Source organism: Phodopus roborovskii, unplaced genomic scaffold, assembly GCF_943737965.1.
Source record: "Phodopus roborovskii unplaced genomic scaffold, PHOROB, whole genome shotgun sequence".
Lineage (NCBI taxonomy): Eukaryota > Metazoa > Chordata > Mammalia > Rodentia > Cricetidae > Phodopus > Phodopus roborovskii.
The window spans coordinates 38,447-110,535 of record NW_026125172.1 but is presented as its reverse complement, the minus strand read 5'-3'; the positions used below and the strand labels follow the sequence as shown (position 1 = coordinate 110,535).

Genomic DNA, 72,089 nt, shown 5'->3' with positions numbered 1-72,089 from the left:
TATTGCTGCAGGCATTACATAATATATGTATAATAACATTATGTCTAGAATATATATGTTTGTATATAATCCTTAATGCAAACTATTGAGAAGCCGTAGCCTTACACATTTTTTTTTTTTAACAAGTATATAATTTTAATTTTTAGGAGGAAAATTCAGGCCTATACAAGAGTGAATTGTAGTTCTGTATTTTATAGGTTTATGAATTTTACCTGTTGATCACAGGCTTGAGAATGGTAAAAGTATAAAGTAACAATCCCATTTGCTTTCATTTCAACATTCTCCCCCCTTGTCTCTTAGCATGCAATATAATCATACAATGGGGATAGCATTGCTCTTGGAATGTCATCTACTCTAACTTCTGAGTTTAACAGCTGCCAGCTACCACCCTGCCATTATTTTTTATACCAGTCCTTTTTGGAATTGGATCGTATCCCGTGGTGCTCTATAGACCTTTTTTTTTTTTTCATTTATTTTACCTACCAACTTGTTTCCCTCCTCCCTTCCCTCCTGTTCCCTGCCCCATCCCCAACTACCCTCACCACCAATCCACTTCTTTTATTCTTCTATTCCTATCAAAGAAGTCTAATAACTCCCTTTTTTGATTCTACTTTAACAAAGTAGCACTTAAGACTGAATATGACATAATTGATCAGAGACTATACTACAATCTTCAGAGCATCTTATTCCATGATAACAATAACTGTTTCATATTAAACATGGTCTCTGCATTTTGATATGAGTTAGCTACGTACTAATCTCTTAATTACTCATGTTTAAAAAAAAAAAAAAAAAAAATGTTTTAGAGTTGTAAGAATAATGTCATTAATTTCTGAAGACATCAGTACTGAGATAGTTTTTAACCCTTTAAGAAATATATTTCTTAGCCTGGTGGTACCTGGTGGTAGTGGTGTACAACTTTTAATCCTGAAAATTTGGGAAGAATAGGCAGGCAGATCTCTGAATTTGAGGACACCCTGGTCTACAAGGTAAGTTCTGGGACAGCCAGACGCATAGAGAACGCCTGTCTAGAAAAGCCACACACAACAAAAGGAAGGGAGAGAGATAGGATTATATTTCTGGGCCCAGTGGCATGGCTCATTGTGGTAAGGACAGATTAGATTCCTGGGATCCATGTGGTTGAGAAAGAAATTGACATCTAAAATATATGGCCTCTGACCTCCACATGCATGGTATATTATTTGCTCACAGAACACATAACACACACACAAGTAAATATAATATAATAAATTTAAATATATAACATAAATTTCTGGGACTATAACAAAAATCACACAATGTTTAGAGCAAAAGTGATGGAGATACATATGGGAGCTAAAAGCTAGGTTGACCAGAATATATTATAGCACATATATGTAATACTCAAAATTTAAAAATGTGTTAAATATATTTCTCATTGAGTCGGTGGTCTCTTTGTTATGGATGCTAGAGTCCGGTTCCTGGATTTAATCTCCCCTTCCTCAGCCTCCCCAGTTGCTGTTAACTATAGTTGTGTCTGTCACCCTAGGCATGTTATTAAGAAAATTTGAATATGAGTAGAGTTCCATGAAAGGGTATAATGTAGGTCTTGGGTTCAGCCTTTAGTATGGAGGGAAGGCTAGTTTTGTTTTATTTCTTGCTTGAAAATATCATCAATCTTTAATGAGGTCCTAAAGAGTTTTCATCTGAGTTTGAAGCTAATTGGGAATTCTGTGGATTTTGTTTGTTTTGGGAGGAGGTTGTTTAAAAGCAGGGTTTTGATGGGAGATGTCATTCTGATAAATATGTTTTCTGTATGGGTTAATGATTAAAAGCACTGTTGGCCAATAAGAAAGTAAGATAGGTGGGACTTGGAGACAAGGAGGATTAAGGAGGTAGTAAGGAGGAGATTCAAGATGGTGGACTGAGAGAGAAGAATGCCATGGCCTCTCTCAGGTAAGATAAGACCACGTGAAAGGCTTCGATTAATAGAAATGGGTTACATATTTAAGACAGAGCTAGCCCAATAAGAATACTAGTAACTGGCCAACGCATTTATATCAAATACAGTCTCTCTGTGCATTATTTGGGGTTGGCATGGTGGTGGGGCCAGACCAACGGATAAAAACACAACTGTGTAGCAGTCCTAGCTGTCCTAGAACTTATGTTATAGCCCTGACTGGCCTTGCCAGACTCACAAGAAGTCTTCCTGCTTCGCCTCCCAAGTGCTGGGATTAAAAGCAAGCACCACCACAGCCAGGACTTCTGTGGCTGTTTTAAAAGCCAGTAAGTGTTATTCAGGTTGCATTTTTGGAAAGACATTCTGACAATTTTCTTAAAAGAAGTTTAAGAAGAGAAATGTTAAAGTCTCCAGCCTGTTGCAGATTTTAAGAAAGATTGATCTTATTTCCTATTCCTCTTGATTCTCTAGCTGGAGCACAAGAGCAGAGTCCCTTAGCATTCTTTAGGCCTTACAAGATAAAATTATAAGTCCCAGTATTTTGAAACTAAACATTTATAAAGGAAATAAATGATTTAATTAAATTGGCCATGCCAAACCCTAGCCTTACAGCTATATTAGCCTCCCTTTTCACCACCTGTTACTATCAGACTTTTAGTCTTGCCATCTAAACTACTTGTATGGGCCACTAAGGTGACTTTGCAGGTAAAGGCACTTAATGATTTTCAGATACTCTGAATCCACATAAAGGAGAGAATCTGGTCATGCATTTGTCTCAGAAGTTGCCTGGAGTTCCTCTCTGTAGGGGTGAAGCCTACTGGGCTTCAACATAAGTTCATTGTCTTCCTTGTTCAGTTGATGTTTAGGTAGTCATGTTGGTGAGAGCTTATGGGTATAGATAGCTTCTGATATGCCTAGGGGACACAGTCTCCCTGCACAATCCCTTATGTTTCCACTACCTCCTCTTTTGGTTATCTCTGTACCTCAGGGCAGTAGTTGTTGATAGATGTATCCAGTGAGACTGGACTCCATAACTACATTTTGATTGGTTGTAGTGTTTTGTAATGGTCATTATCTGTTGCATGGAGATCAGGGGTCAGGTTACACTCACTGGGAGTATAAGGACAAATATTTATAATGTAGTTAGGGATTATGCTGCTATTGGTTCTCCTCCAAGGTCCATGACTTCACTAGTCCTAGGTAGTTGTTAGGCTTTGAGTACCATGTATGATTCCCTCTTATCGATTGGGTTATTTTTATTATATTGTTTTATTTGTACAACAGTTCAAGTCCTTAGACTTGCCTCAGTTATTTAATTCCTATATTTTGGAAAATATTCACTTCATTCAGGCTAACAGCCAAATGCCATCCTAGCATGTTTCCACACATTAAGCCCCCCCCTTTTTTTTTTCATGTGAGTGTGCATCTCAAAGTCTCTGCATAATAACATTTTCACCTTCAAATCTTTACTCACCTGATAGTGTTTCCTGGTTTTGTTGTTTTGCTAATTAACAAATGGTAGTGGATTATGTTTATGGAACTCAATATAACTTTGTCGGCTGAGCAAATTGTATCTAAGTACTAAATTGGTCTCACATTTCTGTGGTAATAAAAATATTTAGAAGTACTCTCTTAGCATAGACTTTAGCAAACGTAGTTTAGTAGTTTTCTTGCTACTTTCAGTAATATAGGCTGAGAGCCTATAACCTGAGTGGTGGCAGCAAAGACAGAGAGTAGGCACTGGCCTTGACCGGGCACTTAGAGGCAGCGTCTCTGATCCCACAGGCACCACACACCAAGTCTCCTTGAGGTGTACTATGATCCCAGTACTCAAAGGGTTTGCCAACAGAAGAAAGTGGATAACAAGCAAGGACTCTGTGAACTCTCACCAGCAGCTCACTGACTGGAACTCAAAGGGTTGTGTCTCACACTCTCCCCAGTCTCTCTTGAGGGAATTTTTATTTTATTTTATTAATTTTTAAGCAGTGTCTTTTGTAGATCTTATTGGACTGGATTCCTGCTTGTACAACAGGCTGGCTTCCAAACTCACCAAGATCTGCCTGCTTCTTTCTGCCTCCCAAGTTCTAGAACAAGCGTTAACCACTATGCCCAGCCTTTCCCTCAGTCTGGAACCCAGGCTGGCCTTCAGAACTCAAGCTGTTCTTCTCCACTCAGCCCCACTTTAAGTGCTAGAGTTAAGCCAGAGGATCAAGAGGTTTGCTGTGAGATTGTTGTCTTAGTAATGTCTCCACCATCATAGCTGCCTAATCAAGGACATTACAATAGGCATACTAATGTGGACAAGGGAAAGACCACAAAACCTCCAATCCTACACAAAAGAAATACAAGGAGAAAATAGTCCTTACTTAAATGTTGTTTGAAAAGGGAGCATAAAAAGTAAGTGAATGTGTGTGTGTGTATATATGTATGTGTATCTGTCAGTGTATGTGTATGCCTGTGTGAATGCACTCAAGCATGTGTGTGCATTTTGCAAGAGTGGACATGCCATGACTTCTCCATCCTTATTTTTTTTTTTTTTTTTTTTGGTTTTACAAGACAGGGTTTCTCTATGTAACTTTGGAACTAGCTCTTGTAGACCAACCATTGGCCTCGAACTCTACAGAGATCCAACTGCTGCTTCTGCTGGAGTTAAAGGCATGCACAACTAACCACCACCACCACCACTGGCCTGACTTCTCTCCATTCGTGTTAAGCTTTTCCAACTATTGTCCTTTGTCAGTTTCCTTTTGTTCTTGTAAGACACTATTCATTTACTGGTGTTCGTTAAATTTGCATGTCATTAAAAGATCAGAGACTAGGACCTCTCTGAATTTATATAGTAGTGTATACTGATTTCTTTCCTCTTCAGATATATACTGGCTAGCTAGTGCAACCTTAGAACTAACCCCACTGATTGATGCAGGAGAGACAGCCTAGATGTATCAATTTCTCTCACTGCCAAAGAGACATACCCTGATGTTGATTCAGAAAGATCACTCCCTGCACATTTAACATGATCCAACCTAAAACCTGTGCATTTCGAGCCATTATAAAATTTCAATCATAAGGAATCAGTATTTGAATTTAAACTTGGAGCTCAAGAGCTTAGATTAATATTCCAGAAATTCTTATCATACTTTTGTGTGCATACATGTTTTGGGGGGGATGTTTAAGTTTATAGGGAATATAGTATGCACATGTATATATAGATTTACATATATATGTGTGTGTGTGTAAAATATATACAGACACACACATATATATATTTCTCCTAGTAATACATGTTCTAGGTAAGTGAAACATAAACATTACCTTTTAAGGGACTATTACATGTCAGTTTTAGAGAAAAACTAATAGTGATTTTTTTCCTCTTCAATTTCAGAGAACTACCCAGGCATTCATGTGAGCAGGAATCCAATAACTAAAAATGTTGTCACTGAGGAAGATTTCTTGTCATCACATGAAAGTAGTTGTTCAAATGCGTCCTGGAGAATACTAAAGAAAGAAGGCAGTTGCGTTCCACAAGTGGTTCATGTTGTGGATAAAACATATACTTGTTTTTGATCCAAAACAAGAAGTAGTCAGTTTTTTTTTTTCATGAAAAGAAAACTACAAATTTTGATATTACTAAAAGGCAAAAATAAAGATCTTAAGTTTGTATATGCTGTTTTTGATGAAACATCAACTCAAATGGAAGTTTTTGAACACACTACCAAGCCAATTCTTCATAGTTTTCTGAATGGATATAATTGCACAGGTAATTTCAGTTTGAACCATTTTTTCTGTTCAGCTGCCAGTTTTAATCCTGTAATGGCAATCAAGTTGAAGGTATAAGCATTCCAACTAATTTTAAGATTGAAGTGCAGGCTTTCTTCTGAAATGTATTCGTGATACAAGCTTTATCTTTTATGAAACTTTCTCTCTTTCTGGAGCCTTGCCATTACCCCACTCTATAAACACCCTTTTTAGTTTTATTAAGTCATATAAGCTTCTTATAATTGATTCCAGATTTCTCACCATTTGTACTGACAAGTATGTCCACTGTTGACCTCTACAATCATCTTCCCCCCTCAAACTGCCTGCCACTGCTGAGCACTTAGAGTTTCTTTGCAGCACCAGCTATAAAGTACCTTAGTATAAACGGGAAACACATGAGCCTGAGAATTGTGTGCTGTTTCCTTAGCAGATTTTCGCCTCATGAAGTATCCTTATGCCTTGCGGAGGAAATCTACTTATTCTTTCAGGAAACACCAGTTAATTCAGTGTTATATATTGCTTATTATTATCTCATTTTTATAATGTGTCAATTTTTCACCATATTCCACACTGCAGTATGTTTCATTAAGATTGTCCACTCAGTTTTGTCACAGAAAATTGATCTTTATCCTTGATCAAGAACAAAAATGCTGTTTATTGGTTAGAACTTTTGATTCTAACTTGTATCCAGATGTTCCTGGTGATTCCCCCTTCCATGTCTTTTTAAAAAAGTAGAAAGGGTCTCTGTCAATGCCATTTCTTCGGTTCTCTATTATTGAGCCGTCTTAAGACATTTTTCATAAAGCCCAAAGTAAAAACACCAGCTTAATTCATTCCAAAAATTATTTTTATCGGTTATTAACATATGATAATCTAATGACTAAATATGGTATTGAGTGTTTGCATTGTAACTCCATGCGTTTCTAATACATTTGAAGAAACATGATCATATTGATACTGGATAGAGTTATGCAAATAACTAATTTTCCTAAAACAATATTTAATGAACAATTTTATAAGTCACTTCTTTTAGAATTTATTCAGCTCGACAAGTATATGCCTGCTTTGCTTCATGTCATTTCTTAAAAAGCACAGTCTTCTTGGTGGAGGCAGTATGGTTATGCTACGAAGAAGAGGGATATGGATAGATATCTTATTCTGATGGCAAATAAGGGAGTAGATGTTTGCTGCCTTTCAGGTGTGTGTGAGGCACAAAATAACATTAGTGCGTTATATGTGAACAGGTGATACCTATTGGATTTAAAGTTACTTACGTTCAGATGACAGGTTAGAACTAGCCACTAGACTGGATTTAGTTTGCTATGTTGGAACAATGAGTGTTGACCTTGCCTTCCATTAAAAACCAGGACTCGCATATGGTGCCACTGGAGCGTGGGAAGACTTACACGATGCTAGGATCAGCTGCTGAACCTGGAGTGATGTTTCTACAATGTTAGACCTTTTTAAATCCATGGATGAGATTAAAGAAGAGAAAGTATGTAGTACTGCTGTGTCTTATTTGGAGGTAAGTTAGCACTAACCTCAACATTAATCCCTGTCTTAGAAAACCTGGATTACAGTGATCCATTCAAATTAACACATACAGGAATCTTCTTGTGGAATGTCTACAATCATTAAAATTCCTAATCATGTATCATATTTTCATGATCTTATTCTTTATTTTAATTTAACTTGAATAATAGAGACATTGTAAAACTAGTATACTCTAGGAAAAGAACAGCCAGATAACCTTCACTGAGATGCCCCCATACATTAAAATTTTTGCACCGGCAGGTTTTACTTTCTCTGTTGTAGGAACTTCTTATGTTGTACTCTATGTATAAATTTTGTTGAGCCAGGAAATTTTTAAAATAATCACTGAATCTTTATCAAAATCAGGAAATTAACAGTGGGTATCACTGTCTAATCTGTGAACCTAATGCAATTATGCTAATTATATTATTAATGCCTTTTCCTGAAAGCATTCCAGATCATGAATTAATTCAGTTGTATGCCTTTGGTCTCTTTAATGAGCAGTTTCTATATGTTTTCTTTGTATTTTGGGACACTGCCATAAACCCCCAGTTTGTTTTTGTCTCTCTTAGAGTTGGGTTTATTGTCTGGCAGACACACCCATAAAAGATTGTTATTGAGTACTTCCTACTTCATATCAACTCAGTTTTGTAGTCCCATTATTGGCAATATTAACTTTTACAAGTTTCATTGCCACTGGAATCTACAGGATTTGCTTATGGCTCTATATTTGAATAAATTATTTGAATAAATTGTAGTGATGGTGATCTTTAGATGCCAACATTTCTTCTGCTTATTCCTTATCATTTTATTATAAGGACAGCTTTTCCTTTTGTTTTTCAATGGCTATAGACTTGTGTTATTTAATAGTCAGATTATAAAGTTACCTTCTGTGATTTGGGGGCTAGGGAACTTCTTGCTAAATTAATTTCTCTCGTGTGTGTAGACATGATGTGGAGGTCTGGAGACATCATTTTAGGAGTTGGTTCTGTCTTAACACCTTGTTGAAGCAGAGTTTCCTTTTATTTCTTTAACACTTGCCAGGCTGTCCAGCTTTTGGCTTCCAGGCCTGCGTTTTCTCCTGGGTCTCCTTAGAGGGTTGAGATTAATCATGCACACCAGTGCATTTGGGTGCCTTTTTTAAAAGTTGAGGATGCAGTATGTTTTACATTTTATATCCCCCAACTCCCAGATTCTCTCCCTCTCCCTATCCACCCGGCTTTCCATGTTCTTTCTCTCTTTCAAAAAAGAAAAAGCCTTTAAAAACATTGGAGTACAAATTATTCCTGGAGCGTGGGACCTGCTCTAGAGGTGTAGTTGGTATATCCAATTGCACTCTGTTGAAAAAAACCTGACTTCCCTTCCCCAGCAATTATCATTTGTGTGTTCTTAGTAGGAGTGAGCCCTTGTGCCCACGCCCACTTCCTCAGCTAAATGCTGAGGTTTTTTTATTGGTTTGTTTTTAGTTTGGTTTTAAGACACTTTCTCCGGCCTTGGAGGCCGGCCTGTAACTAGCTCTTGTAGACCATGTTGGTCGCCAAAGCCGAGATCCGCCTGCCTCTGCCTCCCTAGTGCTGGGATTAAAGGCGTGTGCCACCACCACCCGGCAAATGCTGAGATTTTTATCTGCCTTGAACTTGTACAGGTCTTAAGTGAATACTGTCATGTCCTCTGGAACATATGTATATCGTCTGTACTCGTATCTAACAAGATGCTGTTTCCTTAAAATTGTCCCCATTTCCGCAGCTCTCTTAAATCCTCCTACCTCTCTCTCTTCCCTGAGCTTTGAAAAGAGTGAGATAAAAGATGTGCGCTCACTGAGGGCTGAGTAAGATCCAACTTTGGTCATCACACTTTCTTTGTGGTATGTACCACTTAGAGCCATCTTAAACGTGTCTTGGGATAGATTTCATGCAGCCTAGTCTGACCTTGATCTCATGGATCCTCCTACCTCAGCCTCCTATATGTGGGGACCCTATTTCTGATTGCTCTCTCTGTGTTTCACATATTGTGAGGACTTGGTCAGGGTCAAAGTTCCTTTGTGCTCCTGCTACTCTTTTGTCATACGCTGTCACACTTCTTTGAGGTCTCAAAGACGGAAAGTGATTCTTTGCTCTGATAGTATTGTAGAAAGCCCCAATTTCACTGGAAATGGCAAATAAGCATTTATTTCTGGTATCAGGATATTTCTCTTTAATAGATCTGTGATCGTTGAGACACTGCACCAAGATTATCTCTGTTACATTCTAGAAATAGGTCTGGCTACATTTCACTCCTTACTATAGCCAAGGCATCTGTGCCTATTAAAATCACCAGGTATGGGCTAGAGAGTTGACCTTCAGGAAGTTATGACCACTTGTTCTTGCAGAGGACCCGGGATTTATTCCCAGCACCCATAGGGCACGTGGTACATACATGCAGACAAAACACTCATACACAAAAATAATAAAGTGATTAAATCTTTTTAAAAAGAAATTCTCCAGGTAACAGGCTTTTCTGAGACTCTGTCTAAGAGTATTCATTCGCCATAGTTGAAGCAAGAGAAGGTAAGCTGTCAAGAGTAACCACAGCATATTAGAAAAAATAAAGATCTAAAGGAAAGGTGTCTACCCCCTTAATTAAGCTGTATTACATTTTTTAACAATGTTATCATTGAGAGTAGAAAGTTATACCAGAAAGAAAAATACTGTGGGCTACTAGAACATGAAAGGAAGTGCTAGTACATACACACCCACACTATGTCTCATTGTAGGTCTGTGTAATTTTTTTTTTTTCAATGCTTAAGATCACATCTAGAATGTAATGAATCTTGATAATGCAGGATGCTTTCCCACAAACTCTATCACCAGCCCAGAAAACTGTTTTTTTAGAGGCCTGGTTTTCCCATTAGTATTAAATTTTTTTTTTTCCAGAACTCCTATTTATCATCCCATTAGCAAATGCTAAATGTTATGCCTTTACTAGATCCATAAAATGAAGTCAGTCATGCTATTTCTAATTAGTATTTGTGCAAATCTCTTTTACATGATCCTGCAGGTAGGAAATTAAGATGTGTGTTCAGTGTAGACTGTAAAAGAATATCCAAGCTTCAATCTATACCCTGCTGTTCATTTTATAAACATGTGGCTCTTAGTTGCTCTGCAATTCAAATGCGAGAGACTGTTACTAATTGTGTATTAGACTGAAATGGAAGGATTAATTGACGTAAATACACCTGTTTTTGACTGGGTTTTTGTTTAACATATAGACTCTGAATTTGGTGTGTTTTTTTCAGAGGTAAGAAAGCTGGCTTGTCTTCATTTTGTGAGAGTTGTCAAAACAGGAATTAGTGGTGAGAATATAATAACTCCAGCATTAATATTCAATTGTAAACTGATGTCATCAAAATCTGGGATTATAGACCTTCAGCCAGCAATGTACTTGTTATTTAGACTCTACTGTTATTGTGGCTCATTTTATTTTAAGGTATATAATGAACAGATTAGTGACCTCTTGACAAACTGAGGGCCACTTGCTGTCCGGGAAGATGCCCAAAAAGGAGTGGTTGTTCAGGGTCTCACTTTACACCAGGTAAGTTTATGAATGTCTTTTCTTTCTGTTAGAATAGCAAATCTGCAGATTCCATTTCTACCATCTATTAGTTCAACCATTGTGTTTGAAATACAAACAAACTAATGAAATTTAGACTGAGGTGAATTACAAAGGTTCTAAAGGCCTGGGTGATTCTTCCAAAGTCACAAAGATACTAGCAAAATAAAGAGCAGACTGAGAATAGCTTCATTCTACTGCCTCTTATTGACTATTCTTGTTTCTTCCTCTCACTGAGGGATTTTATTTTCCCTGCTAAAAATCTGACTGAAAATTTATTATTCTGTTAAATGTTTATATTTTTATCTCAGGGGAATATTTTACCTCTTACCCTATATATCACCAAGTACTAAACAAATAATACATAATCAATATTTATTAAGAGTGAATTCATAGAACACTTTTACCTTCTACCTTTAAAACTATTGTTTGATGAGCAAGTTTACTGAGGGGCTAAGATAGCCCAGTGGTTGAAAACTTTGCTCACATTCATCAAGCCTTGGGTTTGAGTTCCCGGCACTTAAATAAATAAAAGTTGGTTGAAAATTGAACGATACATTACTAAATATTGCTTTTCTATTTTGAACTCCTAGCCCAAATCCTCAGAGGAGAATATTACAGCTACTAGACAATGGAAACAAAAACAGGACACAGCATCCCCCCGACATGAATGCTACGTCTTCACGTTCACATGCTGTTTTCCAGGTATCCGGCCTTTAGGTTGGAATTTAGAATATAGCCAATTGCATGAATAATTTTCATATGTGGCAGCAAAGTCTCATCTATAAACCTCTCTGTTCCTTAGCACTTCAGTTTTGCCACTTTTGTTTGCTGTTTTACTTTAAGACATAATCTCATTAAGTTGACCAGATTAGCTTTGAAGTCACTAAGTAGCAGTGGCCAGCCTTAACTTCAGTTCCTTTTAGCCCATTTACTCCTGAGTAGTTGGGATTTCAGGCACTGTGACTCCTTGCCCGTAAAGTCAAGTCATTAGCATGAAGAGTATATTCCATACAATACTAAGATGCCTCCCCAGCCCACTTTGCTCATAAAAGTACAACATCAAAAACATTTAGATTGATATGACCTTACGTCAAACACATGGGGAATGGTAAAGTAGAGATGGAAGACACTGACCATGTAATCAATTCTGTTCAGTAGCTCCACTGATCGTTTCTCTTTCACTGACTTCTACCTTATCGGTCAGTCGGTAGTCTTCAGAGGAATGTTTAACAATAAGATTCTCTGTCTTCATCTTCCTTCCACCTATCCTTAAGACTGATTCAGCTGACACAGTACTGTATTGGAGAAAGTGTCCACAAAGATCCAAAGCCATAGATATCCATTATTGTTTGTAGTTTCTGGTGCTGTTTATATCCAAATGGTTATTGATGTAAAGTTGTATTGTAGATTATGCTATGATGCTATGTGAAGTTCTTTTTTTTTTTTTTTTTTTTTTTGGCTTTTAGAAAACATGTTATACTTATTTGTGAGTCGTATGTATGTATGTGGGTATCAGTATGCCATGGTGTGTGTGTAGATGACAAAGTACTTTGGAAAATTGTTACTCTTCCTTCCACCATTGTTGTGTCTGGGAATGCAACTCAGTCCGTCAAGCTTGGCAGCAAGCATGTTTTCCATTCTTACTGACCTGTGAAATTCATCTTATCAAGAAGTAATTGTTACAGCTGAAAGAGTTCATATCTAAGACAGTCAAGCCATTCAGATAGTGTCTCGTCAGTAGTTTTATTGATCTTTTCTCTTCTACTGACATTTTCTTTATTAGTAATCTTCAGAGAAATGTGTATGACGAGAGTTCTCTGGAATGTATTTGATATTTCTTTATTTCTCATGCACCTATCTTCTTTCAGTTGCAATGTACAAAGCAATGGAAGATGGTTATATAAGGGAGGTAGCCCAGTTGGTAGAGTGCATCCCTAATATACATGAAATTCAAATTCTAATCTCTAACACCAGTTAGGCACAGTGCCTCAGACCTATAATTCTGGTGTTTCAGAGTTAGAGAGGAGAGATTCTGAAGTTCAAGGTCATCCTTGACTGGTAAACTTGTAGCCATATGACCACCAGTCTCAAAAAGGAAGGAAAAAAAAAAAAAATGTCCCTTTGAATAGTTTAAAATAGCTTAAACCTTCCTGAGCAGCTGAAATACTTGAAATGATCAAATCATAAATGAACAGCTCATTTTCACTCAGAGGGCTGGATGTTTCAGTCTGGTGTCAACATGGTAAAGCAGCACATCATTGAATGACATGTTACTTACCTTGTAATTTGGGCGTGAAAATTAATAGGAATAGAGAAGAGCCAGTATCCTATTCTTCCCTTGATCAAAAACCTACCACTTGCTTCCCTCTTTGCTTTTGCAAAATATAAGGGACAATATCATATGCGTAGGTTGTTCTCAAACTCTTGAACTCAGTTGATCCATTCACCATAGCCAAACATACACACACACACACAAACAGGAGGGGGGTAGACCCTTCCCCACAAGTAGCCCATATTACATATAGACAGATCTATTAGGCAATTAACACATGGGCCTTTGGGGCAGCCTTTGATATCAAAACTCATATACCAGTCTTCATTTTCATATTTTTCTTAACCAGTAATTCTGGTACTGACTATCAGGCAGATAATACGTGGTTGTATTAGTTTTTAAAAGGGAGAATGATTTTGTCTTCATGTATATGTATTTTTTGAAAATAAAACATTTCCTTTAATTTTATTAAATTTTACTCTCATTTTCCCCTATGCTATAATTTAAGATTTATTTGCGACAACAGGACAAAACAGCAAGCATCAATCAAAATGTCCGTGTAGCCAAAATGTCACTTATTGACCTGGCAGGATCTGAGAGGGCCAGAACTTCTGGTGCTAAAGGGACACGATTTGTAGAAGGCACAAATATTAATAAATCTCTTTTTAGCCCTTGGAAATGTCATCAACGCTTTAGCAGAATACGATGGTAGGTAATATATGTTTACTTGCTAATGTTTTGACAAATAGTTCCTAGAACATGTTGTAGATGTAGATCATAGACATAAGTGACTCTGAGCTGTCACACATTGCTGCATGAGTGTCATTTTTGGTTGTTGTTTTGTGAGAGGGTGTGCATGCACTTTGTGATACTTTGTGGGAATGAACCCAGTACTTCACTGCATTGGGAAAGGACAGCTATACCCGGTTGTTTTTTTGAGACAGGATCTCAAATGAGTTGTTTAATCTGGTCTTAAACTTTCTAGCCTCTTGTCTCAGCTGTAATTACAGGCCTTTTCTACCAGACTCCACAATGGTTGTTTTTTTCAATCTTCCAGCTTTGAACTTCATTGTAAACATCTATTTGATGATCATTAGACAGCAAGAATGATTTAGTGAATTGACAAGAAGACATTGAAACAAAAAGCTTTAGAGCAACTCTAGTTAGTATTTTATAATGTACTATAAAATTGACATAATACAGAAGATTAAGAAGGAAAAGAAGAGGTTTAAGGGCTATCTAAAGTGTTATTATATGATGGGATGACTAGTAAATGCTTTGAGGCATTTAAAACTATTTTACATGCAATGTATACCAGAAGTACTTTCTAGTGTATAGTATGTTTGACAGTACATTAATTTGTTTTTAAAGTGTGGTAATTGAAGCTAATGCAGGCTTAAATAGCATTAGGAAAATTACTGATAAATTGTTAAAGGTGTTACTTTAATTTAGAATAATATTTTAAAATTAGGAAGACTTTCTTAAGAGAGCAAGTTACTAAAATTACCTGACCATTGAAAAAGTAGCATGTTTTACATTCAGAGTTGAAGACTCAAACATTTGCGAATGATATACTATTGATTTGTAAAGTTAAGCCACCAAAGTAGAGGATGTTTGCCATAATTTATACTTCTCTTATATGAAAGTTATGTGATGATAGCATTGATTTTTAATATTGATGAATCTTTATATAAAATTTGTTCCTTTTACAAAGTTTCATATGTGAAATTGAGAGCTGTATCTTTAATATATCTTTATACTAAATATTAAGTATTCTAATTTAACTATTTACTCAAATATTTAACTACATTTATTTATTTCTGTGAGTATTGTGTAGAGGTTTGTGGTTGTCTCTTTATAGTAGAAATGGTTTTATAAAGAATTCTTTTTTTCAAATAGAATTAGATTCAAAGATGATGCACATTGCTTAATCCTACATCAACTTGATATGCTATGCTTTGTTGATACTCGTGGGGAGGCCTGCCCTTTTCTGGACAGAAACAGGGGAGGAATAGATTGGGAGCACCAGGGGGTCGGGGGGTGGATTACAGGAGAGAAGAGGGAGGAAAGACTGCCTCAGTATTTAAAATAAATCAATAAATTTAATTCTTAAAAAAGAAAGTTATGATATGATCTAGCAGCAACCATACTATGAGTATATTTATGCAAAAATATAAAAGCAGGAAGTCCCTGGGATAAGGAATAAACAATGCTAACATGATACTCTATCAATTTTAGAATGATTGATGTAAGATCATTGGTGGACATAATCACTTAAGAGATTTTTGGAGGATGAATGCAACCTTGTATGATTTATTTTTGTGTTTATTTTAAAGAAAAAAGATGATGCACATCTTAAATATGTATCTCATGCCTAGTTTCCTGTTAGCTTAGTTTTTTGTTTTTTTTTTTGTTTTGTTTTTTTTTGTTTTTTTTTGTTTGTTTTGTATTTGAGATGATTTTTGTTTTTTGTTGTTGTTGTTTTGTTTGTTTTTGTGGGGGTTAGTTGTTTGGGAAGTTTTATTTTGTTTTGGAAATATAATTTTGCTTTGCCATCCAGTCTACCTACCAAGAAGGTAGGATTATAGCCACATATTGCCACACACAACCTTTTTTGTCATCTTTTCAGATATATTTAAAATGTCACCTACAACCAAAAACCAACCTTGATAGTTGTTTTGTTGTGAAGTTTGTTCTTAGAGATGTAAATTTCAGGTGGAATTGTATAATTTTTATTTTCTTACTGTGTTTGTGTACATGTGCAAGTCAGAGGACAGCATCCCAGAGCTAGTTCTCCTTTCTGATATGTGTGTTCCAGGGGACTACACTGAGGACTTTAGGGCAGACACCTTTCTCTACACACTGAAGCTATAATTAGGACTTTCATAATAGTCACTGACTACTCCAAGATCTATTTGCAGCAGTCAAACACCAGTTATATCATTGGGCATTGCTTAAGTTCTTCTAAAGAAATAGTAGTAAGTAGTAGTGTGGAAAAGAAATAAGAATTCTTGTTTTGTTCTTTCAGAGAAGGAATCAGCATATTCCTTATAGAAATAGTAAGCTTACTCGCTTGTTGAAGGATTCTCTTGGAGGGAACTGTCAGACTATAATGATAGCTGCTGTTAGTCCTTCCTCTTTGTTTCTGACGACACATATAACACTCTTAAGTATGCTAATCGTGCAAAAGACATTAAATCTTCGGTAAGTGCATTTACTTTGACTTTGTCGTGAGAGTATTAGGTATATTCTATTTTTATATTTAACTAAAGTCTTAATTAGGGTCATGTTTCTGCTAATGAATTTGGCAATATAAGTCCTGGTTACTGAATGTTAATTTAGTCACACAGTTTTTGCATCTTAATTACTTCACAGTGGATGTTGCTGTTCATTCTTATGAGTCCTGGAGTACTTGTTATTCTTCTCATCATGGTACATGGTGCTTGGATAGCATGACATAGTAATTAGCCAAGGATTTGATATAGTTAAATCTATTTTTATATTTACTGTAAGAAACATTTATGGGTGATATTGCAATTTATCTGCGCACCGACTAATAATACCTACCTTGGTTTATAACATGCTTTATGAATGAATTTTCACATAAATTGTGCTAAATCAAGGAATGTAACAGTGACTACTTAGAGAAATGTTCTTTGTCTAAATTTTGGGATACTTTAAAAACAATCAGGTGAAAACATACCTACTTTAAAATTACAGGACCTTAGTTCAGAAGAGACCTCAGTTAATTTGCTATGATGCCTATCCTCTTGACTATTCATTTTCCTCCTATAAGTGTCTGAAGATGAGCAGTGTGACACCCTGTGAGAAATGTCCATATACTATTTTTATAAAAGGCCGAAGTATATGAGTGTACAAAGATTTTCTCACATTTTTCATGTCCTTACTCCAACCCATTGTAAAGTTTTCTAGTTTTTGTTTTTTATGCTCCATTTTATATCTATGTGGGCCAAAGCTTGAAGAACTTTAAGTACTTGATTCTAATTCAAATTAGAAATTTCTATAATATTAAAAATTATGTAATTTTCTCCCCATGTAAATGTTTATGGGGTTATACTGTTGTAGACAATATGAAAAGTAATAAGAAACTAATATGAATGCAAGCATAAAACAATTCTGAATTTCTTGAATAAATAGGCTACTTTTATTATTATGTATAAACACAACATATTTTTAAGTAAGCCAATTTGTTTATAATTTCAACATATTCTCATTACAAATTTTAAATATAGTTATATTTAATCATGATGATCACTTATAGTTGTTAAAAGTTCAAAATTGGTAAAGTCAAGTTTATGAGATACAGTGCCACTTTGTGCTATCTTAACTATGTGACTGTAATCATAATTTCTCTCTTTTGGCAGTTGAAGAGCAATGTTCTTAATGTCAACAGTCACATATCTCAATATGTAAAGATCTGTAATATGCAGAAAGCAGAGGTATGTCTACTGTTCTCAGTGATCTATTATTACCTGCAGTTCTTCCCTTAAGGGATGCTTTCTTCCTTATTGTTCAAAATTTAATGCATTTCCTATTATAGTGGGAACCTGGTGTGTGATTATTGTTTATAACTGAACTTTTACTGTGGCTATGTAAAATGAATGAAGACAAATAACTTGATTTGTATTTTTAATTAGTGTTTCCTTTGCTAGATTTTAATGTTGAAAGAAAAACTAAAAGCCTATGAAGAACAGAAAGCTTTGACTGACAAAAATGACAGTGCAAAATCAGTACCTTCAAACATTCAAGTCAAAGAGATTAAAAGGTAAAACTATTAAAATCGCTTGAGAAATGTAGTTATAAATTATAGTCTTTCTTTAATTATGTATCATATATGTATGTATAGCTACGTATACATCTCACTTGAATTCCTGAAAATGCACTTGTTTGTTCTTTGTATTTGAACTTTAGAAAGCAGCTGGTTATTTTACCGCTGGGAAAAGCAGGAGGAAAAGCTGGTTCTGTCATCTGTGAAGCCAGTTTATTTTGAATGGTGCTTTTTTTTTTTTTTTTTTTTTTGCTATTAGTACTTGAATAGTTTTATGAAAATATGGTCAGTTTTTATTGATTCTATATAGACCCACTAATTCACTTACTAATTTCAAATTTTGAACTGAGTAAACCCTGCAGTGATGTAGAATGATAGAATAACATTTCCTGTCCAAGTTGATCCACTATCTTCTTTCCACCACTCAAGACCCTTATTTCTTGGTCTGTTTTCTCTATGAGACAACTTGTAAACTTGTCCTTTTAATACTATGTTATTGAGTGCTGCCACTTTGTTTTTTCTCCCTAAACTTTATTGACAGCTTTGTAGATTATGTTGAGTCTTAGAGTATTAATTTCAACCAATTACTATAGCTCTTTTTTAATTAGAATTAATAGAGGTATCGTTTTCTCAATTACAGAGTGTAGTAAGAACTCCCTAATTTAAATTATCTTAAAATATTGTGTATGTGCGTGTATGTAGGAAAGTAGGTAGGTATAAGTCAGGAGACAACTTTCCAGGACTCACCCATCTTAACTGGCCCAGAAGTATTAGGCTTTGTCCTCTATTTTCACTTTGTACTGTTTTGCAAACATCACATATAATTCTGACAGTTACTTCTGTTGGTGACAAAAGTCAGTTTTGCATCTCATTAGGTTTCCCTGTGTGCTATTAAAGTGCAAGGGTACTAAGCATACTAGTTTTTCCCTTGTGTTGAAATTGCTAACTCTGCAAGTGACCCATTAGAATATTAAATTGTTAGTATTTTATTTGGCATATAAAATTTTAATTCCATGCAAATTTTCTTATCTTAAAAAATTTATAAGTGTTTCCTTGTTCCTCATTTATGTGTTTGTTTATTGAGACAGCTGTGTATCATCCTGGCTATCCTACCTAGAACTTGGCTTTGTAGACTATGCTGGCCTTGAACTCTGAAATCTACCTACCTCTGCCTCCATAATTGGGATTAAAGGCTTGTGCTACCACCTCCTGGCCCTCATTTATTCCTTTCAAAGAAAACTTCTACTCTGATGTAATGTTCTAGTGAATATTACTTTTGTTATTTAAACATGACAGTAGTGCTAATACAATACAGTTTTCTTTGATATTAAACTACCAATTTTCAAAAGTTGGAGTGGTTATTTTTATAAATTTGTCAACATTAACCCTGTGTAATTTGCCAGTTAAATTGTAGTCCCAGCTACTTAGGATTCTGAGGCAGAGGAATGCAGTTTCCAGTCAAGACTGGAAAACTTAGGATGATTGTATCTCAAAATTGAAAGTCATGGTGATAACAGCTCACCAGTGAGTGCTTGCCTACCATGTGAGGCCCTCGGTTCAGTCCCTGGTGGGTGCTGCAGTTCTGGTGAAGGAAAGAGAGTAGACTTACAAATTAGGAAACATTTTTGGAGTTGATGAATTTAATCATTTATCTCTGTGTGTGTGTGTCTCTCAAGATTTTTAATTGTATATGTGGGAGGGATTTCTGTGTGTGTATATTTATGTGCATAGGAGTACAGGAAGTCAGAGGCATTAGATTCCTCTGCAGCAGAGGCAGTTGTTACCCTTTTAAAACTTTGGTTTCCATAAAACTTCAATAACATTTTTGTGCATTTTCTGAAGACAGTGGGAAAATATGCAATATTTTCTGACTCAAATTTTTGTTGCGCCAGTATACAAAAGGGAATCTTAAAAGGAAAATACATTTTATTTAGCAATAGTTGTAAAAATTCTATTATTACTATACCAAGGAAGTGATATGGTCTTGTGTCTTACCTAAAAATATTAATGAAAAATTTTGTTTCTAGTTAGTTTAAATGTCCTAAATGACTAGAAAATACTACTCATTCCCTTAAGATTTATTTCTGTTATTTTTTTTTTTAATTTTAAGATGCAACCTAGAAACCCTTGATAATGATTACTTTCTTTCCTTAGTAAACAGTAAACACTAAGTAAAGTGTTTAGACCACAAAATTAAAATTTTGATATAGTTCAACTTTGTCCTTATATCAAAAAGTTATGAATACTATGATATTGTCTTAGGGTATAACCTAAAGATAACTTATCAGTTCATTTACTGGCACTAGCCTTGGTGTAATACAGGACGGTGAAATAACAATATCCGCATGTGCTTCCTATGAAATATTCATCAGCTGAACAAAACTACAGGAAAGTCAATGTACTGTGGTTTATCTTCATTCCCAGGAGGGTTTCATTAAGAACTACTGACGTAAATTGGCAGTACCTTTACCACAGATCCTTACAAATATATATCCAAAACTGCCCAAAGAACATTTATTTTTAAATGCACAGACTTTATTTTATTCTAAAGGCCTTGTACTTAATTTTCTTCAATAATAAATAATTTTGCCTGTGTGAGATTATCTGTAAGACTAAAATATTGTTGTGACCCGTGTTCTGTTTGTCCTAGAAGTTGCCAAACTATGCATTTTCTCAGTTTTTCATAAAATTTATTCGGTTTTGAATCATTGGCTCCTTGGGGGCCTAATAAACTCCACAAATTGAATTCTTTATTTTGCCCTTTAGAAAAGTAAACCACAACCACGTTTCTAGGTTTGCCACATTGTTAACTTGGATGTTTTGGGTCCTGCCAGTGTCAGCTGACTTTTTGCCAAGCTGTAGGGGGTACCTAACCTTATGGTGTATTTTCACTATAATAATCTTTGAGGCTAAAACTGGTTCTCTCATTTTCCCTAGGGGGCCATGGAGATACCATATGATAATGCCTCCTATTGCTTTTTCTTCACTGTAAGCCAACACCAAACAGCACGTGATGCTCTGCTGCTAATAGGGCTATGAGAATTGTCATATTACAGATCTAGGTTATCATCCTTTGCATTTTTGCTGCGCAGTATGACTACATATGATAAAATACAACATATTACTAATATCAGAGACCTTGTGACACCAAAATATATAAACAACATGGTTTGTTTTGCAGCAGAAAGAAACCTACAGTAAAAAAATAAAGTTGATACTGCCTTCTCAGCACTTTTATGGTAGGAGGAATGTAGTTCTGACCTGCTGTTTATCATCAAGTACAATCTGAGTGATATGTGTCATTTCAGTAAGCTATATACTAGATAGTACAAATTTAATGAAATAAAATGATATGTTTTATTTTTGGTAGATTTCAAGAAATTCTGAAATGCTTGTTCCAGAATCGAGAAGGAATCAGGCAAGAATATCTGAAATTAGAAATGTTGCTTAAAGAAAATGAACTCAAGTCACTCTATCAACAGCAGTGCCATCACCAAATAGAGATGATGTGTTCAGAAGACAAAGTAGAAAAGGTATTTAACTACTTTATGCCTAAATTACAGAGAACATGGAAATCTAATTCTAGAAATTTAATAAACATTGTTTCTTACCCATTCTCTAAAAAAACATGGAAATAGTATGTGAGCCAGAGGAAACTTTGAAAAGCAAATGCTTAGTTAAACTTGTTCCTCTTGAACACACTATGTACTCACTCATATATGGATTTTAGACCTAGAGCAAAGGATCACCAGCCTATAATTCACATCACCAGAGGAACTAGGGTACAAGGTATATTCTAAGAGATTCATATAAAGTCCCTCACAGAACTGGGAAGGGACAAGTCCTCCAGAGCTCAGGTTAAGTGGGGGGGGGGGGGGGGGCAGCGAATGGAGAGAGAAGTAGGAGAAAATGAGGGGGAGGAAAGGAAAACATGTGCGACCAGGAAGATTGAGTCTGGTTAGGAATAGAAGATAGGAAAGAGAGAGACAGAGAGAGAGAGAACATAAAAGAGGGAGCCAATATTGGTTTGAAGATAAAATTGAACACAAAGAAAGGTCTAGAGAACTACAAGACTGCTCCCAACTAACAATTTGAGCTTCCGTGGAAAGGCTGTCATAAATGCCCTTCCCGGAGAGTGAGATCAACAACTAACTTATCCATGGAGCCCTCAAATAATGCCTGTTGAAAACAGGATCAAACACCCATACGTAAACACTGAGTTGAACTAGAACCCAGAAGCAGATGGAGAGGACAAGACCGTGCGGCAGAAACACATAGAGACAGTTTACCTAAACAAGGAGGAGCTAACGGCCACTAGACTGATAGCTGGGAAGCTAGCATGGGACTGACTCAGGCCCCCCTGAATATGGGTCTCAGCCAGAAGGACTGAGCAGTCTAAGAGACCTCAGACAGTGGAGCCAGGTTGTATCCCTGGTGCACAAAAGGACTTTGCGAACACATCCCCCATGGAGGGATAACTGCCTTAATCTAGAAACAGGAGAGAAGCCCTAGTCCCTACTTCACATGACCTGTCAGATCTACATGACCCCACCTGAATGGCATTCCCCTACATATGGAATTGGGGTTGGCGGATGGGAGGGGAGGGTGTTTAGAGTGCATGTGAGAGGGCAGAGAGGGTAAAAGGGAGGGAAGGATGGAGAGAGGATGGGAGGGAGGGAGGGAGGGAGAGAGGGAGGGAGGGAGGGAGAGGGAGGGAGGGGAGAGGGAACTGGGATCGACATGTAAAATAATAAATTAAAAAAAAAAATGCTTTGACTCCAAAAAAAAAAAAAAAAAAAAAAAAAAAAAAACTTGTTTCTCTTTTGAGAGCCTGTAGAACATTAGGGACAGGAGAGGCAGCCTACTCAAGATGCGGGTAACACTTTACAACTTCGGCCACATGGAGATATTTTGTTATTATTCAGAAAGAATACTTGATCGCTGTTCTTGCTATCCATTGCTGTATGATCCTAATAAAGTGCTGACCAACTTCCAGTATTAACAGTGTGCATTCCAAAATGGTTATGGTCTAGGCTTTAACAAACAGTGTTTTATTTAGGAAATATCTAAAGTTGACAAAGTGGCATCAAACTAATGCTACCACTGGGAAACCTAGCAAAAGCAATGCAAAACTACTCTGGGAAATAAACCTTCAACTCTATCTCTTACAGTCGCCATAGATAGGAATCAGCAGACTTACCATTTCAGACAGAAAGAAATCCCAGGAATTATAGACACTGGACTAATCTACTGGGAACTGTAAAACTGAAGACAAAAAAAAAAAAAAATCAAAGATAAAAACATTATCAGTAAGGAATAGCTGAATGTGAGGGTCACAACATGAGAAAAGCAAATGAAATTTTCAGATTTTAAAGGATTTATTCACTATCAGGCAATGTTCAGGCAGTTCACCTCATTGTCAGAAACTCCCATGAGGTATTTATTATTCTCCTTTCTAAGCAAGGACATGGGTAAGCCATTTTGTCAGAGGTAGTACACAACCATAGGTAGCTGAGCTATGATTTAAGCTCTAGTACACTAATGCTAGAACTTGTGCTTTAGTTCTTAGGTTTTTTTTTTTTTTTTTGCATGTTTGATACTGCAGAAATCGAAATTGGTATTTCAAAACTGGAAAAGAAAACTAAGAAATTTAAACCAAATATAACATAGATAATGTGTGAACAAAATGTTATCTCCTTTTTTTTCAGACCAGGACACCAGTACTTGAGTTGATGCTTCCTCTTTTAAGATGAATCTTACTTCCTCAGTTAAACCTATCTAGAAACATTCTGAGAACTTTCCCAAAAGCTTTTATTTTAGGTCTGTGGGTCTCAAACCCTTTGGGAGTTGGACATCCTTTTCCCGGGGGTTGCTTAAGATTCCTGGAAAACACAGATATTTACATTATGATCCATAATAGTAATGAAATTTCAATTATGAAGTTGCAACAAAAAATAATTTTATGATTTGGGGCTCACCACAACATGAGGAACTGTGTTAAAGGCTCACAGCATGAAGAAGGTTGAGAACTGCTGTCTTAGGCAATTCTAAATTCTGTCAAATTGACAAGAGTGTCATAGCATATTAGTGGTGAGTTTTTTGCTTGTTTGTTTATTTGCTTTTGTATTTGCATAAAGCAATATTGACACCTCAAATTTTAGAGTCATGTTTTCAATCTCAGTGAGGAAATGTGCCACTTTGTCCTGAATACCCATCACTGTACGGAATATATTTAATGAGCATTAAAAGTCAAAATTATCCTTTTTGAGTTTCAGCTAGAACCTTTCTGAACAGTTGTGAATGTTAAGGCAAAGTAAATGTAATTTAACCACTATCTTCAATAGGGATAGCCCCTTTATCTTCATTTTTCAGAAATAAAGTGATTGACGACCCTCTGAGGTTGACTTGCTTGAGTTTTCACACTTTCTGAATAGCAGAAGAAAGTCAAAATGTCTCATCTCCCACTTCCTGCTGTAGCACTCTCTAAGCATCAAAGTTAGGACCCTTTTCTGCCATTAAAACTATCTTGAACTTCATAGATCTTTATTTATAGAGACTGTCCACTGATACTGTATTAGAAATTACTAATGCGATTTACAGAAATTCTTGTTTTCTTATAGTTTTATGAAGATAACTAATTATTTTCTAAAACAAAAAACAGCTTAGGAGAGCCATAGCTTTGTTTTACATCCTTCCAACTGTATGCTGTCTTCACAACAGTTGCATTCTCTTATCTTTTTCTGTGATGTTCTGTAGTGACCTTACACCTCTGTTAGCTCCTGGAACACTCTTACCCTGATATACCATTAGGATTAAAGAGGCTGTCTGGAGAGATGACTCAGTGGTTAAGAGCACTTGTCACTCTTGCAGAGGACCTGCATTCAGTTTCTAACACCCATGTGATGGTTCATAGCCATCTGTAACTCCAGTTCATGGTGATCTTGTGGCCTTTTCTGACCTCTGTCAGCACCAGGAATACACATAGTGTATGTTCTTTTGTCCAAGCAAAATGTTCAAATAAATGAGTCTCTTAGAAATTTTGTAAAGAATTAAAATTTATTTTGACCAAATAAATCGCCTGAAAAGATCCCAGGCATTTCCATATGAAAACTACGGGTGCCTTTAAGTTTGCCCCAAAGTTAGAGAACCTTTGCAAGTGTGGCATTTGTCACGTTAGCATTTTGTATTCCATCCTTCCTCTTTAGGGAAAAGACAGGTATTTTGTTTGTTTAAACTGCTGTTTTGTTTTGCTAAGGTCTTGCCATGAGAAAAAATTATTTAGGATATAACCAGACAAATGACAATAAAGACCTAAGAATCCTCATGAGAATGACTGCTTGTTAGCCACTGTCCCTGATCATTTGATTCTAGTCTTCTTTTTTTCCTTGAACATCTTGTTTTCCTATGAAGGAAGTTAAATGTATAAATATCAAGAATCTGTGGCTTAATGGCAACCACACTGACTTAACACTAAATATTTACAAACTAATATCCTCCACCAAAGTGAAAATGCTCTTAGTTGTTTATGTTACATACCTGTAAATATTAATTAATTTTTAGAAACACCAAAAGTAATGATTTATTACCTATGAAGGACAGAGTCGTTGGCCAACAGAAGGCCAAATCTGACTGAAAATACTCATGAATACCAAAGACATTAAGAGTATTCTAAGAGTGTTCTCAGCCTTGACTATAGGCAAGTTCTCATACTTTTTTCTGTCATTTAGAGCAACAAATTAAATCAGTAGAACTTTGTTTCTTTCTTCATGTCTTCCAGATTGAAAACAAGTACAGAGTGTTCATGCTTTTTTGAGTTGGGAAAGCATGGAATTTATCTAACCTTATATGAACTTTACAAATGTATCATGTAAAAAAATTTCAGTTTTCCATTTGACCACTGTGTTCCTTAAACCCATAAAAATCCCAAGATGTAATTTTATTAAATAACTCACAACTGATTTTCTATTTTCTGTTATATTTTAATAGGACAATAGTAGTATGGCTTAACATACTATACCAAAATAAGAAAATGCATGACTTTTAATGTTGTACACAGCAAATATAAAATTTAGCAATATTATTAAATTCAGTATTATATTTCAGGCCACTTGCAAACGAAATCACCGACTTCAAAGGTTGAAAACTGTTCGCTGTTTCGTAGAGAAAAAGAAGGAAGAGGTGTTAAAACAATTTGATGAGAATACTAATTGGCTTCATCGAGTGGAAAGCGAAATGAGACTCTTAGGTCAAAATGGTGACATCCCAGAGGTACAAATATGTATATGTGTTCAATTTTAATCTTAAAAGCTGAACTCCTTAAATTTCTTATATTTCTGTGGAGTAAATATCTTTCATATGGCAATTGTTGCCCTATTTATCTCAGATTTAATTAGTTCACTTTACTATTATTAATGACTGTATCATCAGCTTACTAATTACCTAATTGGTTTGTGGATTCTGCTTTCAGAAGGGTCAGTTTATTTTTAAATGTTTTTAATGCAACTGTCTTTCATGAGGTAACTCTTAAGTTATAATTAAGTGATTCTGTTTCAACTAGTTGAGGCTTCCTCATCCAGCTAGGCTTCTTTAACTTTTCCACCCACAACCTCTTTCTACCTTAGCAATCTTCTGTGATCCTGAATATATAAGTATGTAATAGATATACAGATCAAAAGGGTACATATCTTTATAAATAATAAAGGAATTTACTTTAAAGCAGCAGTTCTTTGGAGATTGAGAATACATGTATTTACCATTTATCAAAGGCAAAAGCAAATTTGAATACTAATGAAGTAAGTGGTCTTCTTAAAAACTTCAGAATTCATCGGGTTTTTTTTAATGATCTGGTATAGCAAGAATGTCACCTTTTTATAATTCATAGTACAAAATGGCAGAGGTTTGCTTAGGGCCATTTTAGGAATGGTTGGAAATTATTTCATGATCACAGCAAGGCAAAAGGTATTTATTGGTGTTTTATGAAACTTAAACAACATCTCAAATAGCGGTTTGTTAAGTCAAACATGTGTAGTACAAATGATACAAACGATACAAAAATTTGATATTTACTGAGGAACAACAATAAGAAATTCTTTATTTTCCCTAAATAAGCCATTGTGTTTCTATAGAATAGAAGCCTTTGTATGAACAGTAAAAACACTAGGATTCTTAATCTGCATAGTCTTGAGTGAGAGCCAGGGTGTTTCGCAGCTCTCATTGGCATTACCCCATGCAGAATACTGTGTATTAAGGACTGATTTTACAGTGAAATTGTGATTCACTGTGAGGGTATACATCCAGAAATACATCTTCCTATTTACACATTTGATATTGAATTAATTATTGATCATTGTGTGTTCAGAACATTTTACTGTGGCTCTGTTAATCTAAGTGCCCATATTCAGGTGCATGGCCCCATATAGAAGTGCACCCACCAGTTAAGAAGCTAGGAAATGAGTAATTTAAGTTTTAAACTTGATATATTAATTTAAAAGTTAGCTCAAGTATTTGTAGTTTTTTTAACATATTGCTTGCCTTTTTCAACTTTGTAATGCTTATAAAGTTAGTATCATTTGAGTTATTAATTTAGTTTTTTTTAATGGTCACATACAGTTTTTCAAATAATCTAGAATTTTTGTTTGTTGAGAAATCTATGTATCCTTGACTAGCTTGGAACTCAGGATTAGAACCAGGCTGGCCTGAAATTCATAGAGATCCACCTGCCTTTGTCTCCCCATGTCCAGTATTAAAGCTATCTTCCACACTCTGCTTATCCTAAAACACTTGTCGCAGGATTTTATACACCAGACTCTTAAGTATTTAGTCCTTTATATATTTCATTATAGATAACACAAGAAAGAAACGGGGCACTTTTTCTTTCTACCACCTAACTTCTCAGTTCTGTTTTCATAAGATGTTTCACAGCTGAAGCAGTTAATCTAGTCATAAGCACTTAGTTCACAGAGAGACTTACCCAAGGTCCTGCAACTCATGACCAATACTACTTTTTTATGAATTTGAAATGATTGCTATGTTCACTACACCCTCCTTCATTATCTATTTTTTAATGTCATGTCTTTATCCAGCAGTATCACACTCATAGTTCAGACTACCACACCCCACCCTACCACCACCACCGTTATCATACTGCAACAGATGGCCATTCTGGTTTTCTCTACTACAACCAAACTAAAACTTTGAGAGCTGGCACTGACAGTATCACTCTTCAGTGTCCTGTCCTTATTATAAACTATGCTGTCTGACCAAACCTGGCACAATCTGGCACCTCGTGTTTCTAAAGCAAGCTGTTACCTCCCATCATACTCTACTTCAGTTGTTAGCTGACATGCAGTTCTTGTACTTGTGGTCTTCCCTTCTGATGTGATCATTGGTGGACTGAGACAAGAACACACTAAAATTTCAATCTTACAATAGACCTAGGATGTGTGATTGATTGGGTAGGAAGAGTGGTTATAGAGTATAAGAGGTAAGGACAACCTGGTTTTTATTGTTTTCTTAGGAAAATAATTGGAACTATTTGGAAAATATGTTTGCACACTTTATTTTCTAACTGAAAAACTATAAGGAGATCATGTAAGATGAATCAGTTCAGCTCTCACACTTTAGTCAAGTAAACTGATCTCCATAAAGGCCATGTATTTGGCTTGAGCTGACATTTGTTTCAAGACTGAGCATATCCTTAAAAATCAGATGACTCATAGGCCAATCCTCTAGACATAATCCTGGTTCCATAAAAAGTGCTTTATCCAAAACACATGATAACGTTCTTGAAGTGTAAAGGTGAATTATGTAAATGAATTGTGCTGGCTAGTTTTATGTCAGCTTGATGCAAACTAAAGTCTTTTTTTTTTTTTTTAAGAGAAAACCTCAATTGAGAAAATGCCCCCAGAAGATTCACCTGTGTGCAAGCCTGTAGTACATTTTCTTGAATTGAATCTCAAAGGAACATTTCTTTGTCTAAGTCCCTACTTAAGTATTGATTGGTATAGGAAGTATTTTATTTTTAACAAACCTGATAAGGAGCCTGCATTCCTTTGTCATTACTAAAATATTAATAATTAATATCTCCTGCTTTGGTCTTGAACATGATGAATTGATAATCATAATAATTACCCCACCTTCCCCCCCCAAAAAAAAAATCTAATCTGTACTTTAGACAATCTATGTCCAACTATAGACTAGAAAGGAATATGAAAAAAAATCAAAGTGGGATATCAATTTTTTTTGCTAAAAGAAACCTCTAGGCATCCATTGCTCTATTTGATTGTTAGCTTACCAATCCAAATGTCCCCAAAAATACACTTTTTCATTACACAATTAAAGATGCTAAAATTGCTATGTATTTTTGTTTCCATACGTCTCAATCCTTTCTGAGCTGATATTTTTTGTATTTAGGATTTAGTGAATTTCAGGAAAAATTAATAAGTTATAAGTGGTAAATTAGAGGGTGCCTGGCCCTAGACAGAAGAGCATAGAGAAAATGGGAATATTCAAGACATTTTTTTTCCCCCAAAGGTGAAAATTGTAAGAAGAATATAAGAGGTGTGTGTGAGAGAGAGAGAGAGAGGTGGGGGGTGGGGAAGGAAGCGAGGGGGAGAGAGAAGTGTACTGCATGTAACATGTAATTCAACACAGGCCAGTACACTGAACTAACGTGATCATAGTTCATCCTTGGATGACCTTTACCTTCAGGTAGAAATGGAACTACAGAGTGAATAAATAGCATTCTTATTGGTCAGTGCTATTAAAGTGTTGGAAGATAGGGGTTGTCCATCTTTAGATGTAGTACTCAAGGAATGCCTCTTTTGGTAATAACATTTAAGTAAAAACTTGTGGTATGACTACTTTCACAATACTGTAAGCAAATTGGATCAACAGAGAAGCTGTCATCATAACATACCTTTTTCCAGGTCCCTAATATTCATTTTATAAAAATATTTAAATTCTGGCCTTGCTGGTAAGTGCTAGACTACGTATGCCTAGAACTTACCTAGTTTCATGTTCAGCTTGACACAACTCAACTGATTTCGACAATAAGTTTTCTTACTGTCTATATTTCTCCACATTTTTTTAATATATTAAAAAGAAAAAATTTGGTTCCACATGAAATATGTTACATGAAAATTAGCCTAATTCTTTTAAAAATCTGAAATGCAGTTCGCTCCTGTCCCTAGGTGCTCAGTAAAGATCTTCATTGTCACCAGTTACACCTCCAGACCAAAGACCTGAAAGCACAAATGGCACACATGAAGGCTCTGGCTTGTCTCCAAGAGCAGCAGCTCAGTCAGACTGAGGCGTAAGTACACGGTGTTGGGCAGCCTGCCGAGTTTACTGCTGCAGGAATTGAACTGTATCTGCTAAGGGATTCATTGATTTGAATTGTTTGTCAGCATCAGTAACCACACAGGAAGAAAACATTGAGATGTGAAGGACATGGTTCTTTCCTAATAGCTAATTTTTTTATAGTTCCTTGTAGTTTGTAAATGAATTTTTTTTTTAAGATTTTGGTTTTGTGCTAAAAAAAAAAAAAATTAAACCCAGTCAGATAAATCTGGGTCTAAAACCCAGTGCCACAGTCCAGTCTAATGAGCCTCACCTGTACCTTGCCAACCTCTAAGATTGGACCAGAAGATACGTAACCGACAGAAAATTCCATGTACTCAGATCTCATTACTGTTATTAGCTCTTAATGAGCATCAGGTGCCTTGATTATTGTATAATCTTTATGAATTAAGTAATTGACAATTTTCCACTTGTACATAATGCATGCTGACCATTCCCACCCTCTCCCATCTCAGTGATGTCCTCCCACTTCTTCCCTATAGATCACCTTTGTCTGTTTGTGAGGTTTTGTTTGTTTGTTTGTTTGTTTTTCTTTTTGGTTTGGTTTGGTTACCAGGCAAGTTTAACCAGACCTATCTATAAAATCATCAGTTTGGAGCTATCCATTAAAGTCTCCTGTGCTCAGCAGTGGAGACACAACTGAAGACAGTGGTTACCCCTTTCCCAAATTCTTTCACCAGTAATTTATCAGTAACTGGTAGAGGACCTTGAGACCCTCTCCCTTCTCAGTTGATTGTTGATAGAGCCAAACTTGTGTGAGCCTAATGTTGATAACAGCAGTTGTTAAAAACTCATGAACACAATGGCTGTATCGAGTGTAGAGGATCACATTTGCTGCACTTCACACTATCTTCCCGCTCTGAGATACTGCCAGGCTCTTCTTTCATAATGTCCTTTGAGTTTCAGAAATGGTAGTGTAAATGCCTTGTTTAGTGCTGAACCTTTAGCCATCACTTTTTCTCGGCATCTTTGGCAGCTGTGAGTCTCCAGAATCATTGTTGTTCACTACAGAGACTGGGTATAAATATAGAAATTTATAAGACGCTTAAATGCAATGAATTTAGTTCAACAGTAGTGAGTTACCCACTTAGTCTATGACTTCCCCTGGCGTAGGTGATAATCAGGCTTTAATCCCAAGCATGACTTCAGCTTCAAATCTAGTCAAATAGTTACTTTTTTTTTTTTATTTATTTAAATAATATTTCTTTATTTATTTTACATACCAACTGCAGTTCCCTGCCTTTGCACTCCCCCCCCAAATATACACACACACACACACACACACACACTTAAGGTTGTGGCACATCTTACACAGAAAGTTTGTGGGGTTTTGCTTTTTTTTTTTTTTTTTTTTTTTTGGATTCATGTGGTTAACTGCTGGAAAAAACCACTGATACCTTCTCCCTCTACAACCTTAATAGCATCCTTCAACATTTACATTCCACTAAATTTAAAAAAAAAAAATTCTAAAAGAAGTAGAGGAATTTCTGCATGCATATGAGCTACCAAAATGAACCAAAACTGAAATAAATAATTCAAACAGCAACAACAGTGAATCAGCAATAAAAAGTCTGTCACAGGACCAAATGGATTTACTGCAGATCGTATCAGACCTTCAAAGAACTAACACCAGTGCAATGCAAATAGTTCTATAAATGGAAAAAGGAAAGCTTCTAACTGTATGAAGCTAGCATTAGCTACCAAAACCCAGCTAAGCATGCACATGTTGGAAACTATTATGATGAACACAGATGCAAAACTTCTTGGTATACTACTGACATACTGAATTTAAACTCACATCAGAAAGATAAGTCATCGTGATCAATTAGCTTCATTTCAGAGATTCGGGGTTTCTGCATATATGAATCAATAAATGTAGTACATCACAAAAATGGACAGAAATCACATGTATCTCCAGAGACACAGAAAAGGCCTTTGACAAAATCCTATATCCCTTCATGGCATAAGGCAGGAGAGACTAAAGATGCACAGAGCATACCTCAGTGTAATAAAGGCTGTATTTGACAGACCTGTAGCCAGCATGGTGCTAAATACAGAAAAGCTCAAAGCATTCTCGCCAACATTAGAAATAACACAAGGGTGCCCGTCACTTCCACTTCTGCTAACTGCAGTGCTTGAAGCCTGAGCTGGGGCATTAAAACAGGAGAGAGGGGGAGATAAAGGAAAGAAAAGTCAAAGTTTCCCTATTTGAAGATGATACAGTTCTATAATTAAAAGAGCTTAATGACTTCACTAAAATCTCTTAAAATGTCCAACACTTTGCAAATAGTGAGATGCAAAATGAACATACTAATACAGCAGCCTTCCTTTCACTCCAGTGGTAGATATGCTGAACCAGAAAGCGGGGAATCAGTAACATCCACAGTAGCATTAAACAAGAAATAAATAACCGTGAAAACAAAAGACCTCTACAAAGAAAAATTATTAAAAACTGAAGAAAATAAAAAGATCTCCCTTGTTTGTGGACTAGGAGATTTAGTCCTGTGAAAACAGCCAAAGTGTTTCCATTTTTATGTGTTCTTATATTCATTGTACAGCTCACTAATAGCATTTTTTATTGTCAAATTTTTTAAGTGTATGATTTTCTTTAAAAGTGTAATCTCTTTTTACAGTTTGTTAGGTAGGCATTACTTTGAGGTTATGTAAAAATGAGGGGTTCGTTTCTCTATGGAGTTGCCATTCAAAAATCCCATTTGCATTCCATGGATATTCTCAAATTACTCATGATTAATTTTCTATGCTTTTGATTTAAAGTAAGCTATTTTAAGATGAAGAAAACAGAATAGTTTTATAAATGGGAGCTCACACTGATTCCCTCTCTCATTGTGGATCTGCAGCTACACGTAGCAAAGCAAACATCACTTTCTATCAAGTAACATGTAGGAGTTTAGGCTTTCAGACACACAGTAGTTGATTTTAACCTCAATGTGTTATTATATCAGACGCAGATTGATATGCCTCAAAGAAGCTTTTACCTTAATATTGAGTTAAAATGGATTCTAACTAATTTTCAAGAACTAGTGAACCAAAGCATCTTAAAAGCAGTGTGGAATTGTAGAGCATGAGTAAGTTTTTGGACTCAATCTTGAATTCTGCTTTCTTTAGCAATATATCCTTGTAGAAACTATATAGCATTGCTAAGCCTTAGCATTCTCTTGTTCTCATTCATAACAATAAATTATGCAAACATAACATGATATCTGAGTTCTTAAAACCATTCCTGGGTTTAATGATTTACTAATGTTCATGAGATTCATATATAGTTGTACTCAATACTGTTAGTTTAGCAGAACAATACAAAATGGAAAGGGTTATTGGACAGTTTGGAAGAAACTGGACAAATAAACTCTCAAGAATCTTAAGTGCCAGACATGGTGGCATTTGCCTTTAACTCTAGCACGACAGAGACAGAAGCAAGAGTGCTGTACATGTGAGGTCCTCCTGGTCTATGTGACAATAGTGAGAGCCCGACTTCAGAAAGGAAGAGAGTCTTGTGCAGTGGGATATGCTTCATTTCAGCAAAAAGCTGTGGCTTCACAATGGAAATTGGGTCCTGTCAGTGCCTCGTGGTTTTATTGGGCTGATTTCCTACACACCTCTATCTGGCAGATAAAAATTGCACTTTCCAAAGAAAAGTAGGCAGTCCCAATAGTGTCTGTTGCTTAAATACACACACTTTAAATATAGTGAAACACTTGTCATTTCCAATCTGGAAATTATGGAAATATTCCTAACATCAAAAGTGAAGTTTTCATAGCACTTTCAGACCTAGTAATCCTATTCCACACGACAATACAGTTTTCAAAAGTACAGGGTTTCTCTCCTCACAGATCCTCAGTCCCTTCCCAACCCTCACTGCTAAAAATTGGTCACTTTATCTGCCTTTCTGTGTAGTTATTATACTGTATTGTGTATTCCCTATACTAAAACATCTGTAAGTTTGATATGACACAACTATTGTTAAGTCTAACTGCTTGGCCTGTCAAGAAGGTATAGGTGAGCCATGATCAAAAAAGTGGCAGAGAGAGTTTGAGAACTATATATTGAGAACATAGACACAAATAGGACTACTAATTGAGCCTGGTTTCCCTGATTCCCATCCAGGATTCTCTTTATACCAAATATATTAAGTATATGGTAAGCTGTTTGGATGAAATTATGTATTTTTTTTTTACAAAACAGATTTGAATTATGAAAAGATTTTAATATTGATGTTTCCATGGGTACTAAAGGGGAGAGGCAAAGAAATACTCTTTAGGAAAGGACATTTTAACCTTACCTAGACTGGCTGCAGGCTTCCCAAGAGAATTTGCCAAGTAACCTTATAATAGAAAATCATTTTAGTGATATTGTAATACATTGCTGGTATACAAAAGAACTACAATAGTGTTTAAAACTTTGTGTTTCTTTCTCCTTTCTTATCATCTTCTGTTCTTAGGGTTTTGAATGCTTTACTTCCAGCCCTAAGAAAAAAGTATTGCATGTCAGAAGAAACTAATCCGTCAAATGCAGTTTTTGATTCTGACTTCAAAGATATTGAGCATTTGGTAGAAAGGAAGAAGGTGGTGGCTTGGGCTGACCAAACTACCAAACCTTCAAACAAAAATGATCTTCCAGGGATTTCTCTTCTTATGACCTTCCCACAGCTTGGACCAATTCAGTCTATTCCTTGTTGTAAGTACAACTCTTTATTTTATTCAGCAAGTGGTAGCATTATTTCTAAGGAGATTGTTTATATTCCAATCTACAGAACAGTTGATTTCTTTTTACTAGATTTAGTTATTTGATGACCACTAACAAAGAAGCTACCTTCTAAGTAATTTTAATTAACAAGAATCTTCCAGAATCTACTTGCATGTACTTACTGATATTCTGAATAACTAGTAGTTGCATTTATTTCTCATTTTATTTAAATTTTATCTTCATTTAAAGACTAATGTTTATAATAAATAACCTTATATTCTATAATAGATAATAACCTGACCTTTAGCTCAACTAACACTATACAACTTACTATTTTGCTGTTGACATGTTATCTGATTTTTCTACAAATTGTTATAAGAAATTTTCATTACAAAGCTAGCATAAAATCTTGGTTTAAAATAACACTTTCTGGCAATGTGGAATAAGAAACAAAATGCCCTGTCTTTGAGATAACTGATGTTACCAATCTGGTCATCTTCATATGCTCTCTCACTTGCACATTCTGTCTTCCCTTGAGCTCTCTGGGTTTGTTGCACGAATGTGTTTTTATTGGGTAAGCCTAGCTATTTGTTAAGTTTCACATGAGTGCTAGCATATTACATTTGATCTGCAAGTTTTCTCGGTTCCTTAGTTTTCTGTAAACATTTTAAATGTACCTACATCAGAAATTTACCTCATTTAAACATTTGAGAATCTACAAACTAAATTTGCAGTGATTTGATCAGTGTTCTGTTGGATAGTGCATTGGAGATTATGCCTTTGTGTGTTATTCAGAATTCAAATTGCTGTGACCAGATACCTGAGAATGGCTTTATTTTGTTTTGCTTTGTTTGTTTTTTTTTCTTTCTTTCTTTTTTAATATATATTTATTATTTTGTCTTATTTTACACATCCATCCCAGTTCCTTCTCCTTCCCTCCCATACCCCCTGCCCCCACTCCACAGGGAGGCTGATGCCTTCCAGGAAGAATCATCAAAATCTGTCAAGTCATTTGGAGTAGGTCTAGGCCCGCCCTCCTGCCTCTAGCTAAGGGAGTATCCCTCCAAGGGGAATGTGCTTCCAAAGTCCTTTTGTGCATCCTGGTTCCACTGTCAGAGGTCCCTTAGACTGCCCAGGCCTTCTAACTGAGACCCATGTTCAGGGGGTCTGAGAGGGTACAATGCTGCTTTCCCAGCTATCAGTGTGGGGGTCTATGAGCTCCCCTTGTTTAGGTCAGCTGTCTCTGTGGGTTTCTGAAGCCTTGTCATGACCCTTTTTCTTACCATTCCTCCCCTCTCTGCAGCTGGATTCCAGGAGTTCAGCTCGGTGTTTAGCTGTGGGTGTCTGCTTCTGTTTCCATCAGCTATTAGATGAGGACTCTAGGATGGCATAAAAGTTAGTTATCAGGGAAAGGCGTATAAGGTAACCTTTCCACTGTTACTCACATTGTTAGTTGGGGTCATCTTTGTAGGTCTCTGAACATCTCTCTAGAGCCAGTTTTCTCTTCAAACCTATAATGGCTCCTCCCTCTTATTTTTTTTTTCTCTCGTCTATTCATCCCCCCACTCAATCTTCCTAGTTCAAAATGTTCTCCTCCCCTTCTCTTTCTCCTAACTCCCTCTCCACTCACTGCCCCATATACCCACTCCCAATATGTTCAGGAGATCTTGTTCCTGTCCTCTTCTGTGAGGGACCTTGTATGAATCTCTTAGGTTCCTCCTTGTATCCTAGTTTCTCTGGCGGTGTGAATTATAGACTGGTGATCCTTTGTTCTAGGTCTAAAATCCATGTATGAGTGAGTACATACCATGTTTCTTTTTTTGTGACTGGGTTACCTCATTCAGGATGTTTCTTCAAGTTTCATCCATTTGCCTACAAATTTCAAGATTCCAATGTCTTTTCTGTGAGTAGTATTCCATTGTGTAAATATGCCACATCTTTTTTTTATCCCTTCTTCAGTTGCAGGGCATCTAAGTTGCTACCAGGTTCTTGCTATTACAAATAGTGCTGCTATAAACATAGTTGAACAGATGTCATTGTTGCATGGATGTGGATCATTTAGGTATATGCCCAAGAGAGGGATTGCTGGGTCCTATGGTAGACTGATAATGCATTTTCCTGAGGAACCGCCATACTGATCTCCAAAATGGCTGTACAAGTTTGCACTCCCACCAGCAATGTAGGAGTGTTCCCCTTTCTCCACATTCTCTCCAGCATAAATTGTCATTGGTGTTTCTAATTTTAGCCATTCTGGCAGGAGTAAGATGGTATCTCAGAATTGTTTTGATTTGCATTTCCTTGATAGCTAAGGATGTTGAGCACTTTCTTAAGTGTCTTTCAGCCTTTTTGATTTCCTCTATTGAGAATTCTCTATTCAGTTCTGTATCCCACTTTTTCATAGGGTTATTTAGTGTTTTGGTGACTAATTTCTTTAGTTCTTTGTATATTTTAGAAATCATCCCTCTTTCAGATGTGGGGTGGTGAATATCTTTTCCCAGTCTGTGGGCTGTTGTTTGGTCTTGTCAACTATGTCCTTTGCTTTACAGAAGCTTCTCAGTTTGAAGAGGTCCTATTTATTAATTGCCAATCTCAGTGTCTGTGCTACTGGTGTTATGTTCAGGAAGCTGTCTCCTGTACCAATTTATTCAACCCATGGTCACGTGGGTAGTTCATACTATGAGCTGGGACACATTGTAGAGGACTTGGCAGATAGGGAACAGAAAGTGAGGAAAGAGCTGGGCACTAGGTATAACCTTGAAATTTATGCACCCACCTCTTCCATTGATACCCAACCTCCAAAAGTTTTCAAAACCTCCCCAAACAGCAACTGTAGCTGATATAACAGAAGAGCCTGCATGATATATTCTATATCCATAGTATAGCTATGCATATTTGCATCTGTGCTTTCCTAGACAATTATTTACTAGTTTAGAAAACAAAAACAATTTTTTTTTTCAGTTAAGTACTTTGAATATTTTGAGTCCCAAAAAGTAAGTTTCTTGTGTAGGTACCTGAAATCCAAAATACCTCAAAACTGAAACTGAGAGCCAATGTGGCAATCAGAAATTTTGGATTTTGACTCATTTTGTATCTCCAAGTTAGATATGTCTATGTAAACATTCCAAAATAAAAAGAAATTATCTGAACAATTATGGTCTCTAGTGTTTAGGATAAAGGACTCTGTATCTATACCTAGTACTTACACAAATACATGTTTAATCTTTATGTAAACCAGAGGAATAACACATGCCTTTAGAATTCGTTACTATTGGATTGCTAGTAGCATTGGTGCATCATTGTTGAATTAGTCAGGGTTTTTGTTGTCACTTAGGGCTTTACGGGGTTTGTTTTTTGAAACAGGGTCTTAACTGTAATTCAGACTGGCCTGCAGCTTGAAGCCAAAGCTGGTCTCAAACTTGAAATCATTCTGCCTCTGCATCCTGAGTGTTGGATTGAGTATAAACCACTATACCCAGTGCTTTATAGTCATTAATTGTTCTGTGTTTTTACATGGATGTAGTCCATCGTAGAATTTGGCATCCTGAGGCTTTGTTGCCCCTCTCTCTCAGTGCTTCCCGTGTTGCTGTCCTTTTTTGACACTTCCTTGGACAATGCTGCAGTAACTCTTCTTGGTTGTCAACCTGATACTCCTTGAATGAGGGATCCGCTATTGAGAAATGGCCTCTATCATACTGGCCTGTGGACATGTCTATGAGGCATTTTCATGCTTTCTAATTGCTGGCGGAGGGCCCTGCCCACAGAGGCTCTATAAGGTTGAACAGAAGTAGTGAGCAAGTCATTAAGCAATAGAAACAGCATTCTTCCATGAATTTTGCATCTGTTCTTGCCTCCAGGTTCCTGCCTTTAGCTCTTGTCCTGCAGTTGATAGATGATGGACTATAAACTGTAAGCTAAAGTAGACCCTTTGCTCCCTTAGTTGTTTTGGTCAGTTAATTGTCCCAGGAACAGAAACAAGACTGGCACAACCAGCAAACAGCCTTAAAGAGAAATGAGCTTTGATTCAGAAATGATCATCCTATGCTTTCAGCCTTGTTGCTCTCAACAGCTTTGTTAACAGTCCTGTGCTCTCAATCTGATGTTTTCACTTTCTACAGATTTCTTAGTTGTCTGCAGAAGAAAGATTTCTTTGGATTAGCTACATCTATTTTACTAGCAGAAGTTGGAAATGTTTTCATGCAATGAATGGTTCATATTCTTTCCCCACCTCTGACTTCTCTCAGATCTTTCTTCTCCACTCCACTACTCATGCTAATCATGGTTTTGCTCTAAATGCACTCAGTCTTGCCTAATTTCAGGAGCTAAGCAGGACCAGACTTTGTTGGCATTAGGGTGGGAGCTCTCTGCATTTTTACATTAAGATAACAGGAGTTAAATTTGTTGCTTGAAAATGTCTCCTCATTTCATCCTCTCCTCTCCTTGCTCTCAAATATGTGAATGTACATATATTAATCATTTTTCTTTTAAAGAGCATTATTATCATTAGGATTTACCTAGGGGAGATATTTGGAAAACAACACTTAAAATATATTTTCATCTTTTGCATGCACTTCCTTTTTTTGTTTGTTTGTTTATAATGAATTCAAGATGTTTGAGAGGAAGTGGGGTTTTAGCACCAAGACTGAGAACTACCAACTATCTGCTATCTCAGTTATAATGTGCTTGCATAGACTGTATTTGTCAGCAATCAAATAAAACATTTATTTAGCTATTTTTCATGATGTTTCAAATAGAAAGACTTGAAATGTAATTTATAAACATGTATTATATTTTCTTTTAGATTTAGAAAAATATCAGTGTAGGTTTTGTATTCATGGTATTTTGTTCTTGGTTTGTTAATTTTCGTATTTAGTTCAACTGTTTTCATGTATTAACTGATTGTATGTCTTATTCCATGAGTTGTATATATCGTGTATATGATAGATAGAGTCAAAGAAAGATAGAAGGAAAGATGCTGAGTCTATGTATAAACTCACACTGTTCTTATTCTTAAATACATTGAATTGTGTTCATGGGGAGGAGCAAACAGTACAGTTTAAGTCTTGATCAGTATCAAATGGTTTTATTGTTAAGTTCCAAAACTATTGAATGCTATCAAACTTGACTTTTTTGAGTTGCTTAAGAACCTTTATATCAGCAGTAGTATTTTTATTTAAAAAATGTGTACACTATGCTTTAGTGTATGCATCCTTTAAATTGATGAGACTAATCATAATAAATTTAACTTGCACTCTATTGTTGAACATTTCAAACAATAAATGCTGCTGAAAATATTATTTCCATAAGAACGTATCTAGATTTATCTTGATGCTTATGTCTAAATCAAGAAAGCAGTCCCATCTGTTTTCTTTCCTCTCAGTTTCTTTACTGGATTATTTTGAAGTCAGTCTTACACATATATTTCTTAACATTTGTATCATTGTTCTGAAATAGAATGTGTACTAATGTTGTAGTCATACCTAATGTTATTAAATATATAATTAGCATTCCCTCACTGTTGGAGAAATGACTTGTTTCTGTACTTTGTTGAAGTTGGAAGTTAGGCAAGGGCCATATTTCATGACTGGTTCATTGGCCTCTTATGTTGTAGTTTGGCCCAGGGTCTCACTATGTAACCCTAGCTGTCCTGGAACTTGCTATGTAGAATAAGCTCATTAACTCACAGAGATCTAACAGACTCTAGAGCCCCCTTCCATGTGCTGGGACTTAAGGTGCACCACCACTCCCTGCTATACTACCTTTTTAAATCTGAGGTTCTGTCTCATTTTATCTTTCCTAATCACTTATTGACTCTGCCTATTTAATAATTACTAATACAATTTACATCTTTGCTTACTAGCATGTGTGAAGTTTTTTTCATTTATTGAAGAGTTGTCTTCTGTGAATTGCCTACCAAATATCAATTAGATCTAATTCCATTCATCAATGTCTCCCTGACACATACACCCAGCTTTTCAGCCTATGACTCATGTTTGCTAACTACTGAATTCTGTTTTTATACTAACACACAGCTCTATAATAAATCTCTTAACATTTGCAACCGTAAACTTATGATAAATTAGTTCCTCTGGGTAAAATCATTCAGAACATGTGATTTGGCACATCAAAAAATGACCCTAGAAAGCCAGCCCAATTTTTAAGAGAAGTATTTTAAACTCATTAGTGACAAATGATCTTGTGTCTTTATTTAAAGGAACCCCCTATGACGTAGTTCAATAAGCTGAAAAATAAATTTATTACCCTTTGCATAAGAAACCATATGGATTGCCAGTTAGTATTTGTGTCTTAAGGGTTTATTTAATTCAGAGGAGAAGAAAATAATGTTTTATTTATTTATTTATTCAATTTAGTTTAGAACATTCTGAGAAACTTTAATACAAGGAATAAGTAATTATGGTGACATATAAACTGGTTCTCATTTTTCTGGTCTCTCCTGTAAGTCTAATTTGTATCCACCACCAAACTATCTTCCAGTTAAGTACAGATTTTAGGGGTGCCTTCAAAGGCTTTCCTGAGCCATTGCCAAGCCACAGACAGAGCTATACCAACCTTCCCTTTAATAGGCTTTCTGTGCCATGCCTCTGCAGTTTCCAAGGTTTTTTTCTTCCACCCCCAGATGCTGGTCTCAATTTCTTCATCCCATTCTGACCTATTGAGTCTTTCTGCACTAAAAGTCTAATGCAAACTGTACTCTTTATAAAACCCCTCTTTCCTAAAGCCTCAGTGTTAATGTGGATAGCTGCCTTCTCTGTTCCCAGCAAACTGTAAGAGTTGGAAACTTTTCAGTAATTTATTTGTAAGTTTTTTTCTGCCTTCATTAGGATTAATACAGTGAGTTTATACTTTTTATTTGAGGCTGTTGAGCCAAAAGATATGTTTCATGAACTTGTATTGATATTTTGTTTTAATAACCTACTGAACTTGTTTCCTAATCACATGTATATTTTTTCTTCCAAGAAAAATATTATGCTCTGGTATTTGTAGATGTTCCATAGCTTTCTTCCCATTGGACCACATGAATTTAACTCACTTATTTTGTAGTGTTGAGGATTAAACACAGACCCGTGTGTAGCACTTTGATACTGAGCCATTCCTCAGCCACTAACTTTTCCTTCTGATTGTTATATGTTATAGTCATCTAATAACATACTAAGGAACACTGGGTTTGTTTTTACTTCATTCTTCTTGTAAGTGAAACATTAAAATCTTTGTACATATGTTTTACAAGTTATCTAATCATCTCCTTAGACTGGGTCCCTAAAAGTAAAATAGCTAGCTCAGGTGATATGTATGCTTTTAAAGCACTTGGTAGTCATCAAATTGTTCTTATATGTGTAATAAAATTATACAATGTATCTTCTTAAATGTGTAAATTAAAGTGAAAATTGTTATGTACTGTTTGTCTAATGTAATTAGTTCTGAATTGATTACCTAATTATGTGATTTCCTTAATTGTGTTGTCTTTTCTCTTGTTTTTTCAATGAAGTATTTTTCTCTGGTTATTATAAAACATTTATACATATGCATATGTTGACAGAGATACATATTATGCATACATGAGTACTAAACATGGCTAAGTATATTTTTTTTCTCTCTCTCTCTCTTGTCTATTCAAGTAGACCTTATGAATTTGGGGAGGTTTGTAGTGCTGGGAACTTCATAAATGCTAATTTTTAAAGTAACCCAATTTTTAACTTCTAAAGATAACCATTATTAATACACTTATTTTCTTTTCTAATAATAGTCAAGAGATTTTGTTTCTTTATAGTACCATGTAACTAATATGGTATTTTCTGTTTATAATTTTGGGGTCTATGAAGATAATTTGATTTGTATAAGTTACTCTGTTAATCTTATTGCCGTTATTTCATGTTACTGGATTTCTTTACCTGGGTTTCCCTTTGGTAAATTTCTATTAAACTAGAAAATAAGAGAGGCGACTTCAGAGTTTCCCAAAAGCAAATTTTATTGACTTTGTGAGTTGGAGTGCATCTGAGTACTACTGAGCAGCAAAGTATTTAATAAGAACGTTTTAATGAACACTGAGATTGTCTAATACTAAATTCTTATTCTGGGCTGAAATTTTAACCAGTATGACTTTTCTGGTGCTCTACAATTAATCAGACTACTCCTTGAGTTTAAAAAAAAAAACTCATTAGAAATGTAGATTGCTGAACCGCATTATTCCTATAACTAAGGAATGTGAAAGTTGGTGACTTTTTTGCTTTAGTTTTTATTGTTGCTTTTGTTTGGCTTGGGCTGGTAGGAATGCTTTTCCTAAGTTTGGTATTTAGGAATGTTTTGGTGGAATAGCTCAGGAGGGTAGTTTTGGTTTTTTTGTAGACAAAGTTTCCAGTGTCTGAATCTAGCCTTTGTACCCAAGGGTAACCTTGAACTAGTGTCCTTCAAGACTTAGTTATTTTGCTAGGAGAAAACATCTTTATGTGAATTCAGGTTTCTTTTCTCCTGTAGTAAGAATTAAACAGAACTACACATTTGGTTTAAAATTATTTGGACAGACTTTTCATTAATAGTGTATTGGCCTAAGAAATAGTTCTCATAATTACTAAGATAATCACTTAACACATTTGGTGAGAGGGATCAGGAGCCACGAGTGTATACTATCCTTGCAGAGGACCTGAGCTTGGTTCTCCACACCCTTGTCAGAAGGCTTACAACCTCCTGTAACTCCAGCTCCAGTGAATCCAAATCCTTCTTCTGGCCACTGTGGGCACCTGCACACACAGGCACATACCCACACAGAGACACATAAGTAAAAGATAAAATAAATCATAGCAAAATTTTTTTTAAACTTAAAACTGCTCAAGGAAAACAGGCAAAGCAATGTTTTCTTTCTGTTTATTTACTCAAATCTGTGTTGCATAACTTATAACAACAGTTGGTATTTACCCATTGTTTCTAAACAATATGCATACACTGCTATATTTGATTTATCTATATTTAAGTATTATACTTTATATTTATGAGGGATGAAGTCTTAGCTCACTTATACTACCACCTTTTGTCCTAAATCTGATTGTTTTAGCAGGATCATGCTGAAAAGTGAATATGTGGTGCTGTACTACAAAGCATCATATATATATAATTATTAAAATGTATAATGTAATTGCAGAGATGAAAGGAAATTTTTTAATAAAAGGTAAAAAAATTTTCAAAACAGTATTACAGTAATGTTTCTTAAAATACTTGTAGGAAGATGGAAGAACTTTTTTCTACCTTCTGAAGGTATTTCAGCTGAGGTAGACTTTCTGGAGAATTGAAATATTTGAAAGATACAAGTGTGAACAGGTAGATGTGAATAATGTAATGGGAAGTACAGCTGGTCTGTATTTGTTTAGGTATTTCTTTTCTGGCATATACGGTGATTTTTATAAAGATATCCTTCATATATTTCTTCCATCAGACTCTCCCATAGTCATTTTTAAAACAACATGTTGCTTTTGTTATACCTACATTGTTTCTTCATAATGTTTTAAAAGCAAATTCCAGAAGTTTGACAGAAATGGGGGAATTACAGGTAAATAACCATACTTTACTTTTTTATTCACCAGTCATCAAATATTTATTCAAAACCTTATTTTAATCATGAATATTTGTACGTGTCTCTAATGGGGGAATGTTCTTCTGTATATATGTTTCTCTTATTGGTTGGTGAACAAAACAATGTTGGCCAATGAGGCAGGAAGATAGGCAGGTCTAAGACAATGAGAATTCTGTGAAAGGTAGGCAGAAGGGGTCGCCAGGTGGGTAGGATGCACCAGGCATTCTCCAGTAAAATAAGGCTATGTAGAAATACATAGATTAATAGAAACGGGTTAATAATTAAGACAGAGCCAGCCAATATGAACCCTAGTCACTAGCCAACAGTTTTATAACTAATATAGCGTTTGTGTGTTTATTTGGGGTTGAGGTGGCTGCAGGACCAGGCTGGCCAGACAAGAATGTCCACAATATGTTTCTATGGATTTGAACCAGAACAGATTATCAAAACCCCATAGCTGTAGTCACAAGGTGGTTGTGAGCCACCTGAAGGGGATGCTGGAAACTGAACTTGATTCCTGTGAATGAGTAGCTAAATTGCATAATACTATATAAATACACCGATGTTAAGTACTTATGGTGTGATTCATTTTTTAGAATCTAGACTATTGTGAAAATATGCATTTTTTTTAACTTTTATTAGTTCTTTAAGAGTTTTGTGTGTTGTGTTTTGATCATGTTCATTTCCCCCATACCAAATCCTGTCACATCCACTCCATCACTATCCAAACAATTTTGAGTCCCCCTTGTCTTTTGTAATCCAGTTTGTGCTGCCCACATAATCTACAATTTGTGGTCTTCCACTGTTATGTGATGGACTTAACAAGGAGCTACATTATTAGAGAAAACTTTCTCTCCCTATCTCAGCAGCTAGCAATTACCAATAATTCTACAGCTGGGGGAGAAGGGACTGGCATTTGTGCACAACTCCTCTATCATGCTGGGTGTTTGTCTGGCTTGAGTTTACACAGGTTTGTGTGCATGTTGTCATGATCACTGTTAGTTCCTATGTGTAGCTACATTGTCGTGTCTAGAAAACAGTGTTTCTTTATAGTTATCCATGGCCTCTGGCTCTTACATAGTATGGGATATACATTCCCCTTAAGACTGGGCATTCTGCCATGTCTTATTGTCTGCATCTTGGCCAATTGTAGGTCTCTGGGTTAATCATCATCTGCTACAAATAAGGGCAGGAAGATACATTGATCTTTGGTATAACAGTGTCATTAGGAGTTGATTTAACACTGTGTCCTTTTAGCAGAATAGCATTAGTGGACTCTTTTCTAGGACATTGACCTTTCTTGTCATAAGTTCTTGACCAATAACAGTTCCAGGTTTGGGTTTCATCCCAGAGTGGGCCTTAAAGTCAGAGAGTAGTTGATTATTCCCGTGATAATCTATGCCACTCTTGCACGAGTGGGCATGTCTTGTCGGGCCAGTCATTTTTATAGCTCACAGGATTCAGAGCTAGATATTATTGATGATTGCTTTTCCACCTCAATATCATTCATAGTACCCTCCAGCACTATATACAGTTCTAGTCAGTAGAGAAGCTTTCAGGTCATCACCAGATTGACTTGCTATATTCTTTGACTTAAATATGTGGTCTCTTCAACAGTACGGTCTTACTGTAAAGATCTGGAGGGGCAACCAAAAGCAATGCCAATGGCCTATAATGTTTGAGGATCTGTGGGACCTTACTGGTCAACTAACAGAAGTTAACACATTCTTGACACTGCATTTTTATTTTTTAGCCCCTTCTGTGATGTAGGATCATTGTCGCCCTTTCACAGGGTAACTCCCATTATAATTCTTTATGTGTGTATGTACTTTAGGAAGCTTTAACAATAGCAGATTTCCATATATCTGTTTTCAAAAGGTCTTTAGTGTTATTCCCTGCATACTCTATACCACCGACCCCCAACCTTACAGTCTCTCCCAACTCCACATTAACCCTTCCTGTTTTCATATACCCTTTTAACTCCTTACACCAGTGTATTCTACACCTCTCCTTCCTAACCAGCCTTTCTTCGTGGCTCGTTAGTAATGTCTTAACATCTATGAGTATTCCAAATGAAACATGCACGACTTCCCCAGCACAACCTCAGTGCTCACAGAATTAATTTTTAAGAGTGGTTTCAATACATTAAATATCTTTTTGGGAAACTTAAAAAAGTAACAGTCTCAGAAAATATTTTGTCTAACTTCCTTTTCAGATCTCTTTGTGGACTTAAACACATTTTTAGAAGTAATAATCTCTAGCCATTATTCAGGAGTAGACTAGTAGAAAACTAACTTTATTCTGAATGTATGCTTCAAGAAGATTCTTTAAATCTTCATGCAGGCTGTGCATATGAAGTATTACAAAGGCTTACTAGATTCACTAGAGATCTCAAAAGAAGAAAAAGAAAGCAAGTAAATATGCCAGAGCCCACAACTTACAGAGTGTACGTCTTTCTATACTTTATTTAGAACTCTTCATCTTCCCATTCAGTGGGTATTTAAGTCTAGATCCTTGAACTGTGGTAAGAAGAACTGAGAAATTACCTCAACCCCTTGTATTAACTGCACATGTTAGTCACAAGTCTGCAGAGAATAAAACATGCCTGTGAATCAAAATAGCAACTCAAAAGTCATTAGATTAGACTTGAAGATACCAGGGTCTCACTTTTTTATACAGACCTTAAATTAATTTTCCTTTTTCATCTGTACCATGTATGTACAAAAATTATCTAAGGCATTACTCCTATGGGGTGTGTGTATTTTAGAGGATGTCCTGTATATTACATAAAGCAAGTCATTTTCCTAGTGATGGCACACATTGTACCTGCCATATTTCCTTCTCTGCTTTTCTGAGACTCTTCCCCATTTTTTGTTTGTGGAGTTTTATATATGCCTTGATTTGCATTTGGTGACCTTTTGCTTATTTTTATCCATTAAGATCAAGATGTTTACAAAATCCATATACCACTTCATTTAACAGATATTTCTCCTTTATCAAGTCCATAAAAGATTGTTTTATGTAACAGTGAAATTGTGAATACTCTACATTTTTAGTTATTCCCTAATTGACTTAATTCTACTCTTGTAGTAGAAGCTAAAATTGTGTAATACTGGAGGATATAGTTTCTGGATTATCTGCTGTCCCTTTATATTTCCTCTTAAGTCAGGTGAAGTAAATGTATGTTTTTTTTTTGTTTTTGTTTTTGTTTTGTTTTGTTTTGTTTTTTTTGTTTTTTTTTTTTTTTTTTTTTTTTTTCCTTATGAAAACTGGGCATAGAATTTACGTTCCTGTTGTCCTGGCTACTCCAAAGACTGAGGATCCTTTGACTCTTAATTCAGTGTGATCTTGGAGAACACAGTGCTACATCTCCCCACCTCCCACCCACCATATTATAGAGATTTGAGTGGAGCCTGGGATTTAGGATCTATTCTGGAATCAGTACCCACTGATACTCAAAGATGACCTACTCCTTGCCAGAACTACTTACTTCTGGTCCCTCTGATGAAAAACAAACCATACTTTATAGCATTTGCATCTAATTTGATTCTAACATGCTTTCCATAATTCTCCATTCAAACTGTCATCATTTTTCAAGTGAGCTATAGAGGCAGGCTGTTAATGATTTTCTTGTTTCATCTCTTGTCCATGCTACTGGTGGGTGGGTGGGTGGGTGGGTGGGTGGTTAAAAGAGTCTTGCTGTATAGCTCAAACTGGCCTTGAACTCTCAAGTCTCCTTCCTTAGCCTCCTGAGTGCTGGGCATGACCATTGTAGCTTTTATGGAAACATTATGAAGGAATATAACTCCTTCCAGGTTGCTTTTTATCACTTCTATACTCTAAGTTTGAGAATTATGGAATCTTGATAAATAGTACTATCTACACTTGGTAGATAATATTTTCTCAGGCTGAATTAGGTACATCTGTTGTTCCAAGCCAGATCTTCTGGAAATGTACTGTATACCCCTTTCTTCTAATGGAAAAATACAGCAAATCCTTTTTGTCAACACAGATCTACCACATTCAGTGGATCTTAGAGCCTATGAACTATATAGTAACCTTAACCATACATTTTCCACTTATTGTACCTTCCTAAAGGTACAGTGTGTGTGTGTGTGTGCATGTATGTATGTATGTATGTATGTGCATATATATATCACTATATTCTAGAAAATTTCTTCAAAATGAAATGTCATATATGTTTTTAGTTTTCATTAAGTGGGGTCATAACCTTGTGTATAATTACAGTGGCTTGAATGTTTTATTTTTGTGGAAGTGTGTGAATATTGGTTTTGCTTTTATTGTCTCCTAAACCTTTATTATCAACTATTCCACCTGGGTAGTCTTAAATTGATCATCTGCCTCATTTTATCTAAATTAAATAAATTTGAAAACTGAGAACTCTATCGCATACATTTTTTGTATCCATAGTATCTTCCAAGCTAAGCACAGCAATCGGTATATATTCCATGTTTACCTGCTTGTTTCTCCTCCACTTTAACATTTTAGACTACAAAATTATAGCTAAAGATGTATCACTATGAAGTTATTTCTTTCTCTAATCGGTTACTATTCTAGCCATATAAAATTTGATGTTGCATCTGTATTTAGCAGACAGGTGGCTGTCTTTGCGGTGTCTTAGGGAAGATTCTCCTTTTCATATCCTACTTGATATAGGAAAAAGTTAGTCCTCCATTATGTTCAGTTGCCAGATCACCACTGCAGAGATTATTCCTCTTAGACATATAGAAGAAAAGTGGTAATGATGGCTGTCTATCTCTTTGAGATTTTTCTGTGCCATTTTGCTAAATTTTATATCTTATTATGCTTGCATGGCAAATAACACATTTATGTCTTTATTTCAGTGATTCATTTGGTTTATATTGTAATGTATGATCTATCTCAATAAACTATATCTGTCATTTGAAAGGCATTGTTTGAAATGCATTGTTTTAGAGATAACTAGAAATTGATTATGGATAGAATATGGAAAGTAAACTGCCCCCTTGTTAAAAATTGAAGTTAATTTGAAGTACTTTTTTTGTTTCCAGACCATATCATTGAACCCTACATGTTTCTATCATCTAATCCTAGAAATTCCTTTTTCTATACAATGATACTATCTCCATTTTTCAACAAGGTATTAATGTGCACACTACTTAAAACGAGTTGCCCAAGGTCACCCACTGGGTCTTTGGTAAAACCAGAAATAGAATTCCAGTCTCCTGACTCCCAACTCAGTTCTCTATCCTCAATATAGTTTTCTGTCTTCTATACCCCTGTGTCTCTCATGGGAAAAGAAGTTAATCTTCTAGCTATTATTAGCCACCAAATTGGTGGTAGCAGCACAGTGGAGAAGAGTGACTGTCTTTACACTGCGGCATTAGTATAAAAATATCTGGTAATGGAAAATTTGACAAATGTCATGTTAAAGGGAGTGGAAAATTATTTTAAGATCTAGATCTCATTTATCTAGTTCTCAGAAAAGTCAAATTCCTTAGTAGAATGGAGATCATTATTTCTTCCTGTTTTTAATTTGTTTCCTAGAGGGTAATTGTCAACTATCATAATAAGAATAATGCACATACAGCTGGTAATTGCTATACATGTATTTTTAACTTAGCAGGAGTGCTGTATTGCCTTGCTGAAATATATAGGTGCTGCTATCAGTATTTAAGTAGTATTAACTAATAAAGCAAATGTAACATCAATTGGGAGCTTTCCTGCCTGATTTTAAAAATACATAGAAAGAATACAATTATTTTCTATGAAAAGTTAGGCTAAACTAATATACTTCATGGCAGGTCTCTTGAAATTCATCACAATGAAGCAGGCAAAATACTAAACATAAGATAAATATATTAGAATTCATAAATTATATTGTTATACTCTTATTATTTTGGAGAATAACATAAGGCATTTGATAAACATTTGTGTACTTAAATGTTGAGAATATTTCTAGAACTCTGAGAATTCACTTTAAGTTCTACCAGAACAATTTGTTTCTTAATTTTGGATCAAGCACCAAAAAATTGCCTTAGCATGGTTCTGTTAAAGATTTCTAAAAGCTCTTAATTAAAAGAAATGTACAGTCACAGTTGTTCTAGTTGTAAGTATTTTTTAAAAATGTACAATTTAGGAAGGTGTTGACAAATACAGAGGAAAAAATTGCGGTTCCCTTAGTCCTAATAAGCAGGTGTTATTTGAATATCGATTATTATTCACATTTATTCCTATAAACATTAATAACCCTAGGACAAATTTGAACACTGGACATTGTGGATTGATAGAAGTGGTTGGAAATTTAATTTTAGGCTATTCTCTGAACTCTATACAGTAAATTTACTATTAAAGTTGTTAGTAATTACCATGTTTTATTCCTTTCCTACTTAGTTATTCTCTTTAAGATTTCTATCAAATGGTAGATAATATTCCTAGTGATTTTTCTTAACTATTGTGATTTTTGAAATAACTATTGAAGCAACATTATTTAACTTTTTAATTTTATAATTTAATTGAACAGGCATGTCCCCAAATGAACCTGACTTGCTTAACATTACTCCACAAAAGAGAACCAGGAGAAAATTAATACCATCTTCCTTGCAAGTAAAACATACTGAGAAGTCTCCACTGTTGGAAAGTACACAGCTCAACGATTCTTTCAGCAAAGAACTTAAGCCTATTGTTTATACCCCAGAGAACTGCAGAAGACCTCTTCAAAACCCATCCCCAGCCTTAATAAGGCCTTCATCGCCTACTACAAATAGAATCAATGATAATTCTCTGAAAACGCTATGTGAAGTAGATTTTCCTCTCAACATGAGAACAGAGTGTAAACAGGATTTGAACTCTACATTTACTATATATAATGATATCGACAGCTTGAAGAATACATTTTCCAAACAGGAATCACTACCAAACACCAAAGGTAGTTTACACAGGTACAAAAACAGAATGCTTTACAAATTTTTTCAAGGCCTTTGGAATTGTTATTGTCCTTTCTCTTTGTTTATTTTGGAGGTTTATTTCATAGATCAAGGGTCCTCTCCTTGGATGAAAGTTGATCATTTACCATTACCACAGATTAATTGAGTATGGATACTCTAACCGTTTTTTTAAACCATAAATGTGATATCCTATGTCAGTTGGCCTTCCTTAAACTAGAAGAGACCTTAAAGTACATTTCATCTGTATTCTTACTCAGCCTGAGCCATCAGTGAAGGACTGCCTTGCTTACTATTAGTCATTAATGCCTCACTTAAAGAATATCCAAAATTCAGCATAGCCCAACATCCAGTGTATGTAATCCAAGTGACTGAATGTCATCTAAACAAACATTGAACTACATAATTACATTCAGTCTAAACATGGGAGGGACTATACCTCTGCATTCCCTTGCTATAAGAAATGCAGAAATGTTTTTGACATCATTACTGGTATTTTTAAAATAGAAAAGGTGATTGAGAAACCTCTTTAGAAAGAGGGATATCTTTCTGTAAGTATTAATAATCAATGGTTTCCTGATTATAGAAGTATAAATCATTTTTCTCTTTGTAATGTAAGTCAAGTTTGTTCTCTTTTGGTTCTTCATTCCTATTGTCCAGGCTTGAATCTTCCTCTTTCTCAAGAAAGGACTCTAGGCCTGTGTCAACAAGCATGCCATCCTACATGGCAATGACTGCTGCTGCGAAGAGGAAAAGGAAACTAATAAGGTATGATGAAGCGTTTACTGTTTCAGCCTGTGTATAAGATCTCAATTGTTGTCAGACTCTCAGCTTTTATTTAATCCTATCTATGCTAAATGCTCAGTGAAGCCATGGATTTATGTTACTGAAAGGAAACATGAATGAAGCACAAGATTTCACTTGAAGTTTACATAAAATATCCCATTCTTAGGTTATTAAAAATAATTTGAAAAGTCTTCTAGCTTGCAAACTGTCACTTAGCTCTTATTTTTATTCTGACAATAATTATTTACTTGCTTGAATATCCTGGACTTCTTTGCTCCTAGAGTTCAGTGGTTTTAGTGGATTTTGATATATACCAGATATAATATGAAGTGTCTGCTATCACTGTAACTTATATCATACAAGCCAACAAGCAAGAATAATAAAATTATCTTTGAATTAACACAGCTAAATAAAATGTAACTAACAAACAGATTTTTAAAGGTACTAGCAAACAACCATGGTAGCCAGGACTTGAGACTGTAACATCCAAGAAAGCAGAGTGCTACGGGAACTAGGCCTTAGTTGTCTCCACCCCCCCCCCCCTTTTTTTTTTTTTTTTTTATTTTAGGGCTTGCCAGTTCATGTCATAAGACTGGAGGCCAAACAAAAGACACTTAAGTGAGCTGGGGACCAAGGTTGCCTGTGTAGCCATTGCTTTTCAGGTTGGCCTGCTTCTAAGTTCTGTTGAGAACCAAGCTGAAAGTAGCTACTAAAAGAACACTTTGCTAAGCTGAGCTTGACACTCTGAGCTCCAAAGGTCCCAGGTCAAAAGCTATAGAAGAAGTGGTACTGTTAAATACGTGAGGATTTTATTTAAAGTCATCGAGGTTCTGTACCCTAGGAATAGGATAGGACAGACTAGAAATAAACCCAGTTTTAAAACCTCAAAGAATCTTGGATCAACTCAGTCTTTCCTTAAATTCAGGTGATCTTTCTATTCCATGTTCTTCTAAACTAAAATTTAAAATCTCTAGAATATGCTATCTAGAACCTATACAGATACTCATGCATCATTTTAAACCAGAACTGTGGAATGTCAAGATACACAACCAGAAGACTTAAAGAATGGAAAGCAATCAAAAGAAATAATGATCCTTAATTGCTAAGTATGAGCAAATAAGAACTATTGATTGTAACCATGATTCATTTTGGCAGATTAGATAATCTATAAGATTCACCAAAGAACTGTATTCTCTTGAAATTAATCAAATAGATATCCTACAATCACAATGATAGGTTTTACTGGAATTTATAACTCAGTCAACAACAAAAGAGAACATCAATGTGCTTGAGGGTGAATGCATAGAAAAATGCCTAAATCAGTAATGGAAGAAACAGAAAGAAAAAACAACTATGGAGAAGACATTCAGAACACTGCTTTTTTTAAGTCTGGAAATGCCTATTTTCAGTCTCCAAAAAGTAGAAAAAGAATAGAGAAAAGCTATACTTGATAAGATATTGCCTAAATAGTTTTCTAAAACTGACAAAGGCCATTAAATCACCAATTTGAAAAGTACTACAAACCATAAGTATGATTAACACAATAGCTTTAGGTGTATGGCTTATCATGGGTACCATTAAAAAAAAAAAAAAAACCTAAATATGAAATGGTCTGTGTTTTTTTTTTTTTTTTCTTTCTTTTTCTATCGCATTTTTTTTTTTTTTTTTTTTTTTTTTTTTTTTGTAATAGAATATAGAGAAAAGAATAACGGCTAAAGTTAATTCTAAATTTCTTATTTAGGCCACAGAACACAAATTTACAAATAGCATAGTTATTCATCCTTCATGTAGTATTTTCTCATAAGTAAATTTAGAATCTTCTCTTGCCCTTCCAAAACATGAGACAAAGGAACCTTGAAACATACAAATGACTTGATTTTTCCAGACTGTATTTCTCTGTGGTTCTTAAACAGTGGTACAGTAGTTCCCTCAACCCAGGGTTTTGCAGTTTCAGAAACCAACAGCCAACCAATATTTGAAAATAATAAATGAAGAGTTCCAGAAATAATAATTTAAATTTTCATTGCATATCACTCTTAAGCAGTATGATGTCAGCCATACCTATATCCATTTTACCCATGCCATATGTGCTACCTATTACAAGCTACTTAGTGGCCATGTTTAGAACTACTGTGAATTAAGCAGAGCTTGATTTCACATAACACTTAACTTTACAAAATAATTTCCCATGTACAAAAGGCAACTAACTGATTCTGCCAGTTGGATGCTCCAAACAACAGTCATAAGCTGCTTTCTTTAAACAAAATGTGGAAGTTTATCCTAGGTACATGTTTAGGGAAAAAAACAAAGCATATTATGAGTTTAATCCCATCCCTGATTTCGGGACCCTACTCAGTAGAATCTTGTAATAATGATCTGTGGGCCAATTGGGACTGCTGCACTTTGATCAGGTGACAATCTGAATTGTGCAGTTGGTCTGGCTCACTTTGTTCGAATAATGAAACTTCATTCAGCATCTGTTTCATCCACCCATTCCCACTAATTAAGTTTTCTGGGTTTTTTTTTTTTTTTTTTTTTTTCATGCTCCCATGTTTTTATTAAAAATATTGCAAGTGTCTGTACTAAGAATGTTCTTAAAATGTAAACACAATCATTTCAAGTACATGTGTTCTTGAAATGTCTACTTGTGGAAATTGTGTACTTGTGGGTTTAGATGTGTTAAGGACTAGCTAGCACATGAGAAACTAATACTGTTAAACAATATTAAAGAATATAATAAAGAGAGTAACTTGACTGTTCACAGACTATTAGTTACTACTCTGGTACCTTTGCCCTGGTATCAATAATTAGATCCTGCCATTAACTAAGGTTAAAAGAGATTAATGATAGATGTGTACATAATTACTTTTTTTTTAATCTTCCTTTTCCTCCAATTAAAGATAGATGAACTTGAAAGTAACAAGCTGTGGTATTTTCCACTTAGTAGATTTCATGTATGTACATATTTAGGGGTGCATATGTTACAATGTGGTTTTACATTGTACATTATCTACTTTAATTTTTCTTTAACAAGAAGAAAATTAGAGTTCAAAAAGCCCTAGATATTCCAAAATCTACAAAACTGAATTTTATCTGATGAAATTTTAATCCTAACAATACTTTTTTTTTTCTGTAAAAATAGATTTTTACCCCCTTGTGACATCTCTCCATGTTGTAAATAGGAAGCAGTGTTCATGTTCGTTCTCAGAAATACTCTGCAGTACTATTACCTGTACCTAAATCATCTTTTTTAAATTATATAAGTATCATTAAAATCACAGATAATTAAATTTATTTTTAAAGTATTTTTAGTGCCTCCAGTTACTTATGCAGGATTTCACAATTATTTCTATATTTGATTTCCTACAATATATAGCATATGAATTAAGGATATTTTTGAATGTCTTAACTAAAATGAAAACTTTTCTCTACAAGTGCACCATCAAATGCTTCTTTACAATCTGAAGAAAATTATGGATTTGCCAAACGCATTCGACAGGATAATTCAAGTGATAAGCTCTTTCAAGGAAACAGAGTAACAATAGGTATGTCTGAATTCTTAATCTAGCATTTAATTACATAATTATCAGTTATACATATAGTACCTTGCTTTTATGTCTTTATAAATATCTCTATATTTTGTAGTAGGATAAATGTGGTTTTTATACATTGTAGAAAAGGAAACTTAAGATACATTGTGAGGCATGTATTCAATAACAATACAGTAACATCAATAACAGATGTTAAAGTAGATCCAGAAGTCAGGACCAGATTTCCCAGCTTGCTACTCTGGATACCCTTTTTGTTGTATAGACTGCCTCATAATGCAGATACCTTGTAATTGAATATGATTAAAATAATAGTCAAATGTATTACACAGTAAGTCAGTTACATATATTAAGTATGTGTATAGATTTAAATGTTTTGTTTTTGAGGCAGGATCTTATTATGTAGTAAAAGCTAGTTTTGAACTAGTTATTCTCCTGCTGATGCTGCCCAGTGCTGAGATTAGAGGTGTGTGGCCCCCTGCCTAACTTATTAACTATACTTTATAAATAAATTATATCCACTTGAAACTTTAATCTCAGTGCTTGTGTTTTTACATCTACCCTCTGAATCATTTATAATTACTATATAGTCTCTACTCTGCTCCTAGCTATAATCATATTGTGACTCCCACTGACAAGTTGAGAAAAGATATTAATGAAGGATCCTACATACCCTCAATTACATGTGGGAGTGACATGAGTCAGTAAGAACAAAATTCCTTCCATTTGTCAATGAGTGTATTATATCAACCATTCTAGACCACAAGGCCCATACCTGTCTCTGACACCCCAGTTCCTATGACTTCCTTCAGAAAGTACTGACTTCTTAAGATCTCATCTTATGCTAGGACCCAGAATGAATGTGAAGATTTATAAGACTGGTTTTTTTCCCTGGAGGAACTTACATCACTTGGAATTTAAAGGAATCTCATGAGTTAACATATATGCCTCTGCATAACATGAAAGCTTTTCTTATTTTTCCTCAATACCTTTGTTAATTCCTATAATAACAATTGATACTTGCTTACTTTTTCAGCAGGTTTCTATTATACAGGTTTTAAATCAGTGAGCTAAAAAATATACTGATTAAAAATAATGGAGTGGTTAGAGGTTATCAATTTTAATAGAAGATAAATATTCTTAAAAAATAAAATAAGCCAAAATAACCAAACACACTTTAAAATGTACTAGAATTTTAAAAATTACTAGAAACGAAAGAAAATATGACTGCTTTTTTTAAATCGTGTTCACCTAATAGTGTACAAGAGTGAAACAACAAAGGCCAGTAGTGGCGGTGGGAAAGGCAAGTATTGTCAGCTGAGCAGTTAGAGAAACAAGAAAACAAGATCCTCTAAAATTAAGTCATGTGACCAAGAGCATGTATAAACAACTGAACTGGCAAAAGAATGAGAAGGTAGAGTGAAGATGGAGTTTCTTGTCCCACCTGGTCCCACAGCAGATTTGTCCCAAATAAACAAACATAGATTTACATTAAGTATAAAATATTTGGCCAATGGCTCAGGCTTCTTTGGCTAGTGCTCTCTTAATTATTAACCCATAACTACTAATCTATGTATTTCTACATGGCCTCATCTTACTGGAGAAGTCTCCAACATGTTATTCCTTTGACGACTACATGGTGTCTCCCTGGCAGCTTCCCTTTATCTCCCCCCCCCCAGCATTTTCCTCATCTGGTAACCCTTCTTTATTTCCTGCCTGGCTACTGGTCAATCAGTTTTTTATTCATCAACTAATAGGAGAAACATATATAGAAGGACATCCCCTATCAGTAGAGAGGCCCTATTTGAGAGGAGAAAGGAGGAGACCGTGAGATTTGTGTCAGAAGCACAGCAGAGTTTCAGAGCTCAGCCTGAGGACATAATCCAAAGAATATGAAAACGGTGGTTATACAAGAGAGAAAGGAAACAACGGCTTATATACATTTTCTGTTAATGAAAATGGAGAAACTGAAGTAATTTATTGAGTGACTTTACTTGACACCTATTTATCAGAAGTGCTGATGTTATTTACAATATGGAGAAAGAGAGTAAGTGGACAACTTTTAGCCAGCAGTATTAATGTTGCTCTGCTACTGTTGTATTTTTTTTTTTTTTTTCCTCTTCTGTATACCTATTACTTTCTTCATTTCAATTTTTTGGTTGTTGTTGAAAACTATTTTTTCACTTTGACCATATTTTTCCTCTCACCCAATTCCTTCCAGATTTTCCTTATACAACTTTATGTTATTTATGGCTCTCTTAAATAATAATAATAATAACAGAAAATAAAAAACACTTAAAAATGTAAAAAGACAAAAATGAAAATCAAAACAAACAAGAAAAAGATCAATAAGACCAAAAAAAAAAAAAATGTTAAAATGAAACAAATATACCTTTGAGTGCATATTGTCTTGTTCAATTACTCCTAGGCATAGGGCTGGCCCAGAAGTGTGGTTGATATATCTTCTAAGACTCCATTAAAGAAAATTAACTTTTCTTTTGCCAGTGGGTATCAATTATAGATAGTGCTGAGAGCTGGTGTTTACTTCCTCCTCTTAGTAATGGTACACTGTCTGACTTGAACCTGAGCAGTTCTTATGCATACTGCCACAGTCTCTATGAGTTTATCTGGGCATCATTTCTGTTGTGTCCAGAAAACACTGTTTCTGTAGAGTCCTCCATCACTTCTTGCTCGTAGATTCTTTCTACTTTCTCTTCCTTATAGATCCCTGACCCTTGAGTGGAGGGCTTTGATGATGACCAAAGTCTCTCACTCTTTGTTTGTTTTCCAGCTGTGAGTCTCTTTGTTAAGAAGATTCTTAAGAAGAATCTTTGCAAGAAGATTCTCGTATGAGTTAAGTGAGGCACTAATCTATGTATATAGATGACATTAGAAGTCATTTTATTGCTCTGTACCCTTAGCAGAAGTATAGTAATAGGTTTTCTGTTAGCCCATGACCTATCTATTTTCAGGTTCTTGGCCACATTAGCAGTGTCAGGTCCACACTCAGGCCACACCTCATTTAGTGGGACTTACTCCCAACAATTTAAAAAAAAAAAAAAAAAAGTGGTTGGTTGCTCCTATAGCATGTGTACCACTAATGCATCAGTATATCTTGCAGGCAGGTCACTGCTATAGGTCATAGGGTGATTGTTCTGGAGTATTCTGTTCTTTGGTTGTTGGTGGTCACTCTGGATCCTATGAAAGTGTGGTGGCTATAGGGAGAGGGCTTCTGCATCACAGCTCTGTGTGGCCTGTAGGAGTTGCTGGTAAGAGGGTATTTCTGTGATTTAGAGACTAACACAAAGTAATGGAGATGGATTAGAAAGGAAGGCAGGGGTAGAGGGGAGTTTCAAGCTAAGAAAGCCCTGGGTTCCCACCAAAAGGTGGAGGTCTCAGAAAATCTGTTGTGTTTTCAATTGAGTTAATTAAGCATGAATTTTAAGAGTAAATTTTGTCACTAAATTATTACATAAATTTAACAATCACTTTTGAAAGTTTCTTTAAATTTATTCACCTTTTTTTTTCCTTCTAGGTTCTAAAAGAAACACCAACAAAATAAATTCAAACATGCTTAGAAAATTTAGAAGAAACACTTCTAAAGAAAATATACACTAAGAAGCCTCTATGCCCTTTGTCTGGTATTTGTCCCTGCAGAAATGTATTTCAAGTCTCTGAAAAAAGGCCATCTAAAGGTGTTTACTAAAATATTTTCATCAAGCAACATGAAACTTCTTTTGTATTTTAAAAGTAAATATAAAATTACAACAGGTTATGTTTCCCATTTCTCAGGGCTTTGTTACTGTTGCAACTCTCTAAGCATGATGTGAGTTTAGTTTTACTTTACCACAGCTTAATTAGGACATTTTAGAAAAAATAGTGAATGCTTTTTAAAAGCAAGGTGACTCTGGGAGTCATAAAAATTAAGACCAAGATGTATTTGCTTTTCTCTAGTCTGTCAATACATTGTTTTATTCATTCATGTGATTTTACTTTCAAAAACTTTGTTTTAAAAATGTAGATATGTGCCCATAGAATTGTAAATATTAAGTATCTGTAATAAATAAAGTACTAATATTTTATTACTTGGTATATTAAAACTGTAGATTTTAAAATATTTGTCTTCCTATTTTATTACAACCACATATATTCTAAATGTTATTTTATATAAGCATAAATTTTGCAAGTTTGTTTTTTTCATATTAGAACAAGGTAGTGTGTACCTAGACCAAATCTGTAAACAACTATATGTTTCTTAATACAAAGGAGCTGTGATAAATTTTCCAATCATTCCAGGTACTTTGGGGATTACATAGAGCTACCATGTAATCACCTAACCTTGTTTACTTGTCTAGTTTGGCCTACTTTTGTAGTCATAAGAAAACATTTTTAACTAATGCATTTTTAAGTGTGTGTCTTCAAGGAATCTTCACCGAACACCATACAAGACTTCTTAAGGCTTTTAGTTAGTCGTTTTTTTTTAAAAATCTAATTGAGAAAACATGAGACACAATAATAATCTTGGGGTGTAGTCAGAATCTGTCAAAGGAAAAGTCCAATAAATTTTTACCCTACTTTGTGATTAGTTTTTTGGTTGTATTGGCTGTTTTAGGAATAGCCATCCCTGGGCAGTAGTGGCACACACCTTTAATCCCAGCATTTCCCTGGGTCAGATGCAGGTGGATCTCAGAGTTTGAGGCCAGCCTGGTCTACAGAGAGAGAGTTACAGGACTAGTAGGACTACTCAGAGAAAGCCTATCTCAGAAATAATTTTAAAAAGAACCACCTCCTACTTTGTATTCCTTTCAAATTACTTTGGGTAATTATATGTGCCATATGAATGACTAGAAAATTAGTAAGGACCACAAGATGGATCAGTGCATAACAACTCATGCTGACCGAAGTTTGAACCCTGGAACCCTGATATTAGGAAAGAAGCAACTTCACATTTGTCCTCTGTCTTCCGCATGTGCATCACAGCACATACACATGCACATACATGGAATCACTATACATACCTGTTATTCACCTCAAGCCCTAAGCTATGTGATTTTCCTACATGTGCAATTTTTATCAAAGATTATCCCTTTGTAATATCATTTTACAAAACCATGTGAAGGAGAAAATAAGGAGAGTAGGAATAATGAATGTGAGAATATAAAGTTTCAATGTGAATAAATGCAAACTGTTTGCATCGAAACTAGAACAAGAATGCTGTCGAGTCATTGTACAACCATTTTAAATGAACTGTATAAAGTAAACCAAATATATATTTACAAATATGTACATATATTGTACATACCTACATATGTATTTACACACAAGGCTTAGCAAATCTTCACAAAGTGGATATACTTAGGAAGTAAAATTGTTTCCTCATCCCCCTGTATTCCCAGATGAAACTATTATTAATAGCACAGTTACCCACCAAATCATTTATTCATGTATCTGTTAGTTATCTGTTGCTCTAATCAAAGCAACTTGAAGGAAAGGTTTTATTTGACTTAGAATTTTTAAAAGAGATACCATCCATCATGCCCAGAGCAACATAGTGATGCATACATGAGACAGCTGTTCTCATTGCATCTCCTGGTGCCTGATTCACTTTTTCCTTTTTATTCAGCTTGGGAATGTTCCACTCAGTTTCAGGGTTGGTCTTTTTTGCACACTGAAACTTCTGGAAGTGACCTCAAACATACCCTGAGGTGTTTTCCTGGTGATTCTAAATCTAATCAAGTTAATAAGGATGATTTATTAACCCTCAAGATTTGTACTCTTGTATACGTGGATTCTATCTAATTGTATCATGCTTTTTTCTATTTCATTTTTACTTAATTTAAATTCAAATATTTGTAAAAAAGGTTTTAAGTGTGACTTTCATAAATGCTGATGTAAAAAAATGATAACTAAGTCTAATCAAAATTTTATCTATAGTATCCAGTTTTTTCCTTTGTCCTTTCATTTATTTAACCTCATTTCATCATTGGATAATTTGATTAGAAATGTCAAAATATGGCCACTTTAGCACAAATAATTCCAACCACTAAAGAATGCGTAATATAACTGAAAATGTACTTTGAAAAATAATGTTGTAGCTTAATATGTTACTGGCCATGTTGCAGACACTTGTTTCCTATTGCCACTTGCTAACACCAATGTGTTATCTAATATGGCAGCCAATCATGTCTCCTTTCAGCTGTTCACAAACAGTTGCAAGACAACAGAAAATTTTCCCACTCTGAGCACTGCACAGGAAAGGACTTCCTCCTTTCACAGAAATATACCAGGACTCATGTGCCAGGGTGGTGGCTCCACATACCACAATGGCACTGATGACAAAGGAAATTTGATAAAACTACACCCTGAAGCATTTGTCTTGCCCACGACACATGGTGGACCAAACAAATGCCTCTCGGATTTTTATCCATGCTGCCAAGAATGAGTGGTTGGGTAGCAAATGTCTTTGGAAAGGAGGAAAAAAGGTGTGAATGTCATGGAAGCCATTGAACATTTTGAGTCCAGGAACCAACAAGATGATTGTCATTACCAACAGTGGACACCTCTAATACTTTTTGACTTGTTTGCATATTACCCAACAAGCCATTCCTTTTGTAGCTCAGGAAACTGCCCCAACCCTCTCAGTTCAAAATACCACCTAATTTCTGGTCCCACTAATGCTTCTTGGGTTCCAGACCTTTCCCTACTCCCTTAAGAATCTAGATGGATTACAGGATTGAGTTTGATTATAAATCAAAGCCAGATAAGAAATAAAAGTAGATTATGAAATATCTTTATTCTTGCTTAACAAATTGAAATAATTTTCCACACAACACTATCAGACATTTTTATTAAGACCTTGTAGAACAGTGTTTTGTAAGATAACATTTTCAGAAGGTTATGTTTCCCTACTTTTTAAAATTCTTTAAAGAATTTTTATGTGCCTGCAAATTGTATTGCAAAAGATAAAATGCTGCCACAGTCTACTGCATTAGCAACACTGCAAGCTATATTTGTAAGTGAAGAAGTCCAGGATCATGCTACTGGCATGCAACGAGGGCCTTCTTGAATCATCACAGAATAAACTGGTCTTCAAAGTTTAGTTTGAGTATTAAAATCCATTCTTCATATGACTTCTTTAAAAAGTGACAGCTACCAGGCTGATCATCCTGTGGCATTTTAAGTAGTCCCTTAACCGTTATAAAAGCAAGTTATAACTACAATGACTAGTACTCTTCTTTGGGAAGAGGTGTAGTAGGAGGTGAGACATGGTCTCACTTTGTAGGCCATATTAGTCTCAAACTTGCAACAATCCTTAGTGCTGGCATTGCAGATAGGAACCCTACAAGTCCCTTTTCAGATGCAAAATGCAAACCCTTCCTAATTCTGTTGTCCTTGAGACATACACTTACCATTCTCCCATTCTTTCTTTTGTATGACTATTTCACAATCCTGTTTTTTAAGAAGTCATTAATCCTCACTCTTCCCAATATCAATTCTTACTATTGGTTGGTCACTTACACCAACACCCATTGTGTGTTTTGCTTAATGTTAAGGGGTGGAATGTGCTGGAAATCAAACGTGTAAGCTTGGGCGAGGAAACACTCAGTCTTCATAACGTTACCGTTCTCAACCCCACATGCTGCCTGAAATTCTTTTATTCCAAATGTGCTCCTATACTGAATCCCTTTTCACATGAAAAGCATTGACCTACTCAGACTACAGCTGGAAGGGCACAGACTCATATGATACATTTTCTCTGGGGTTTTTGCTTTGTTTTGTTGCTGTATAATCCACTTGTAATTCAGTTTGGGGACAGCTGATGTCTTGAGCTCTGTACCTACAAATGGAAAAGAGCATGCCACTTCAAGGGTATGACAAACAGTGCCCACTTTACTGTCTAGTTCTAAAGAGCATTACTGGAAATGACTTCAACCTAAATTTTTCTCAGTTTAATTATGGGAAGAACGTTAATTCCCCTCTCATTTTTAATGGGGTTTTGAGGCAGGATAGCACCCTGCAGCCCAGATTGTGCTCTCACGACTTAACAGTTTTCTTGAGTTACCATATTTTATCACTCCCCACAAACAAGTGGCCAAAAATGTTATTCGGATCTATAAGCAGTCTCCGCCTCAAACTTCTGCCTCTATTCAGGCATGTTCACTTGCCTGTATCACAACTGATTGGTGCTGCTACTTTGCTGTCTTTACACCACCAAATGTTTTACGTTAATTATTCTCATCATCTTACAATATTCCACTAGTTTTCCATTGTAATAGCACTTCTACTTTTTATAATATACTGGAAACCAAAATAAAAAAGTTAGAAATCCAAGGATCAATATTAGTTAGGCATGTCTGTACCTAGTCATTCCTGGCACACAAGCACCAAACCCACAAGAATATGGAAGGTAGATAGATATATAGACAGACAGACAGATAGAGATACATGAGACATGATGTGCATTCATGGAGGAAAAATCTAGAACATCCATCGGTAATTACAGTAGCATAGATCTATATATCTTGGCTATCTTTCACATAGACTTTTCCAAAGCCATTTTTTAATTCCCATCTAACGCTTCTGGCAAAGATGACTTTGGCTTATGTCTGATATAGCCACCCAGAGACTTTTCCACTACATATAAATCATTCAAGCAATTGGGTGGATTTTCTTGATTCTTGAAGAAATATACCATTTTTTTTAAATAGTTTTAGTTGTAAGCCTGTCCTTTAACAGCTGAGCCATCTCTCCAGCCCAAAATGTGCCACTTGCATCTTTATTTTCAAGAAAGCTTTAAAACACAAGCCTTGACAACCCCCTAACCCCCACAAAATGGAATTAAATAAACCATATACAGGTAAAGTTGTTTTTTTGTTTTGTTTTGTTTGTTTGTTTGTTTGTTTGTTTGTTTTTTTTTGTTTCCTGTTTTAAAACTCTGTCTCTGTAACCATGATTTTTTTTTTTTTTTTTTTTTTTTATCTGGGTGGAAGTTTGTAAGGTTAATTTGGCAGGACATTTTCATTTTGGCATGATGAGCTTTTGGATTGCTTTAATAGACAAAACTCCCTGGATCAACTGGTCCCTCCTCCAAAACAAAGATGCCATGGCTAACAATTTATGATACTAAACATCTTTAACAGGTGAGTTTATCTTTTTACCCACTGTTGGCAGTGAGTCTGTAGATATGAGTGGGGAAGTGGTGGCTGTCAGAGTTGGTTGGAACTCATCTCACAAGTCTCCAACTGTCAGTAGCACAGCACCATTGCTCAGAGACCCAAGGCGATACAGTTGATTGCATAGGAATGACCTTTCCAGGTGAAATCCATTACAAAAGTAAACTGATTCCCAGTCATGACCTTATGGACCATGAGATAGTCCCTCTGTGACCAGCTGTCTCTCAGTCTGCTGTAAATGGAAGATGAATGCAGTCATTGATTTGGCATGTGCCAGATAGAAGCTTTTTCCAATTCTCCCCTTATTCATTTAATGTTCATGTACAAATGCATACCCAAAAGGACTTGATATTTCATTCTTCTATAAACTATAAACACTTCACACTGTGGTATTTGGATTTCTTACAGACTTTGTCTGTAAACAGAAGTTGCTTCAAGGCATATTCCAAATACTCACTGGTACAAAACTTTAGAAGCTTAACAAGTTCTCCAAGTGAATGCCAATACTTTTTTACCATTGGGATAGAAAAAGGCACATTTAGTGCAAAGTGTGTTACAGATGTTTGCAATTTAGTGGCTATAATCATGGCTATCTAAAGAATATGTTTTCATAAAAAAATCCTGAATTATAGGCCAGTATGTTGAAGAATTTATTCATAAAACTCATACCAAAATAAAAAATTAAATATTGACATTCTATCGTATTACCAAATTCTAGATCAAATGAAACATTAGGTTGCATAACAGCCTGACTAATCAATTGGACTGGTTTGGGTTTGGAATAGTGTTCAATTGGGGAATATCATTATAAAGAAAATCTTAAGTTTGGAGAAGAAGGGAACCTGCTCTTGAATAATCAATTTTCCAGTTGTAGCACTAGTTACATACCTGCAGCACAAAAAAAAAAAAAAAAAAAATTGTATTCTAAACTAGACTTACTGGAAGAGTCTGTCGGTCTATTTTCTTAGTACAGTGATCATAACTAGTTAATGTATCAAATTAATTCACTGACACAAACAAGAAACTAGTACTTTAAATGTCAACAAAAGTTGAGTAGGGAACTTTCATTATAAATATTTATCAAAGGCCAGGCAGATGGCTCAGTGGGTAAAGGTACTTCATACCAGGCCCAATGATTTGAGGATCTACACATGGAGGAAGACTTTCAGAAGTTGTTGTCTGACATTTACAAATTACCATGGCATGCACAATGCACATATCATCACACACAGTAAATAGATAAATATACATAAATAAATGACAGGCAGTCATAGACTTCCAAAAGTAATTTGTATTTATTATAATTTTAACTCATGTGTGTGTTTTAAGTAGCACCATGTTATTTTATTAACAGAAATCAAAGCCAATAGTGTAATGACTTTATATGTCTGTAAATGTTAGGCAAGAGTCATAAACTTAAACTGAAAAGAGTACATCAATATTTTCATAACCTGTTATATTTTTAGTTATGCAATGTACATGCCAATAAGCCTGGAAGCTTTATGAGACCCAAGTTCACAATGCTTTTCACAATTGGGTCCTAGCATCTAGCATAGTTCTGGTACCTCTTCAGGTTCCAAGAAATCAATATTCAAGAAATCCAGTGGAAGACTGTGATATAATTCATGTTGGTTTGGAAAAATAATGTGTGTTCGCATTACATAGAGGGAGTCAGGCTATATGAGAAAATAATGCAAACACTGTACAAATAATAATTGTTTTGTTTAGTTTTCTTTTTTAAACTTAAAATAAAAATGTGACTAGTTTCTTACAATTATCTTTCCAAATGTATACTAACTCCTCCAGAATGGCCTGGGTCACATGTTCTCCCTCTCAGGTATCCAGTGAGTCATGAAACTGGAGAGGTACATGCCATTTCACCTCTGTGTGGGCAGAGGGACGCGTGGCGATGCCATTCTTGGCAAAGCTCTGATTTTAATACTAAATATCAGATTGTTTTTTCTAAAAGTTTTTGCAAAAACAATCATATCTTAACATATCAGACTTTCACAATGTCAAGATTAATCTTGACTGTACAGTTTCTAAATTTGTAACTGTAAATGTTTATAGGGAATTTTCAGCCAAAGATGAAGAATTCCTTGAATTATAACTTACTCAACACATCTACTAAACAGCTTTTATTAATTCTGTGTGAGTATACTCTACCAACATAGTCAAACATATACGTGATTTACTGAGTTCACTTTTCCTAGACTTTATAGTCACCATACTGTTATATTTTCAACCATGTTACATGGTTGAATTAGTAGTTTGTTTTCTATAAATCACAGTCCTATATAATGAGACTTGAGGACTTTGAAGTACTCTGGGAACTTTAATTTGGGGATTAGTAATTTTAAGTAAACATCATTTTATTTGAGGCCCTACCCTAGAAAAGTAACTACCCCTTTTCCTTCTATAAAGGAAATTGTTCCTCTCTTAAACTCTCAACACCTTACTGGCCCAATACTTCATTTCAACACATAGCAGTGTAAGTTTTTCCCATGCACACTCATCTTCCAATAATCTAGACACCAAATGGGTATCTGTCTTAGAAACCAGTAATGACATTAACTACCTAGAAATAATGCAAACTGTACAGTTTAATGGCTCAGCCTACAGACTGCATACTAAGCACCAATCACATCTCTAAGTGTTTGCATCTGGGCAAACATTAGGGTTCCCAAGAACCACCTTCTTGTGTTTAATCATTTTCGGTCATTACTCAACAAATTCAGAGAAACACTTTACTTCTGTTTACCCTTTTATTATGAAGCATTATCTTAGTAACAGCCACACAAACAGAAGGTGCACGTAGGACAAGGAATATGTAAGAGGGAGTAAAGTTGCCAAGAGGGTTGAGACCATGCTCTTTCATGTGACCAGCAACCTGGAAGTTTTCCAATTCCCATTCTTGAATTTTTATGGACGCCTTTTCATTATGTAGGCATGATTGATTAAATCATTGGCCACTGAGGATAAAGTCATCCTCTGAGCCCTTAAGCCATCTTTCTAGTCATGTGACTGGTTTCCCTGGCAACCGGACACCATCCTGTGGTTATGGGGACTTTCCAACATTCCCTCATTAAACCAAGCTCAGGTGTGGTTGAAAGGAACTTGTTACGAACAACGAAAGATATTCCATTCTTCTTTGTTCCTCTTAGCACTTAGGAAATTCCAAGAGTTTTAAGAGCTCTGGGCCAGAAACAGAGATAAACATCAAATGCATATATTTTTCATTATAAATTACAATGTGACTGCAGTTGTTGAAAATTGACCTTGGAACCTTAGAACACAGCATTATGAGTTTCTCTCCATCTCTTATCACCTCTCTAGCAGGATTCCCTTCTACATCACCCCTACCTCTTCATGACATTTTGAATGAATAAGAAATCTCTAGAGTATGTGCCTTCTACTAATAGGATGCTATAATCTTTAGAAACTCCTTCCTTATGTTGAGTCCAAAAAAGGTCCACGGAAACGCTAACCTACTGCTTCTACTCAAAGCAGTGTAGTTGCATATCTTGTTGTCAGTTTGCCACTTGGATGTAAAATAAAATCTGCCTTGCAGGATCATTAACCTTTATTACAAGAACTTGATAATGTCACTGGGAACTAAGCAGTTCCTGATTGTTTGCATATGCTATATTAGTCAGGAATGTCTACAGCTGCAAAGAAAAGCATACCCAACCAAAATTGTTTGAGGAGTGAGGATTTGCAATTCTTATACCTAGAAACCTAGAAAGTTAATTGCTGGTGTTTGCTCTGCAGTTCAGTGATGATCACAGATATTTTTCTCTATGTACAAGGATAGAAGAAAAAAAAAAGTTCAATGTTTTTCCCAGCTGTATCGCTTTTGCTTGAGAAAGCAAAAACTTCCCAGAATTACTCTAACCAGACTCGATGGCATGTATACCTCTTCTTGGCCCTTAATGGAATATGACTTAATAAGTGATCATTAATTAATAAGTGACTAGATATATTCACACTGCCATGTGAAGAGAAGTCTTCCTTTTAGAGGAATTTAAATCCATATAAAATTGAATGAAAAACAGTCAAAAACATCTTCTTTTTTTTTTGAAAAGGAAAGAGAAATATTCATAAACAATTAAAGTGAACTACATTCCAGGCCTCTTCCTTGCTTGCTAGTAGTTGAAAACTGAAGTGGTTTCAGTGATATGCAGCTGAGCTCTGTCTTCAATAACAAACATTAAAAGTGTAGTCAAGACGTTTTTGTGGAGATTTTCCCAGTGCCATCTCAAAACACAATAGGTAAATGAAAATATTTAAAAGTTCCAGAGAGAAAAACAAAAATACCTAAGAGATTTTTAGAAATGCAAAATGTCAGGTTTCATCCCAGCCTCCTCTCAGAAAACTCCAATATTTTCTTAACTGTGTGAGTGTGTGTGAGTGTGTGTGTGTGTGTGTGTGTGTGTGTGTGTGTGTGTGTGTGTGCATGTATGCTAGTCTACTATATGTAGCTAACTGCAGAGGTCAAGTGCCCCAGAAGTAGTTACAAGTACTTGGAAGCCTTTCAATGTGAGTTCCAATGGGAACCAAGCCCAGGTTGACCAGCAAGTGCTCTTATCCATTGAACTAACAATCCAATCCCTAGAAAATCCCCATTTTAGTGAGATCTCTAAGTTGTTTGAAATGTGCTTCTTTCCATCCTTCACCATCAAGTTTTCCTGGTTATATACTTATTAAATGACTGCTCATTAATGTTTTGTTTTTGTATAATCCTTCTAAGGACTCTCATTGTTATCATTATATAGATCTCATTTATGTAGACCTGGAGAATACAGTTTGATTGAGGTGAAACAAATGTATACAATACCTCAATGTTTCCTAACTTCAACTGACTTGACATCTTGGACCCCATTGTTCTTTGTTAGGAGGAACTGTCCTAAGCAATGTTGGCTGCTTAGTAGCATTCCTAGCCTCTATTAACTAGATGCCAGTAGCAATCCCCACTCTAGCTATGAAAACCAAAGGTGTTTCCAGACCTTGCCAAATTTCCTCAGAGAGCAAAATAGGCCTGATTGAGAAACAATGCACTGCACCAAAACATTGACATTTGACAAAGAATCAGCCAAGCAGAAGTTCCTAATTTCTTGCTAGTTCTCCCCTAACTTCTCATAGAGATGCCAATGCTTATTTCATTTCAAGCCATTCTATATGCCTGAATTTATTTTTTATTTTGCTAAACTTTCTTTTTAAGTAATTTTTCAAAATAGAGTGTGGGCTAAGAAGATGACTCAGTGTATAACAGCACTTTATGCAAGAGCACAAGGACCTGAGTTCAAATTCCCAACTCCCACACAAAAGCCAGGCATGATCAAGTGTACCTGTGTCCCCAGTGCCTTAAGAGATGAAGGTTTTCTGTGGCTTGCTAGCTCCACAGAGACCTTAATATTAAGTCTGACACTGATATTAGCTCCCACATATTTTGGCATAAATATGACATCAGACTGTTATTGTTATATCAAAGGATCAGCACTTGATCGTTGTTTTACCAACAGCTTCATGTGGTATAATTGAATATTTGCTTACTTTTCATCTCTACTTTCTCCTACCTTCTGATCACTTTGTCCCAGCATTTTATTCCTTAGTTATTATATTTTTCTCTATTAGTTTTAATGCATACTTTCTCTTCTTCTTAGTGATTATGTTAAATGTGACAAGTTAATCACAAACTTACCAAAATCTAGTGGAACTCAGGAACATCTTCCAAACAATCCAAAGACCTCCACTCACCTTGGATTTATATGCTTTTATTTTACATTTGAATTTGATTGACATTTTAACGTTCAGATTTGCTATCACAATGTATCAAGTATCCTTAGATTTATCACCAGCCATGTTAAGGGTTAACCCAGGGTCTTGTGCATAATAGGTAATCACCCACCACTGAGCTCTGCCACCAGCTCTAGTGTTTCCTTTTGACTAGAAATAATTAGATACTATATGTGTATTTGCTTGTCTGATGCTATCTTATTCTGCATTTACCTTGCCTCATTTTATTCCTTCTTATCTTATCTTGTCTCCTCTGGGGGAATTGACTTCAGGGTGCCAAGCATGCTACCACTGAATTATGCTACTAACCCCTCCCACTTTTATTCTTGGTGGATAAAATTTTTGTTATAGAATTCTAAGTCACCAAATGGTCTGTTTTTGTCTAACCAGAGATAGTGATACAAGTCCACAGATGGCAACTTTTAAACTACACAACTTATTTTCTTGGTGTATATATGTACAATTGTAGGAGCTGGTTTTCTCCTTCTGCCATGTGGATTCCAGGGCTCTAATTCTATTTCTATGCCTTGGCATTGAGAACCTTCATAGACTAAAGAAACAGAAGATAAGCTGCCTTTTCCTCAGGCTACTGAGTTTATTTTTTATTTATTTATTTATTTATTTTTTGGTGTTATGTTTCTGTTTTCATTATACATAGGTCTATCTCTCCTCTCCTTTCCTTCCCTTCCCTTCATTTGACCTTTTATTTCCTTCTTGAAATACACTGATATCTGAAACTGCAGAGTGAAAACTGTGGTGAGTTGGAGGAAGTTCCTACCACTATCTCTTAAATATAGTTAATCATGTTCCAATACCTTTTTGCCATTAATTTCTATAGCTAAGATAAGGAAAGTCAATCTGACATCAAAATAAACTATACCATATAACCATCACTTGAAATTTTTTATCTCATGTTTGTTACAGAAATTATTTTTATTAGGAAAAATAGTATGTACATATGTCATTGTTCATGCCTGTCCTAGTGTTCTTTAGATAGATATAACAAATAGTACATAGTCATCAAAAAGAGACAGGAGGGAAGCAGGAGGGAGAGAGAGATTGATCTTATTAAATCACTTTATATGAGGATAGGAATATAAGCCAATCGGTAGAGTACATGCCCAGCATGCAGGAAGTGTTATTTAGCCCTCATTACCACATACACTGGAAGTAATAACCTAACCTATCTATAATCCCCTGGCACCGAGAAGATGGAGACAGGGATCAGAAGTTCAAAGTCAACCCTAGGAGATGAAAACCAGTCTGGGAAAGTGACACACCACATTTTAAAAAATATATTTATTTGCCAAGCATTGGA

General features: G+C 35.4%; 1 protein-coding gene across 1 annotated transcript; it reads left to right on the top strand.

Moving 5' to 3' along the window:
• The first annotated feature begins 15,330 nt into the window (after window positions 1–15,330).
• On the top strand, window positions 15,331–59,468 carry LOC127226462 (kinesin-like protein KIF18A). The gene is given in 13 exon segments (XM_051190506.1): window positions 15,331–15,339; window positions 16,120–16,234; window positions 16,237–16,295; window positions 17,477–17,551; window positions 17,765–17,877; window positions 21,251–21,413; window positions 25,984–26,148; window positions 30,072–30,193; window positions 34,700–34,935; window positions 51,048–51,465; window positions 52,129–52,236; window positions 55,690–55,799; window positions 59,338–59,468. Coding segments are annotated over 13 exon segments (1,776 nt in total). The 3' UTR covers window positions 59,421–59,468.
• Window positions 59,469–72,089: the final 12,621 nt, after the last annotated feature.